Genomic DNA, 70,682 nt, shown 5'->3' with positions numbered 1-70,682 from the left:
AATAACACATGGAAGAGAGATATTTATAGAGAGATTTGCGAGAGGGTATCAACAAGTTCAAGTTGGACTTGGTTAATACATGTAGTGACACTAATTTGTTGAACACTCAGTCATGATCATCTAAGAAAGGAGTTTAAATTTAAAGACATGATCTAGAAGTTCATTCAACGTAGGATTGGCAGTGACTGAAACTGTGTAGGGACTTCAATCAATGATGATTTTAAATTGAAATAAATTTCTAATAGTCAATCTTTAAATTCTAAAATGAGTCTAACTCAGTAAGATTTAACCTAGCTACTGAGCCTAATTAAAACTTCTAATCAACCTCAATAATTTATCGTTTGTAAACTTATCCAATATGACCCATTAAATATAATTTAAGCCCAATAAGAATTATCAACATTTTGACCTTAGAATTATTGGACCAGGTCGTTACAAGCGTTTAATCCTAAGATCGGCTCTGTGTTGATTATTAGTAATATCCAATCTGACATTGAATTGATTGGTGGTGATGCAAGATTTAATGGCTAGCTGCTTTGACGCCATAGTATCCAAGTGAATGGGCATTCTATGAAAAGATGGAGCAATGTTTCTTCTTCTCCATTGCTCATCAGATAGATTTCCAGTTGAAAATTTAGAATGATCCTCCTGAGTCTTGCTTAGGTGGGGAATATATATATTCCATATGATTTTCTAAAGGAGCAGCTTATGTCAATCATGGATTTTCGGCTTTCAAACTTTTTTTAGTATTGAACTTGGAAAATTCCTCAAAAATGTTCTATGAGTTTTGGCCGCTATATTGTAACAGCCCGCTAGAAATTCAATTGTGGAATTTCTATTGACTTTAGGAACCTCGTGAAGACTCTATAAGTTTTCATGAATCCACTAATCGCATAGGTTTTAGCCTGTCAACATAGTTAGTGTTATCACTCACTATGGTGCCAGAAATGCAATTTTAATTATTTGAGATAGTTAGAAGTGTCAGAATACATTATAGTCTACACCACTAAGCTTAATTGAATATTTAGGATTTTTCAGTACTAAGTTTATTACGTTTATTTTTGGAGTGAATAGTAACCTCGGTAAACGTACTAAGCGTAGTGTTTTCAAAATCACAGTGTGAAATGTCCAAATTAGGTTAGAGATATTTTATTTGGACACTTAGCAAGATCTTAATCATACATAATGAATAGTATTAGATACTTGGCACAAAGAGAAACCATTAGATGGAATTGTGAAGGAAATCAAGGTGTGAGATCATGACACCTAAGCAAAATACACATTTGGAAAATATCTTAAGAATAGAGATTTAAAATACACATGGAAAGATTGTAGCCACCTTACTCTTCCAAGTCTACTCCACATTTGGAAAATATCTTAAGCTGATTTTTGTAGATATTATTGGATAGAATATTTTGAGATAATCTTTTATAGATATTTTGGGTAGGAGAAAACTACACTCAACTCTCAACTCCAGCCTTATCATCTTCCTTATCTCGTCCATAAGTATCTCCAGCCATCACCCACGAACTTATCTTCATTTACACGTTCCTTTAAAAGAATATCAAACACTTTCTCTCGGACAGCTTTTAGGAGTTCTTTTGCACGCCCATGTCGAAGCTTTTGTAAGTATTTTATCATAAAATCTCCTTCATATAAGTTGTTCCTTTTTTAGTCTAGTTTATATGGATATCTTATTTTTCCCATTTGAAGATCATTTGATTAGTCAAATATAATGTAAACTATAGAAAGGTCATTCTGGGATATAAACTGGAGAATATGTTATAGTTTGGAGTTTTTGACCAAGCTAATGGATAGATATTGGTCCGAAATTTTTATGGAGTATTGTTAACATGTATATATGACTATTGGTTGAGGATTTTTGCATGATTAAAGGTTTTGATGAAAGATTTTCTTAGATTTAGAAACTTAGAAACTGGAAGAGGAAAAACAGTTTCTGTTTTGAGAAAGTTTAACTCTTTGGTGGTCTAAACCTATTCCAATGACTTTGATAATTTTATTGGAGGATGCTAAGCATCTTATATACATGTTATATTATTATTTTGAATATATTTGATGTTAGTTTCAAAGATATGAAATTTTATGTAAAGAGATATTCAAATAAGCCAAAGTGTGGATGTTCTTGGCTAAATTTATGTTTTGGTTAATTTTTAACCATGTGATCTTGAATTAGAAGCTTATATATGTTTTAGGACATCTTTTTAAACCACGTGATGGTTTAGTTTGAAGATCACATCTTTATAAGTCATAGATCAAAAGGTTAATCAAAACAAGTTAGAAACAAAAATCAATGGAAATAGCATATGGGAATTTCGGCCCTATGGAGTTTTAATAGTTGTGATTAGTTTTAAATTTCTCTAAAGTGATATTTGAGTTGAGGATAAAATTTACATGAGGCATGTAAATTTGGGTGACTTTTGGAGTTAGTATGCAAAATCCTTAAGTTATGGGTAAAACGGTCATTTTCCTACATGTAGAGAGTAAAATGAAAATTTTACTCTTTAACTTAGTATTTTCTATATTTCAAGTTATTAGTGATTTAGTGCTAACTTTTAGAATCACTAATTACAGTTCCTCGTGATCGCGCTTGAGGTTTTATAAGAAATGCGAAGATCGAGGTAAGTTAGCTTTTAACTTAGTAGCAGTCTACTGTGTATGTTTCAATTTAAGTTATGTCAATTATGCTATGTTGTACGCTAAGTTATGCTTTAATTACTTATGAATTTAATTATGCATTTATACTTTTACTGTCATCCATGCATCATTAGCCTGTGTGGAAGTTTTTTGTTAACTTGCTGAGATTTGTAATCAAATCTCACTGTGGTAGTCCCAACTACCATTCCCCCCGAATGGTAGATCCTGTTACAGGACCTGAAGGAGGATCAGGAGCTGACCAACTAGACACAGTCGACTGAGCGACGATGCGACGTCAATGTTAATATAGTAGTTAACGTACTACTTGTACGATGGAGTTGCATCTCCAGTACTTTTTGGATCATAATCATTTTGGACTAGTGTTATGATCTTAGTTGTTCAATGAGTCTTTATATATCAAGTATGTTTTAAGCATTTGGGATATTTTCAATTTGGTGCATAGCATTGCTAAAGAAATAATTTATCCGCTGCGAATATTGCATAATGTTAGATGCATGTTAGGAACATTGCATCTTATATGTCATGAACGAGGGTAGGTAACCTTGTGTTACATGTCTCGACGCTTCAAATGTCCGTCCAATCCCAAACGGAATTTGGGGGCGTCACAGGGTGGTATCAATTTAAGTTATGTCAATTATGCTATGTTGTATGCCAAGTTATGCTTTAATTACTTATGAATTTGATTATACATTTATGCTTTTACTGTCATCCATGCATCATTAGCCTGTGTGGAAGTTTTTTGTTAACTTGCTGAAATTTGTAATCAAATCTCACTGTGGTAGTCCCAACTACCATTCCCCCCGAATGGTAGATCTTGTTACAGGACCTGAAAGAGAATCAGGAACTGACCAACTAGACACAGTTGACTGAGCGACGATGCGACGTCAATGTTAATATAGTAGTTAACGTAAATTACTACTTGCACGATGGAGTTGCATCTCCAGTACTTTTTGGATTATAATCATTTTGGACTAGTGTTATGATCTTAGTTGTTCAATGAGTCTTTATATATCAAGTATGTTTTAAGCATTTGGGATATTTTCAATTTGATGCATAGTATTGCTAAAGAAATAATTTATCCGCTGCGAATATTGCATAATATTAGATGCATGTTAGGAACATTGCATCTTATATGTCATGAACGGGGGCAAGTAACCTTGTGTTACATGTCTCGACGCTTCAAATGTCCGTCCAATCCCAAACGGAATTTGGTGGCGTCACAGGGTGGTATTAGAGCAATACGTCTCTAGGCAGTAAATCCACATGTCCTTAGGAAATGCACCAAACATTAGGCTTGAAATTTTAGTCGTCATTAGGTTTGAATTTCTTAAGGTATGAAAGGTAGTATGTGGTTTTAATACGTATACTCGTGTGTTTCAAGAAATGACACATGACTCGTAGTAGAATATCTCAGAATCCTAAGAGAGATAACAATCAAGAGGATCAGAATTCCCCGATGGATGAAGGATTAGCTGAGGTGGTAAGTTTGTTGACCAACGTGTTTAGACATCCACAATTACGGCAAGTGCACATACCCATTAGAGTATATGATGTCACTCAGAGAGACGTAGACACTGGCGCTCCAGGAACTGCAAGAGCTGGTATTGTCACTGGTATTTTACTAGGACCTATGTGTAGTTAAACGTAGTTAAGGTTGATCTGATTGCAATTGATGGTAGTATTACATTATTGTTATTTTGGAGTAGGTCAAGTCAATGGGGTTGGTAAATTGTACATTGTTTGATTCAAACAAATCATTGTTTCTAGTAATTGTGGTAGTTCTTGAGAATTCAGATTAGAAGCTAAATTGTTACCCTAGTGGTAAGAGTAACAATTTTCATTAGAAGTATTATTGTTTATACCAATGTAGATATAGAATACCTTTTAGTAATATGAGAAAGGATATTTAGGATTGATGAATAGTATTCCACATATTTGGAAAATTGTTTTGATTCTGAGAATACGATGGAAATTGTGTTTGGAAGAGTAATTTGATTAGGAGAAGATTTAGCCTTAGTAGGATTCATTTATGATAATAATATTACCACGTCACCAGTAAATGATTTCTGGCAAAGCACTATCTTTATGGATACATAGATCGATCTTCTTTTGGAGACTATTATATGGGGAGTAAAATCTTGGTCTTGAGGATTTATGTGGACATTAGGAACAAATCATTTAGAGTTAGAATAAGTGATAGCTCATGATGGATAGAAGAGTTATGACAATCATAAGAGAGAAAGTCTCAAGTTTAAGTTATTAACTGATCAGTTATCGAAGTACCACCTAGGAAGAGGACTAATTGTTGCGATTATAAAGAAGTAAGTTAGTCCTAGACCAGTAGAACTTCTTGAGGTTTTTATTAACTTGAAGATTACTGAGAGTTTGGATATGCATGATTAAATGCATATTTATATGAGTTATTGGATCATGTCATATATATGAAAATCCCTGAAAGAAATAAAATGGAGCACATAAAACATCTACCAGAAGATAGAAACACAAATATGAATATCTGTGAAGTATTATTTTATTATCATAAAGCAAAATTACAGAAATTTGAGACTCTTTGCCTCAAACTTTAAACGCCCTTGCTCTTCAAAAATCTGCATGTCTTTCCTATCTAAAGGAGTAGCCACTCGAAAAGAAGAGTTAAGCAAAGATTTTAAATCTCTGTTCTCTCGCTTTAGTGCTTCTATCTTCATGTTGGATTCCATAAGAAGCCGTTAAATGATAGCAATATTCTCGTGGAGTTTGTCAACCCCACCAGTCCTGGATTCTAGTCGCTGAGAATATGCGACAATGGCTGATGAGTATCGGGTACCGAGACTCACAAGCTCATAGATAAGTTCATTATCTGACTTATTAGTCAGATCATTATTGGATTGCATTATAGCACCTACGGAAGAAGCATAAACAACTGGTGAACGAGGTGCAGAATACCTCATGTTTTGGTAATGAGAAGATTGCTGAGCCATTGCAAAGTGAGTAAGCAGAAAGAGATTGCAGAGTAAGAATGCAAACTAATTTCAGAAAAGTGAAGAAGATGAGATGCGAAAGAAGATGAACTGAATAATTCTTTTATAGAGAAAATTATGACGAATCATCTCTTGTGAAGCATTTCTGTACAAGAGATAAGAGCAATGTAGTATCATAGCTGCGGTGCCTAACAACTACAGAAGAACAAAGTAGTGTCATAGCTATGCAGCGCCTGACAACTACAGAAGAGTAATGTAGTATCATAGCTGCGGCGCCTGATAACTACAGAAGAGCAAAGTAGTGTTATAGCTATGCGGTGCTTGACAACTACAGAAGACCTATAAAAATCATGCGGATCAGAGTTGTCTGGTCTAAAACAAAGTGCCACCGATTTTGTTAAAAAGAGAGAGAGAGAGAGAGAGAGAGAGAGAGAGAGAGAGAGAGAGGTTAACGGCTTAATTTTAATGAATTCTCTACTAACTTTGGTATTTACAAGAACACTTAAAGTATATCGCCTATGTTTTTCTAAAGAAGAGTTTCAGAAGATTATTTACTTGAAGTTTTAGGTTTGGAGAGTATGTCGATACAACTTGGCCAACCTTGTGGAAAGAAGTATAATATAATTGTTGATTAAAGTAAGAGAGTTAAGGAATGCATAATCTCAAAGGCAAATATATACGGGATAGACAGCAGGTTGGTAAGCAACACCTCTTCATTAAATTATTATTTCTTACTTACTTCGATTTCGAGGACGAAATCTTTTTTTTAGGAGGGGAGATTGTAACAGCCCGCTAGAAATTCAATTGTGGAATTTCTATTGACTTTAGGAACCTCGTGAAGACTCTATAAGCTTTCATGAATCCACTAATCGCATAGGTTTTAGCCTGTCAACATAGTTAGTATTATCACTCACTATGGTGCCAGAAATGCGATTTTAATTATTTGAGATAGTTAGAAGTGTCAGAATACATTATAGTCTACACCACTAGGTTTAATTGAATATTTAGGATTTTTCAGTACTAAGTTTATTACGTTTATTTTTGGAGTGAATAGTAACCTCGGTAAACGTACTAAGCGTAGTGTTTTCAAAATCACAGTGTGAAATGTCCAAATTAGGTTAGAGATATTTTATTTGGACACTTGGCAAGATCTTAACCATACATAATGAATAGTATTAGATACTTGGCACAAAGAGAAACCATTAGATGGAATTGTGAAGGAAATCAAGGTGTGAGATCATGACACCTAAACAAAATACACATTTGGAAAATATCTTAAGAATAGAGATTTAAAATACACATGGAAAGATTTTAGCCACCTTACTCTTCCAAGTCTACTCCACATTTGGAAAATATCTTAAGCTGATTTTTGTAGATATTATTGGATAGAATATTTTGAGATAATATTTTATAGATATTTTGGGTAGGAGAAAACTACACTCAACTCTCAACTCCAGCCTTATCATCTTCCTTATCTCGTCCATAAGCATCTCCAGCCATCACACACGAACTTATCTTCATTTACACGTTCCTTTAAAAGAATATCAAACACTTTCTCTCAGACAGCTTTTAGGAGTTCTTTTGCACGCTCATTTCGAAGCTTTTGTAAATATTTTATCATAAAATCTCCTTCATATAAGTTGTTCCTTTTTTAGTCTAGTTTACATGGATATCTTATTTTTTCCATTTGAAGATTATTTGATCAGTCAAATATTATGTAAACTATAGAAAGGTCATTCTGGGATATAAACTGGAGAATATGTTATAGTTTGGAGTTTTTGACCAAGCTAATGGATAGATATTGGTCCGAAATTTTTATGGAGTATTGTTAACATGTATATATGACTATTGGTTGAGGATTTTTGCATGATTAAAGGTTTTGATGAAAGATTTTCTTAGATTTAGAAACTTAGAAACTGGAAGAGGAAAAACAGTTTCTGTTTTGAGAAAGTTTAACTCTTTGGTGGTCTAAACCTATTCCAATGACTTTGATAATTTTATTGGAGGATCCTAAGCATCTTATATACATGTTATATTATTATTTTGAATATATTTGATGTTAGTTTCAAAGATATGAAATTTTATGTAAAGAGATATTCAAATAAGCCAAAGTGTGGATGTTCTTGGCTAAATTTATGTTTTGGTTAATTTTTAACCATGTGATTTTGAATTAGAAGCTTATATATGTTTTAGGACATCTTTTTAAACCACGTGATGGTTTAGTTTGAAGATCACATCTTTATAAGTCATAGATCAAAAGGTTAATCAAAACAAGTTAAAAACAAAAATCAATAGAAATAGCATATGGGAATTTCGGCCCTATGGAGTTTTAATAGTTGTGATTAGTTTTAAATTTCTCTAAAGTGATATTTGAGTTGAGGATAAAATTTACATGAAGCATGTAAATTTTGGTGACTTTTGGAGTTAGTATGCAAAATCCTTAAGTTATGGGTAAAACGGTCATTTTCCTACATGTAGAGAGTAAAATGGAAATTTTACTCTTTAAGTTAGTATTTTCTATATTTCAAGTTATTAGTGATTTAGTGCTAACTTTGAGAATCACTAATTACAGTTCCTCGTGATCGCGCTTGAAGTTTTATAAGAAACGCGGAGATCGAGGTAAGTTAGCTTTTAACTTACTAACAGTCTACTGTGTATGTGTGCTAAGTAAAAGAACTACAATGTATGTATGTATGTTATCATATATGTCATGCCATGTCAAGTTATCACGTAATTGTCTATTATACAGAATTTATTCTGTCATCAATTTTTATCTGTTACATAATATATTCTGTCATGTATTACTGTACATTACAAGTATGTCATGTTAAATATGTTGTCTATTATATGTTATGACATGTTACGAAATGTTTCTATCTCAAGTTGGTCATGTATTTCAAATTATGTTCAAATCACGTTATGTTACGTCAGAGGTTCAGTCCTTTCGTATTCCAGTCATGTTTCATCTTAATTACTTATGTATGGGGGCCACAGTAATTGTGACGCATACACTACGTGAGACACAGCAATTGTGACACGTAGAATACATGGGGCCACAACAATTGTGGAGTATGTATTTAAGCAGTTAAAGAATAAGTTTCCGTATAATACATGGGGCCACAACAACTGTGGAGTATGTATTTTTCATGTTAAGTCAAGTTTGTGTAGAATACATGGGGCCACAACAACTGTGGAGTATGTATTTACACGTAGAATACATGGGGCCACAACAACTGTGGAGTATGTATTTTTCATGTTAAGTCAAGTTTGTGTAAAATACATGGGGCCACAACAACTGTGGAGTATGTATTTACACGTAGAATACATGGGGCCACAACAACTGTGGAGTATGTATTTTTCATGTTAAGTCAAGTTTCAGAACAAGTTCATGATAAGTCAAGTTTCAGATCAAGTTCATGTCAAGTCAAGTTCAGTTCATGTTTCAATTTAAGTTATGTCAATTATGCTATGTTGTATGCCAAGTTATGCTTTAATTACTTATGAATTTGATTATGCATTTATGCTTTTACTGTCATCCATGCATCATTAGCCTGTGTGGAAGTTTTTTGTTAACTTGCTGAGATTTGTAATCAAATCTCACTGTGGTAGTCCCAACTACCATTCCCCCCGAATGGTAGATCTTGTTACAGGACCTGAAGGAGAATCAGGAACTGACCAACTAGACACAGTTGACTGAGCGACGATGCGACGTCAATGTTAATATAGTAGTTAACGTAAATTACTACTTGCACGATGGAGTTGCATCTCCAGTACTTTTTGGATCATAATCATTTTGGACTAGTGTTATGATCTTAGTTGTTCAATGAGTCTTTATATATCAAGTATGTTTTAAGCATTTGGGATAATTTCAATTTGGTGCATAGTATTGCTGAAGAAATAATTTATCCGCTGCGAATATTGTATAATGTTAGATGCATGTTAGGAACATTGCATCTTATATGTCATGAACGGGGGCAGGTAACCTTGTGTTACATGTCTCGACGCTTCAAATGTCCGTCCAATCCCAAACGGAATTTGGGGGCGTCACATATATGGTAGGCTATTTTCATAGAGAATATCCCATTGTGAGTTAGTGTCCAAATCAAGAATCTTGCCATTGATTATTTTGGGAGAGGGAAATTTTTTAGATTTATGTGATATTGTCTTGTTCAAACAAAGTTTGCAGTTTTAGGGTATTTCATGACTGAGGATTTTGTATAATTAAACTAGAAACTTTCAAGAACGGGAGGACTTCATTCATATGTTGGTGAGGCCTTGGTTTGAAATTTTCCAGTGTGGGAATTCAAGGCTCTAACCATATATTGACGAATAATCCATTGAAGATTTGATGGCAGTTACCTTTTGCGAGTAGCTCTTGTCTTTAGAATTCCCTTCTATAGCTAGGAGTCCAATAATTATGGTTGTGCATTCCAAAAATTTGTGGCGTTGAAGTATTTTACTCAGAGAAGCGAATGCCAAATGCTTGAATTGGCTTGACTCATTTCCAAGCCAGTTTTTGCTAACAGGGCTATATTCTAATTTTCTATTATTCTTAAGCCGATTTTGCCTGATTTTTGGGTTGGCATATTGACTTCCATGATCTCAAAGTCAAATTTTGTTTTGGGTCATTTGAGAAACCCTACAAGAAATTTTTTTATTTGACATCCAAGGACTTGCATGTTGATTTTGGCAGTAGGAACAAAGACATTTGATATAAAGGAATAGTGCTTGCCATAATTCTAATTAGCATGGTTCGTCCAACTTGTGATAGCAATTTTGATTTCCAACCCTCTAGCTTTTTGTTAATTCTCTCCAATACTTCTTTATAATTCTCTTTTTTTGCTCTATTGAAAGATGTTAGAAGTCCAAGATGTTTCATTCTGGTTGAAGATGATATATATGGCATTATTTGCTTGATAGTTGCTTTGATTGCAAGATTTGTATTCCTCATGATAAAAATTGAGAACTTGCTGTGATTTGCTCTTTGGCCTAACCAATCCTGATATTGTTATAGACATTTAGAAATTTCTTGAGCTTTCCTTTCATTGGCTTTCCTGAATATGATAAGATCATCTGCAAATAACAAATGTGAAACTGGAAGGCCATTTCTATTTATCCAAATCCCTATTTGGATAGCACTTCCATACTTAGTAGAAAAAGAAAATGTGAGATGGGGTCACATTGTCTAAGTCCTCGTTGTGCTTTGAAGAAGCCTCTTAGTGCTCCTATAATAAGGATTAAGAATGTTGTAGTTATAACATTCTTTAACTAGGTTGATCCACACACTACTGTATCCCAATACTTTCATCATTGCAAACAGGAAATCTCACTCTATGTGGTCGAATACTTTGTCCATGTCAAGTTTGATTGCCATAAGTCATCTTTCCCTAATTTTCTCTTTAGATAGTGGAACATCTCAAGGGAAATTATTGTGTTTTCTTTAACGTTATGACCAAGGACAAAAGCAGTTTGAATTGGGAAAATAATGTGAGGTGGGGTGGATTTGAATATGTTTGCCAATATTTTCGTGATGATTTTATATATGACATTGGTTAGACTAATTGGGCGATAATGATGGGCTGCACTTGGGTTGGGGGCCTTTGGAATCAAAGCAATATTATATGGTTCATCTATAAGAGGAGTTTCCAATTTTGGAAGAAGTTTTGCACAGCATCAATGACTTCCTTTTTTATGATTGCTCCATAGTGTCTACAAATAGAGTAGTCATGTTGTTTGGCCCCGGTACTTTTTAAGTTGGAATTTGTTCTAGTACAACAAATATTTCCTCTTCAGTTGGCATAGCACTAAGATAAGCATTATCCACATCTGTGACTTTCTTTTCAAAAAAATCTTCAAGAAGTCCCAAGAAAAATGGTGTTGAGGTTGTGTATATGGACTAGAAATAATTAATAAAAAATGATTCAATAATAGTTTGGTCCAATATCCATTACCTTGGCTCGATTTGAGAGAGTCGATTGCATTTCTGCGTCTACATACAGTTGTTGAGAGATGACAAAACTTGGTGTTGAAGTCTGTTGATGTTAACCATGAAATTATGGGTTTTGGAAAGAGTGATTGCAACTCTACGCTTCAACAAGTTCAATTTCTATTTTTTGAATGTTGACTTGATCGAATCTTTCTGAAATGGACTTTGTTCCAATGTTTGATTGCTTCTTTCGTGGCTTTGATTTTTTTGCAAAGTATATATATAGTCTGGGGTTTCATTGAACTGTACGTTTAGTACTCCATGCTTCTTGAACTATTACCAGATATAGTTTTTTGCAAAGAGGCAGGGGATCATTGAACAGCTTGTTGCTATACAGGCTACTAACTTGGTATCTATGATACAATAGTTGAAATTAATTGATTCCTTGCAAGTGGACCAGTAGTGGAGAATTGGTCCCAGCAAGGAAAACAACCACCCTAACAGATTTTTGAGCTTTTGCATAATTTAATAATAACCTTTGGTGTATGTCATGATGTAATTACAGAAGTCAATAATGTAATAGATGTATTTGCAAATTGGGTTCTGTTGTATATCATGAAACGTATTTTCCTGCAGTTTCTCAATTGCCAACGTATAGCCTGACTCATCTTTATCATCTCATCATGACGTACTAATTTCTATTTTTTTTTTTGTAATTTTTTTTATAACTCTAGTCCTTATGATCTTTATGGAGAAATTAAAACATGTGAACTAAACAATTAACGTTGTGGATGAACAAGTAATGCAGCCTCATTATACGCTGTTAATGCATGCTTAAAATATTATACCATGAAGTGGCCGCCGGGTAACGTACGTTTAAGGTGGCCGCAGGAGAAAAATGAGATATATATATATGATTAATACCTTAATTTATTTTTCACGTGCATGAGAAAGGAATTTTTAATAATTAGTTATATATTACACGCAAGTATTTATCATTTGAGGATGATTTAGTCCGAGTCAACGTTGTCGATTGGATCGGATTGCCATGTTACAAGAACCCCCCTACCCCAAGCATGCAACCTGTTTACGAAAAATCAAGTCCAAACTCGATCTTCAAGTACGTAAATTAACTACAAACAAATTGTTAAATTGTGATAAGTTATTTTTTATGAAAATGAATATTTTTTATTAAAATAAATCTGTTTTGATAGTAAATAATCATTCTGATCATCGCATATAATTCGTCACATAAAGAATATAAAAACTATGCATGTTTGAAATGGTTTTTATTTCTTTGCCGAGTAATGCTATACACAATAGTACCATCTCACTTATATCTCACTATATATGATGTGGCGCATTTATCACCATTTAATAATAAAAAAATATGCAATAAATAATCATTCAATGGTGATAAATGTGTCACATCTTACTTGGTGTGATGCAAGTATGATATATAGAATTTTTCAATAAATTATTATTCAATGGTAATTGTACCACATCATATTTGATGGAATGAAAGTGAGATGGTAGTATGCTGCATAGAATTTATATATATATATATATATATATATATATATATATGCGCACGCGCATTGCATTGGACCATTCAATTCATTTAGACAATATGAGCACGGACGTACGTGATCTCAATTCAATAATAATGCAAATACAACTGTCGGACACACATATGGACTGTCCACCATTAATCTCCTTGACTTTCGGGTCATCTTGATCAAGATCTAATTATAAAAGACCCAAAACAAAGGGGAGGTGTAGACATGATTAAACAGTTATCCTAAGGAATAATTTAAATTAAAATAAGATCATACCAATTCAACAAGGGATTTACATGCATGATTGCACGAATATTTAAAACGAGGTATGGTCAAATTTTATTGGTTGGTATTCATGAATCTAGTACATGTTGGAGAGCTAGCTAGCTAAGCCGCCCACCTTAATTCTATGACGAACAGGACATTTCTATTCTTTCCATTTTCTTTAATGTAAAGCCAGCCGTTGTTTGGATTGGAAATTTTTCTTCAGTCAAACTGGTTTTCTTGTCATCTGATCATTGCAAATTTGCATGAGTCGGAGAATTTAGAAAGTTAGCCATTTTTACTTTATTACTGACCAGACGTTGCAATTGAGTTTGGCGTGATTGTCATGTGTCAAAGCGAAGGGAAGAATCATGACAACTTTAAAAACATCTCAAGTACATACATGCAATACTCGTGTCACATCTAATGTTAATTATTTATCTAGCATAATTTGATTTTAAAAATAAATTTTAAATTTTAACATTTAAATGAATTATGATGTGAATAGTATATATACTATAGATTATTGCATTGAAAGCTAGCAAACCTAGGAAAGATCATGCAATACCCGTATATCTCATCTCATTATTATAATTTTTTTAAATTCTCATATAAAATATAATAAACGATACAATTTTTTTAAATTTTAAAATAATAAATATATAAAAAATAATATTTTATTCAACTTTCATCTGTCATAAAAAAATTATCTCATCTCATCTCATCTCTAAATCCAAACCAGCAAGCAATGTCATCCCTAGGGATGCCCTAAGCACACATATTTTCCTAGTTAATTAATATCCTTTACCCTTAATTTGTTACGTCGAAATTATCCTTTTCGTTAACGTCTTCGAATTTCAGAATTCTATAAATTAATTATAATTGTCGGTATCCTGATCTAACGCGCGCCCTCTTTCTTGATCAATAAGTATTAATTTATTTTTTCTTTCCCGTTTTTAATTAATTACTAGTTTGAAACGAAACCATATATATATATATATATATATATAATTAGTTCCAGCACGTGACCATATGATCGTCTAAAATATTATTAATTGACCAAAGCTTCAATATTAAACTGACCAAAAAACAAGAGGATGGATCGAGTTATCTATGTGTCCCCGCGTTATATATTATATGCTGACATTATCTGAATGCACATCGTGTTAGACTCCTCCTCCTCCTCTTCCTCCATACCATGCATGCAGTATCCATGCTGTACGTACGTACGTGGGCGACTCATTCTTTTTAAGTATAAAGAATATAAATCTCTACGTCTTAAAATTATCCAATTAAAAAAATAAAAATTTATTTATAAATCTATTTATCGACACGTACGTCGGACATATCATTACGGAAATTAAAATATGTTACGCATCAATCATGTTAACAGTGTGTATAAAAAATATGTAAAAATAATTATATATAAAATTTTTAATTATATAAAATGTGTTTGATTGGATATCCAAGAAGAATCAGCTGCTCATTTCTCTTATCCGAATTGAACAAACCACACCTACAAGTGCGGATATTGGATGAACATTGTGCGGATATTGGATGAACATTGTGGAAGGGAAAGGAAAGTGAGAAAGAATCCAAATGATCAAACAAAGTACTGTACGTTTAAAGCTGCCAGACATTAGGAATAAAGAATTCCCACTTAGAAGAACATGTCGAGCAATCACATTAGAATAGTAATGTTTACGAAATATAAAGTTATTGGAAGACGTGGACTATTAAAAATTTTAATTTATTATTAATATAGAGCATATTTAATAAATAAGTTGTGTTATATATAGTTATTTTTACATATATTTTGAGTAATTCATTGATGTGTTTAATTAAAATAATTATTTTATATTAAAAAAATAACGTAATCATTCATATTAGTTAAATACATAAAAAATATATATATATATAAATAAATGTATATAAAATTTTTATTAATAAAATATTAATATAACATAATTTAATTAAAAAAATAAATTTTAAAATCCCAACTCTACAAATAAAATCTTAAAGATTTGAAGGATATGTATGGATTGTGTAAACGTGGAAAGAGTGATAGATGTTGGGCACTTTTGTATATATATGGCACAATCTCATTAGTCTTTTGGGATTTTGGAGTTTTTCCTTTTTATTTCTTTTGTTTTTCTTTTATAAATTTTTTTTATAATATTATTTACAATCATAACTATATAAATATCATATAATTATTTTTAAAAAAATATAATCTATAATTAAAAAATTAATTTTTTTATTTAAATCTTTTATTTCTTTTCTTTTCAAAATAATTACATAAGGCCTACCTTCACAACTACAACTACCTTTTTTTTTTTTTTCCCCCTCCATTACTTCTTACTCAAATCAATAGATTGCTTTCTATTTTTAAGTTTCAGTCGTTCAAAATTGTACACCATTACTCCACAATGATGAGACCTTGATAAACGTGTGCAGCTTTGACGGACCCATTGAAGTTGCCATTAAAGTTAGAATGTTAGGAGCTTTGACTATTTAAAAAAAACATTAACATTATCATGATGCAGTGTAATATAATATTAGCATTAATTAATTTAGAGCTATTTATTTGAAGCGATCGTGACCGTACGTGTATCACACATACGTATGTCCTTGAATGATGTATACAAACTTTGTTTTTTTTTTTTAAAAAAAAAAGTAAAATATTCTCTTACCAAATTTGTATTTCCTGTGGAAAAAATAATAAATAAAAAGGTACGTATCTACAAGAACAAAAGGAGCTTCATGGGAAATGTCCAGACATTGCTCGATGTTTTCTCTATAAAAGCAGCACATTCGATGATCTTCTCCTGCATTCCTCCTACCAAATTAACTAGCCTTTTCCCTTAAAAAAACATTCTCTATCGTTCATATTCTTTGCTTTCTGCTTGAAGATGCTTAAGAATATTATCGACGCCATCACCGGCGATGATGGTGGGGACAATACGATCATAAAATGTAAGAATGGTCAGTGCAAGAAGATCGAAGGGACCGTGGTGTTGATGAAGAAGAATGTTTTGGACTTCAACGACTTTCATGCATCGGTTCTTGATCGTGTCCATGAATTATTCGGCCAGAGGGTCTCTCTGCAGCTCGTTAGTGCTGTTAATTATGGCGACTCAACTGGTTGGTTTCTTTACTCTTTTAGTGCTTATCTTCCATTCAGGGAACTGTTAATCTTTTATTTCTCTTATATTGACTTTGTCTATATGACATCTTAAAGGCTTAAACTTTACCTATTCCTGTTTCTTTATGGCGATTGATCATGGAAAGAATGCCCACAATTCACTATTGGATTTGATCTTCTTCTTATTTATTTATTTTTTATTTTTTTGCAGAGAATGGGTTGCAAGGAAAGCTTGGAAAGCCAGCATACTTGGAAAACTGGATAAGCACGATCACCCCCTTAATAGCGGGCGAGTCTGCATTCAAGGTTACCTTTGACTGGGACGAGGACATAGGAATTCCAGGAGCATTCTTAATAAGAAACAATCATCACAGTGAGTTCTACCTGAAGACTCTTACACTCGAAGATGTTCCAGGCCATGGTCGGATCCACTTTGTCTGCAACTCCTGGGTTTACCCTACAGACCAATACAAAAAAGACCGTTTTTTCTTCTCCAACAAGGTAATCAATTATATGATATGAGGAATTATGCAGTGCTCACCCAGTTCGGAAACTCAAAAAATTCCAACTAAAATCACAAGAAAAAATATAGATTTTGAAGTGAAACCTCCTACAAGTTTGTTAAAACACACATCCTTGTTCAGTTGAGAACTGTATCCTAAAGTAACATTTACCTGAGATTATTATTTCTTTATTCAGACATATCTTCCAAGTGAAACACCAAGGCCACTGCTGAAGTACAGAGAACAAGAACTACTGAACTTGAGAGGAGATGGAACAGGAGAGCTTCAGGAATGGGACAGGGTCTATGACTATGCTTACTACAATGATTTGGGGAATCCAGATAAGGACCCTAAGTATGCCCGTCCAGTTCTCGGAGGGTCTGCTGAGTACCCTTATCCTCGTAGGGGAAGAACTGGACGACCACCAACCAAGACAGGTAAGACATTTTAATTCGACTTTCAGGCACCTGCTCTAGTTCGAATTTGTTTCTAGCTTTTCAACAAATAAAAAAATAAAGTTGGAATGATTTGGGTGCCTATTACTAATTTTCATTTTTCCATCATTAAACCGTTCAGATCCCAACAGCGAGAGCAGGCTGAAGCTTCTCATGAGCTTAAACATTTATGTTCCAAGAGACGAACGTTTTGGTCACTTGAAGATGTCAGACTTCCTTGCTTATGCACTGAAATCCATTGCTCAATTCATTAAACCTGAGCTAGAATCTCTGTTCGACAGCACTCCAACTGAGTTTGACAGCTTCCAAGATGTAATTAAACTCTATGAAGGAGGAATTAAGCTGCCTGACGGTGTACTTGAGAATATTAAGGACAACATCCCCGCGGAGATGCTTAAGGAAATTTTCCGGACAGATGGCGAAGGACTCCTCAAATATCCAATGCCCCAAGTGATTAAAGGTATCATACCTTTTAAAGAAACGGCCCATTTTATTTGAGGGTGCAGTCTAACGGCGAATTTCGGAACTTTATACTTTAGTTAATTTCATTTGAAAATTCAAGAGCTTTAGGATCTGTGCCCCCCGAATACTATTTGCTTTTGAGTTAATAATGGTGTTTTGATGTTTTGGAGCAGAGGATCGATCTGCATGGAGGACTGATGAAGAGTTTGCAAGAGAGATGCTGGCTGGAGTAAACCCTGTCTCCATTCGTGTTCTTGAAGTAATCTCAAGCTTCCACTACTAATTGCATTACAATTTTTCTCAATAGAATGGATGAAAAGAAGATAAAGTTTGGATTTTTATTCTGTCTCAAACTTATATTTTTCTTTGCCTTCTATCTCCTCCACGTGCCAAATATGGGATGATGATTTGTCGCCTTTACTCATTACTTGATTCTAATTTAACGCAGGAATTTCCACCCACAAGCAAGCTTGATCCTAAAGTATATGGTGATCAAACCAGTACAATAGCCAAAGAACAAGTAGAGAAGAGCATCGATGGACTCAGCATAGAGGAGGTAAAAGTCCTAGTTTCAGATCATCCAGAGGAGGACTCGGGATAAAGTGGTCATAAGTTGCTTTGCAATTACAGGGTTTATTCTTATTATCATTAACTACAATTGTTGAAATGTATTTCGTTACAGGCAATCAAGAACAAGAAGTTGTTCATATTAGATCATCATGATGCTTTCATGCCATACCTGAGGCGAATAAACTCAACTACAACCAAGACTTATGCTAGCAGGACAATCCTGTTTTTGAAAAATGATGGGACTTTGAAGCCGGTGGCAATTGAATTAAGCTTGCCCCATCCTGAAGGAGACCAGTTTGGGGCCATTAGCAAAGTTTTCACACCAGCTGAACAAGGTGTTGAAGGTTCCATTTGGCAACTGGCAAAAGCTTATGTGGCTGTAAATGACTCTGGCTACCATCAGCTCATTAGCCACTGGTACATCTCTTTCAAATAGATCGAGCTTAGAAAATAAATTCAGTCCATATTTTATGACGAAGACCTTCTGCATTAGTGAATCTTAATACCTTCTGTGTTGGTGACAGGTTAAATACCCATGCTGTAATTGAGCCATTTGTGATAGCAACAAACAGGCAGTTGAGTGTGCTTCACCCTATTCACAAGCTTCTGCATCCTCACTTCCGAGACACCATGAATATAAATGCATTTGCCCGGCAGATCCTCATTAATGCTGGCGGAGTTCTGGAATTGACAGTGTTTCCAGCGAAGTATGCCATGGAGATGTCATCAATAGTTTATAAGGACTGGGTTTTTCCTGAGCAAGCTCTTCCTGCAGATCTCATCAAGAGGTAAATGTTACACTAGAACATAATGACACATCCTTGGTCCATGAGGTATATGCCATTAGTAGTAACTGATACCCATAAATGCATCGTGAATATATCCATCATGGAATACTTCAGAACAGCTAAATGTTGCTCCAAAAGGCCTAACAGTCAAAGAAAAGTTGAGCCAAATTTCAGGGCTTCAAATTTTGGTTATGTTATCTGCCTAATTAATCCCTAACAAAATTTGTGGTATTGATATTATATATCTCAAATAACATGCTACCCCTTTTGCTGCTTTCAGAGGAATGGCAGTCAAGGATTCCAGTTCCCCTCATGGTCTGCGCCTTCTGATTAAGGACTATCCATATGCTGTTGATGGGCTAGAAATCTGGTCAGCGATCAAAACATGGGTTGAAGACTACTGCTTCTTCTATTACAAGACAGATGAAATGGTCCAAAAGGACTCTGAACTGCAGTCCTGGTGGAAAGAACTCAGAGAGGAGGGTCACGGTGACAAAAAAGATGAGCCCTGGTGGCCTAAAATGCAGAAACGAGAAGAGCTTGTAGAAACATGCACCATCATCATATGGGTAGCTTCTGCACTCCATGCAGCAGTCAACTTTGGACAGTATCCTTATGCAGGCTACCTACCGAACCGGCCAACAGTTAGCCGCCGGTTCATGCCTGAAGAAGGCACTCCTGAATATGCTGAACTCCAATCAGACCCTGACAAGGCTTTCTTGAAGACAATTACTGCCCAGCTCCAAACTCTTCTTGGCGTTTCTCTGATAGAGATTCTGTCAAGGCATTCTACTGATGAGGTCTATCTTGGGCAAAGAGACACTCCTGAATGGACATTGGATGCACAACCATTGAAATCCTTTGAGAAATTTGGAAAGAAGCTGGCTGAAATTGAGGATAGAATTATAAGGATGAACAATGACAAACAATGGAAAAACCGAGTTGGACCAGTGAAGGTGCCATATACTTTGCTCTATCCCACCGGTGAAAGCGGACTTAGTGGCAAGGGAATTCCCAATAGTGTCTCGATCTAATGCTTATCCACTGGGGTTGTTACCAGAGTCTTAGCAGTGGTGTTTTCCTTTTTGAGTACTCAATGCTATCAAAATCCTTCTCCTTTATAATAAGGACATGTAATTAGAAATTCTATGATGTCAATCACATGTAACTTTAATTTGAATAAATTAGTACCAGTACTGATAGTGCACCCGATGCACGAGAAAAATGTTATTTTTTTAATTCTATTTATAAATGGATTGTGTATTAAGTTTCTAAATGTCACATTATTTGAGTACTACAAAGTAATAAACTATATAAAAAGGGAAGAATATGAAATATTCTTAACTTTTAAAATGTTAAGTTGTCTAATATTTATTTACTCGGACTTTTAAATTATTTTAAACTTAAATGAAGTTGGATGATGTGGCACAACAAAAATAAAATATTCCACTTGTTTTAAAATAAACAAGTAAAATAGTGTCAAGGTGGTTATCAAAATTAAATATTCCACTTGTTTTAAAATCAAATATTCCAAGTGGAACGATAATAAACTCGTGAAATAATAAATTAAATAGAATAAAATATAGAATAAAAGTTCGAAATGATGATCTCTATTTTAATATCATATAAAATTATTATTTATTTTAAATTTTTAAAGCAAGTAGTGATTTAACTAATGTTATTGAAAACCAAACATTTATCTCAAGTTCTTACGTTTAGAACTAAACACCAACCACAACCGCAACATGACAAATTTGCTCAAGAGAGGCTGACACCACCAAGTAGAGCATGCATGAGGCTTAAACCAAAATTGGAAGTAATCTCACGTATACTTTGTACACTCTATTAATATAATTGATTAAAATAGTTATTTTATATTAAAATATGATATAATCAATGGCATTAATAGAGCATACAAAAAATATATAAGTGACTGTACATAAAGTTTTTATACTTTTAAATGGCTGCCATCAATTTTCCTTGACCAAAGTCGGACAAAAAATAATAAAATAAAAAAAAGAATTTAATCCTATTCCGATTCTGCCTCATCCATCAAAGTAAAATTTAAGGTTAATTTCATACGCGTATGCGCATACACACACACACATACACACACACACACATATATATATATATATATATATATATATCTGTATATATAGAGCCAGATTAATACCTTATCTCACCCTTGCGTCTAATTGCCATATGCTCTACTAGCAACGGGTCTTGTAAGACTATAGGTCTCTAGTATATTTGATTTTGATATTGAATATATTAAACGTTCCGACAAATCTATTCACGATTTTCTTACCCGTGAATTTTTACAGCAACCATGAGCAAAAAGAAAGACAAAGGAAAACAAACTATTGTCGCACCCCCAAAACTTGTTTCAAGCCAACCTGTTTCACCTCTAAAAATTGCCAACAGATTTACCTTAGGTAGTATTTATAAACCTACTTCATTTGCTTCTACTATTTCAACCCCGTATGATCCATATACCAAACTGATTGCATCAATCAATATTTCTTACCTGCTTTAAAAACCCAATACATCAAAAATATGTGTTCTTAGAATCTGTTTTACATCAAACCTAACCAGTCAATATATACAAACCCATTTAAAATTACTACCAGCTATTTTCTTCCAAATTTCTACTGGATCCCAGAGAATCCAATCCAAAATCTCTAATATTATTCTAGTATCCTGATTCACACAAATTCTCTAATTATTAAACCAACGTGTATATATATATATATATATCTGCCATTCTTATTGATATTGCACTGTCTCTCATTTTCATTAACTTATAGTTGATTAACACAAATCGTTGTATTTTTTTTCCTTTTCTATTAATTTTTTGAAAGGAAAAGAGGTATGGGACCAGACATCCTTAATGAGAGGGGGAACCCTGCATTATTCTATTAAATGACAAAACAAAGACCCATGCAACTGGTCCTTAAATGACTTTTCCTCTTCCCATGATCCCATTTAAGTGAACAATATTAATTGTACTGGCTTAAAGTTTTTCCTCTCTCTTTTTGTCTTTTTTTTGGTAGTCTTTAATTTTATAACTTATGGTAGGTGAAGGGAATATGCTCACCGGCTTGACCTTCTAAAGTTCAATTTTGCAAATTTGAATCGCAGAAACCTTATCTTTTTTGTCATTTTTAACGTCAGCTGTATGCTGGCCGGGTACGTAAAAAACAAGGCTTGCAAATAAAAATAAAAACAAGAACTCGTCCATTTTTCCTTTTTTCTTTTTCTTTTTTAAAGTCTCGTTAGCACTTTTCATTAAAAAATATTCATTAAAATGCATAGGTTAGATTTCATTGACATAAGCCACCAAAATTGAAAAACCAAATGCATAATGATCCAACCCCAAAACCAAAAGATCAATGCTTTAAAAGTTTAAAGACCCAAGATGATCTGATGATCTATGTTTCCTTTTTCTCTATTTTTTTTTCAAGCAAGATCTCAAGAATTAAGTTGTTCGATATATCTATCAATTTGATCATGAATGATGCATGCATACGCGTTTTAGCAAGTGGAAATAAAAGGCGAAGCTTCAAACTAATTAATTAATTTCCAGTCAGACTTCTAGATCTACCGCAGATCAAACAACTTCGTGGATTCGATCTGTACTGCTACTGAGATTTTAGAAGAAAGTTAGGAAACTGTAATATCACTCGCTCGTGGAGTGGACTCATGTAGATCTCTAAGTCAACCAATGCTAAACTTTCACTACTGGCCAAGAAATAGATCAGAACAGCAACATTGAACCAAAGTTCAACATGACTTTCTACAAGTAATTCCAAGTGTAAAACCATGCATGGAAAATGGCAAATGTGAACAGTTGAATCTTCTTAGTGATCATTAATTTGTCAATATCTACCAATTACCATGCTAGCTGTATATTCAAGTACAACCTGAATCAAAATCTCCACATGAGAGAGAGAGAGAGAGAGAGAGAGAGAGAGAGAGAGAGAGAGAGAGAGTTGTTATCTCATTTTCTCATATCCAACTTGTTAGAAGTTGCAATATTTTTGTTTTTCTTTTGTGAGAAACACCACGGAAATGGCAAATCATGTGAATAGTTGAAGGTTCTTAATTAGTTCTTGGTAATTAGTCAATGCATGCATTTTCAATATTTATTTCTACAAGTATCCTTAGCTCTGATCTCATACCTCATACCAACTCCCTCAAAGCTCAACTAGCTTTATTCTTTATAATTTGCTTACCACTTGAAGCAAGATCAAATGTTTCACTCCACAGATCTGGCTCTGTCTCCAATGAAGTCCCTTGCTGCAGGAACTTCATATGGAGTACTTAGGCCAATCTCCACCTTCAAACCCGCAATCAATGGTGAAGATCGCGTTTCATCTGTGAATAGTACAACTACTACTACACACATAACTTTCACCTGGAAACGCCATGGTTTTTCAAGCATGACTGGTTTAAAGCGATCTCGACGACTGTCGATTACTTCGATGGGCCAAACTCCTCGAGGAGCCAATTACGAGGTTAAGAAAAAGATCAAAGGAAGTGTGGTGCTGATGAAGAAGAACGTTTTGGACTTAAACGACATCCACGCATCGGTTCTTGATCGTTTGCTTGAGTTGTTCAACCGAAGGGTCTCTCTGCAACTCATCAGTGCTTTCAATTGTGACCCCAGTGAGTTTGCTTTTGCTAGTTCCTTAGTACTTTCCAACTTTTTCTTGTAATTTTTCCTCTCTATTTACAACTTTCTAATATCGAGATCATACCATGGCCATGGAAGGGATAGGCATGCCATGTTAATTAGTGAAAAAGTTCATGAGCTCGGCTTCCAATGGAGGAAAGAAATGAACTTCTTACTGCGGTGTCGGTGCCATATGATTGTCTTCGTTCTCTTTCGAAAAAGTGTTCGACTCAGAAAATTATGAACTCTAAAAAATTCAAGATTAGGATTTTTAATAATTTTCTACCCTAAATACCATACGATTTGAAAAAAACAAAGACACTACGTGTAGACCCACATTATTATTTAATGTTACGATCTAACATATATATTTAGGCTTAGTTTGCATGTGACGAGATGAAATGAAATATTTAATTAATAATAATAAAATAATTTGTGAATAATAGTGAAATTATTTAAATTAAGATTTTATTGAATTTTGATAAAGAAAAGAGAAAAAGTTGAATAAAAATATTATAAAATTAAATTATTATTATAATATTATTTTTATTTTGAAATGTGAAAAAATTGAATTATTTTTTATGTTTTACATATAAGTTTAGAAAAATTATAATTATTAGTAATGATTAGATAAAAAATATGAAAAAAATTAAAAAATATTTATGTTGGAGTTTGATTTGTATTTCCGAGGATAGGAATGGAGGATAGGAATGAGAAAAATGCATGCGCAGGAGTTTCGTGGACAAAACAAATCCAGAGGTTCTGCATGTTCTCAACGAAGAGTCAATATTCATGACGAACTACCAGTCAATGAGCTTTTTCTCATGGCTTTTACAATCTCAATATACTTTCTTCTTTTCATATTGACAATATTGATTCTTGAATCCTAGGCTTACCTAATCTAATTCTCAGCATTAACAACGAGACGCATGAAGATCATGTCAAAAAGTTGAACCAATTCAATGAATGGGCTATCGAATTCATGACCCAAATGGATTACATTAATGTATTATCTCCTTTAGCATAAAATATATCAATGATGAAAATCAGCGATCCTGACCGTGTACCTACCATGGCTTGCAAGATGTAGGAAGTAGTTTTTCTCTGAGGTTTAGGGTCTTAATGCCTCCAAAAGTTCTTAAATATTCAAAGGCAAGTGTTGTACAAAGTGGTTGAGAAGACAGTCGTTGGTTTGTGTACATGTTGAAGCTAATCCTAACAACCGTTTGAATTTTCTGCATCTGATCTGATCAGGCAGTATTTCTAATATTACTAAATTAGTATTTGATGTGTTTCTTAGAAAATGGGTTGCAAGGGAAACTAGGACAGCCAGCATATTTGGAAGATTGGATTGCCAAAATCACCCCCTTAACAGCAAGCGAGTCTGCATTCGATGTTACCTTTGATTGGGACAATGAGCTAGGAGTTCCGGGGGCATTTCTAATAAGAAATAATCATCACAGTGAGTTCTACCTTAAAAGTGTCACACTTGAAGATGTTCCAGGACAAGGTCAGATCCACTTTGTTTGCAACTCATGGGTGTACCCTGCAGATAAATACAAGAAAGATCGCATTTTCTTCACTAACAAGGTAATTGTTTATATATATTCGGAAGCAGCATACAAACTTGGTAGTGAATTGAATTGTGTACAGCTATAGCGATTAAACCAAAATAAATTGCTATGAATTTGCCAAAAGTGGAAAATCAGAGAGAAATTTGTTGAAACCTGTGGCACATAGCATAGAAGTCAGTCCAAAATTTGCCTCATTTTACTTTTATACATTCAAGTGCAGTCCACATCTGTTTGTTTTGGCTTTATTAGTTTGAGCTCATGATAAGTATTTGTGTAGACATATCTTCCAAGTGAAACGCCAGCACCACTACTCAAGTATCGAAAAGAAGAACTGGTGAGCTTGAGAGGAGATGGAAAGAGTGAGCTCCAAGAATGGGACAGAATCTATGACTATGCTTACTACAATGATTTGGGGAGACCTGATGAGGATCCAAAGTATGAGCGTCCAGTTCTTGGAGGGTCTAGTAAGTACCCTTATCCTCGCAGGGGAAGAACTAGCCGGCCACCAACAAAGAAAGGTTAGACATTTTAACATATTCCAGTCACTTTCTCATCTTAGTGCTTGTTTTAGTGTTTAGAAGCAAGAAATCTGAAATAAATTATCCGTGGGATTATCATATTTCATCATGTTTTTCCCTCTTTTATGTGCGTATAATTTTGTTGGGAGGGTGGTTGTGCAATTGGGAACTATGAATGTAAAATATATGTGCAGTTGGCAAGAATTGATGTTGTATGTTAAAGTTTTCTTTTACTATATCAACAGATCCCAATACCGAGAGCAGGCTGAACCCTCTTATGGCCCTAAACATTTATGTCCCAAGAGATGAAAAATTTGGTCCCTTAAAGATCTCAGACGTCTTTGCTTTTGGACTTAAAGCCATAGCTCATATCCTCAAACCTGAGCTTAGTCAATTGGACTTCACCCCCAATGAGTTTGACAGCTTACAAGATGTACTCAAACTCTATAAAGGAGGGATTGAGCTTCCTAAAGTGTTACGTGAGAATATTAGAAACATTGTCCCCAAAGAGGTGCTTAAGGAAATCATCCGAACCGACAGTGAAGGACTCCTCAAATTCCCAGTACCTCAAGTTATTAAAGGTACTTTGCATATATGTAACTTGTAAGGGATCAATATTATGTTTTAAAAAGATACTATAATGGCTCCTTTCTCCCTGCTCCCCCCGTTATTTTCTTTTGACTGCTATTTATTGAAGATCTTACCTTGTTATTATGAAAGGGGAAAAGGAGCAACCAAAATAAGAGAGATTTTTTTATTGAGTTTTGCTACATACAGTCACTTTTTACTTTTTGCGCATTTCATTGCTATGATTGGCCAAAGCAGTTATTTTATATTAAAAAAAAAATGACATAATCAATCACATTAGTCAAGTGCGAAAAGAGTAACAAAAATGACTATACATAGAATTTTTGTTTTTTATTTTAATCTTTTATCTGATTCTTTCTCTCACTTTAATTTGGTTCTTTAATGATCTGATGGAGCAGGGGATGTGTCTGCTTGGAGGACTGATGAAGAATTTGCAAGAGAAATGCTGGCTGGAGTAAACCCCGTCATCATTCGTCTCCTCCAAGTAAACTTAAGCTTTCGTTAATATATGTCTAAGAAACTCTTTGAACAAGAAACAAAAAATGAATGAAATTGGAAGAAGTTTTGAAATCTATATATGATGTATGTTTAAGTTCAGGTTTTTTTCCTGTCTTCTCAACTGCTAAACCAAGCAGGTCATGTTTCTTATCCCAAACATAACAATTCTGATTTACCTGCAGGAATTCCCTCCATCAAGCAAGTTGGATAGTACAATATATGGTGATCAAACTAGTACAATAACCATGGAGCACGTAGAAAAGTACTTAAATGGGCTCACCATAGATGAGGTAATTTTACTGATTATTAGCTCACAATAGTCTTATAGTTATTCCACAGCCAATAAATCATGATAACCAAATTAAATTGGTTAAATAGGCAATCAGGAACAAGAAGCTATTCATATTAGATCACCATGATGCACTAATGCCATACTTGTGGAGGATCATAAACTGCACTTCCACAAAGATTTACGCCAGCAGGACACTCCTTTTCTTGAAAGAGGATGGGACTTTGAAGCCATTGGCGATTGAATTAAGCTTGCCTCATCCTAATGGATATCAATTTGGAGCCGTAAGCAAAGTATACACCCCAGCCGAAGAAGGTGTGCAGAGCAACATTTGGCAAATGGCTAAAGCTTATGTAGCTGTGAATGACACTGGGTATCATCAGCTCATCAGCCACTGGTATGGTTTTGTTGAAGAAATCTTAGAGAATAATTTCAGTCCATATTTTGATATGGGTTTTGAATATCTTTCGTTGTGGTCACAGGTTACATACCCACGCGGCAATCGAGCCATTCGTGATAGCAACCAATAGGCAGTTGAGCGTGCTTCACCCAATTTATAAACTGCTGCATCCTCACTTCCGTGACACGATGAATATAAATGCATTGGCCCGGGAGATCCTCATCAACGCTGGTGGTGCCCTGGAGCACACAGTATTTCCAGCTAAATTTTCCATGGAGTTTTCATCAATGCTTTATAAAGATTGGGTTTTTCCTGAGCAAGCTCTCCCTTCTGATCTCATAAAGAGGTAAAGCTTATTCTCCAGAAAGATGTGACGATATTGATGGTTTACACAACAATGGAAATAGTAACTCACGAAAGAGAAATGCATTGTCATTTGTCAACATATCCATCAGTGAAACTCCTAGTACCTAGCTAAATAATAAACTGCTTAATGGTTGGTAAAGGTTTGAGTAATTAAGGAATTAGGATTTGGGTAAATATTATGGACTTGGTCCATGCCAAAATAAAACACTGAAATTATAAACGATCATGATCATATTCCACTGACATGCTACTCCTTTTTTCTACTCAGAGGGATGGCAGTTAAGGATGAGAATTCCCCACATGGTGTCCGCCTTGTGATTGAGGATTATCCTTATGCTGTTGATGGGCTGGAAATATGGTCAGCAATTAAAGAATGGGTTGAAGACTACTGCTCCTTCTATTACAAGACTGATGACATGGTCCAAAATGACTCTGAACTGCAGTCCTGGTGGAAGGAACTCAGAGAGGAGGGTCATGGTGACAAGAAAGATGAGCCCTGGTGGCCCGAAATGCAGACTCTTGAAGAGCTAGTAGAAACATGCACCATCATCATATGGATCGCTTCAGCCCTCCATGCAGCAATTAACTTTGGACAGTACCCTTTGGGAGGCTACCCTCCAAACCGCCCAGCAATTAGCCGTCGGTTCATGCCTGAAGAAGGCACTCCTGACTATAAAGAGCTTAAGACTAATCCTGAAAAGGCTTTCTTGAAAACATTTAGTTCCCAGCTGCTTACTGTTATTGGAATTGCTGTTATAGAAGTCTTGTCAAAGCACTCATCTGATGAGATTTATCTCGGGCAAAGAGACACTCCCAAGTGGACTTCAGACACAAAACCATTGGAAGCCTTTTATAGATTTGGAATGAAGCTGGCAGAAATTGAGGATAGAATAACAAGAAGGAACTATGACAAGAAGTTGAGGAACCGTGTTGGCCCTGTCAAGATGCCATACACTTTGCTCTATCCTTCCAGCGGACAAGGACTAACTGGCAAGGGCATTCCCAACAGCGTCACAATCTAATGATTTCCCGTGTACTACACTGTTTTTGCGTTTTCGTATCAGCAAAATTGTTGAATATTTACATCAAGAGTCTTTTTATTCCCCCATTTTATTTTCCAGTATACCAACTTAGCATCATATTCAATGCTATTTTTATTCATTGATTTCCTACACTGCCTTCCAAAACCAGTCCTACACATCTTTTTCTTTTTTGCATACCGTCAGCATTTTTTGTGACATTGTTAGAATTATAAGTAGATATAGCCAATGAAAACATTAAAACACATTGTTTTTGAGTTGAAACTGGATTGAAGCAACTATTTTTTTTTTCTTTTCTTTTCTTTTCTGGAGAACAGAGGATCTGTGCATCCAAGTCTTTGCATCTATTCTGAGTAAAGCTTGGTGTGATAGTTGAAACGTGGATTAAGTACTGATAAAATCGTAGGTATGCAGGTGAACTATTGAATCTGGACATCAGCAACTGAAATGGTATAAGCTCTATTTTTATATGTTTGATCTTATTCCTAATTTGACGTGTCGAGATCCTCTTTAATTAGAAATGATATTTGCAATCGTGATTGTGCAAGCGCCGCGCAGTCTCTTTAAAAAAAGTGAATTAATACAAGACACACATGAAAAAAAAAAAACTAATTTTTTAATTGTGGACTCTATTTTTTTTCAAAACGATTGCGCGACATTTGCACACTCCATGACTGTATGTAACATTACTCCTCTTTAATTATTTGATTGAATTGTTTGGAAAATTATAAAATCTTATACAGGGAAAATTAAACTATTCAATTCTATCGTACAATTGAAAGATAGAGAAATGTTACGGTCAGAAAAAAATTTTTATAAAATTAAATTTATAAATTAATATAATTTTATATCATACATTAAATTTATTTAACAATAAAATTAATTTTAAGATCTATAATTTTATAAATTCTCGTACCCAAATACCATTGCATTTATTCCAAGTGGAACCAAGCAAAGGGGTTTAAGCCTTTGTTATTTTTGGCTACCTGTCTCCCTCCTCCATGCAGGGTTTAACATTTCAACTCAAAACCTAAGCCTCTCTCCGTCTCTCCAATGGCGCACACCCCATTCTCTCTTCTCCTTCTCAGAAGGCTCTCTCTCTCATCCCATAGCCCTGAACCCCCTTTCCGCCTCTCACTCCTGAAATCCTTCTCCACCTCCCAAGCCCCCCCTTCCTCCTCCTCCTCCTCGGACCCACCACCAAAACCTTCCTCACTTTCCGCCCGCCTCAGCTTCGTCTTCGACCAAATCGACACCATTGAAAAACAACAGCAAAATCTTCTCTCCCAAAAGGACCAAACCCTCCAGCGCATCCGCGCCTGGCGCCAATCCAAACAATCCCAAGTCGACCAACCTCAATCAGAACCATCGCAGTTTGGGTTAGGATCAGATATGAATGGCAACGATAAGGTTGATACCGATTCCATCTCGGCCAAGGGGGAACTGGAGGTGGTGAAGGAGAAAAAGGAGGCAGTAGTGGAGGTGGTGCACCCGTGGCCGGAGTGGATTGAGTTGATGCAGAGGTTGGTGAAGCAGAACTACTTTGATCATAGGAGGAAGGACGAGGACCGAATGATCGAAGATTTGGGGTTCGATGCGTCAAAATTTGCAGCGGAGGACGATAAGGTGGAGTTAGATTTCACAGACTACAAGCTGGTACAGACCGCGTGCGTCAATTTCGGGAAAGATCGGTTTGACATACTGAGGTGTGTGGTTTTTAGTGTTGTTTTGGAAAATGGATTTTTTGTGCTTTGTTTAAGGGTGTGGGCGTATGGCTGTGCGCGTAGAGATGAGGTGTTTGAAATGAAACGCTGTTTATGTATCTAGTAGGTAATGTGGATATTAATGATGACATTAATTTGGATTAATTTTAACAACTGACTTTTTTTTTAATCGGTATTTTAATGACTGACTTATACGTAGTTTAAGTGAGCATTGCATAAGAAATGCTCTTAGTTTGCTCTAGGGGGTGTTGTAATGGGCTGAAAGGGATTTGTCATGGAGTTCAGGCTCTTTGGTTTTGAAAATTTCGAATTTGAGTGTTCTCTGTAAACGCTTTTGTGGGCTTGGCGTCTATGGAACTTTGGAGTTTTTTAATTAACTGAGCCTTCAAGACAATAATAAAGGTCATGATCAAATCCCTGAAAGGTTATCACCATAAGAACTGTTTGTGATCACCAATATCCCTGAAAAGGTCATCCTTTCCAAAAAATATATATATATCCCTGAAAGGTCATCACCCAAAGTTCCACCTTTTGAGTCTAGAAATTTGTGTTTGGAAAATCTGAAACCTCCACATGACTCGGGGCGTGTTGACCCAGGACTCTATTTGATTATCATTGTTCTTAAACCCAAACGACTTAAATCATATGGATCAAAGTTGGATAATAATATTTTATTAGAGATGTAAATGAGTGGGAAGTGAATGTTGTTTCAGATTTTCTGGGAAGAATTTTTAATTCTAAAGTGATGCAGGGAAGAGAGGACAGGCTATTGTGGGATCGAACTGGAAATTTCAGGTTTTCAGTCAGTTCTTTTATAAGGTGCTTAATTGTCATGCTGGCTGTGTTTTCCCCTGGAAAAGCATCTGGAGGGTGAAAGTACCTTCTAAGGTGGCGCTCTTTGGTTGGGTGGTTGCTCTTGGGAAAGTATTGACCACGGATAACCTTAGAAAACGTGGTTGGTGTATAGCTGATTGGTGTGTCATGTGTAAGAAGGATGGTGAATATGTAAATCATCTTTTTTTACATTGTGAGGTGGCAAAGTCTTTGTGGAATGAGGTTCTTGGTTGGACAGGGTTATATTGGGTGATCCTAAGGAAGTTGTGGATCTCCTTGCATGTTGGCGTGGTTTTGAGGCAAGGAAAAGTGTTGCTGCCAGATGGAGAATGATTCCTTTGTGTTTAATGTGGTGTATATGGCTGGAAAGGAATGGAAGATGCTTTGAAGATCAAGAGCGTACTTTTGAAGATCTTCGTTACCTTTTCTTTTCTACTTTGTGGGCTAGGATCTTTGTAAGGAGTGATGATAATGTACTGAATCTGTTTCTGTTGTAGTTTCCTGCTTTCTAGTGTGTAGTAGGTATTTCCTTTGTATACTTCCTGTGTACTTGGGCTGTGCCTATGCTTAGTAATAAAATTCTTATTAACTATGAAAAAAAAGTTGGATTCAGCTAGTCAATGAAGTCTCTTGTTGCTCCAAAAGAAACCTGCTGTTGGGGAGCGGTGTGAGGGAAAGGAAAGGTCTTCCACCCGCTGTGTGGCCAGGCCCAATGGGGCATTCAATGGACCATAAGAAAGTATTTATTTTTTATTTTTATAAGTACATAAGAAAGTATTACTTCATCACTCATCTTCTTTAGTATTATTTTACCTACATTATTTAAAAATAAAAATAAATAAAAAAAAAAATAAAATAAAAATAAAAAAAACCTCAAATCTTTAATAATGAGTCTTGAATCTACTTATTCAAAAAATAATGAGTATTGAATATGAGAAGTGGCCAGTTTATCGCCTAGGACCCTAGGTTAATGTTGTCATGCATGTGGTACACAATACTTGTTATTTCATAGAAGTTAGCTTTGCAAGTGCTGAGACATAAAAATTAATTTCAGGTCTTTGTCGAGACAGGACATTCAAATTTTAGTTGGTTTTGGATGCCCAAGTGTGGACAAGAAGGTGGTTTTCTCGGCAAAACTCTTAAGGAAGTATGTCCACCTCGATGAAGGAGATGTGAGTGCTACTTTCTTACCTTATTATGTTTTGTGTGTATTCTTTGCTGATTTAATGCAAAATTGGAGTTAATTGCTGCCAGGGGTGGGGGGCGCTTTCTTTTGCATCTTTTATGGATTCTGGATGCTCAACATGCTTTTCATACAATCTGGCTCAATAGAGATTTTCGATTGTTAGTTTCGAGATTATGCTTAAATTATTTGCATCATGGGTTTAAACCATCAACTTTTTTTAAAAGATAATATAGTAGTACTTTTGTTTCCTTTTTATTCAGTTAAAAAAAAAATACTTTTCATATCTATTAAGATTTTTTGTTAGTGATTGAAATTGGGCCACATCTATTTTTCCTTTCAATAAAATTTATTTTACCTATCAAAAAATATTTTTTGTCAGTGATTTCCATCTAAGATGCTAGGCAGTCTTTATTTGATTATCCTTCAATTTCTATGCACTTTTCTTTTTATTGATTTTCGTGCTTCCAGTTTCTTTGCCTCATCCTTTGTACACATTTATATGGGTAGACAAGCGTATATAAATGGTGACCATTCATATGCCAGGTTTGCAGTTCCTGCAGTTTGAGGAACTCCTGTGAAAGAGGATATCTGCTTACAAATAAAGAGGACGAAGCACGGACTATTGATATTATGCGTGTTTTATTGACTTTTGGTTTTGACCCTGTGAATGGATCAGTGATCAATAAGGCTCTTCTGAAACAGAAGTCTGTCAAGACTGTTGTCCGTAAGTTGCTTCACAAGGTTGTCAAGTTGAGTTCAGTTCCAATAGACCCAAATCTTCCTCCTCCAGTAATTAAAAAGCCCCCTCCAAAAGTCAAGCAGGCCCCACCCCCTCCAAAGAAGCGAGTTGGGCGTGACGATGTTGAGATGAAAAAAGGAGACTGGCTATGTCCAAAGTATGTCTTATCTGAGACTTTATTATCTGCTCATGGCCAGGACAATTTTTGTTTTTTTGTTTTTTTTATAAGTAAGAAGATATTTTATTGATATAGAGATAGTTTATTTTGTATTGTTATTAGTTGCTATTTTCGTAGGAGAAGAATAAATTCCTTAGCAGATTTTGTATGAAAATATATCTACCTTCTAGTTTTTACTTTCTGCTTACCCCTGTTAAAGTGATTTTACACGTGAATTCTTGTGGATCCCTAGAAATATCTACAATCCATTGCAATATACTTTCAAGGCAGATTGTTACCAACAATTAAAGATGCTGAATACTTGTTTTTCCTAGGTGTGACTTCATGAATTTTGCAAAGAATACCATATGCCTGCAATGTGATGCCAAGCGTCCAAAGAGGCAGCTGCTTCCTGGAGAATGGGAATGCCCCGAGTAAGATTTATTTCTACGGCTATGTTCTCTCCTTGCTCTTGTTGATATCATCTTGAAAAAATCTTTAAGATTAGTTGGCTATTTTGAAGTCTCATTTTCTATGATGATTGCATGTTATTTTGTGCAGTTATGTACGATCATAGGTTTTAGGTTCATTGGCTTGCATGCAAAGGCTTATCAATTTTATATTGGTTTCGCAAGAGAACTTTCTTTAAGTAGTATAATTTACTTACAAAAAGTTCAAAACTCTTACCATTGTCAAAGAATTTTTCTCTTCACTTTCACCTCCCTGCAACTTAAATAAGTTGGCTCCCCCTCCCTTCCCCCTTCCCCCTTCCCCCTTCCCCTTTCTTTCTTTTAATGTGCATTCTGGATGAACATCCATCCACATAGCTAGCTTCTAAGAAGATTTTATTGCATCCCTTATTGTTAATTCTGTTATCTGGCAGGTGCAACTTCTTAAATTATAGGAGAAATATGGCATGTTTCCACTGTGAATGTAAGCGCCCTACTGATGAATTAATGGAGACCAGGATGCAAGAAAAGCAACATGGCCCTAGGACAAGGTTGGAGAAGATTGCTAACCGGCAAGAGGTTTCTAATGCATGGAATTTTGATTTTGATGACAATGAATCAGATGGAGCAGATGTTGCTGCTTTTGAGTATGCAGATTCTTCCATTATGGCTAAAGGTTCTTCTTTAGATAACCACACCCATGGAGGCAATTTAAGAGTGCCTGAAGGCGATTTCAATCGAACTAGCAGAGTTCCAAGGATCCCTGAAAATGAATATTCTGATGACGATGCTAATAGGCCTCGTATGGGCTTTGATGATTTTGATGATGAAGAAGATGATATTGATAGTTATGAGCTCGACACTCCTAATAACAATTCCACTCAGAAGGCTTCTGCAAATGATTTCTCTGAGGTTGAAGAGTACCCTGGATCAGAGGATTTTGAAGGCCTTAGCAATAGTGTGCATTCTCCTCGCAGGACAACTTCTCCATCTTACAATAAGCCATCCAAATCCGCACGTCCAAAAGCTACTTTCTCTGAATCTGAGGATGATTTGGATTCAGATGATGATCTCTCAGTTCATCCCAATTGGAAATCTAGTCATGTTGCTGATTTTAGACAAAGAGGTGGGCGTAGAGGTCAAGTGAGTCCATCCAAGGGATTAAGTTTTGGTTCTGATGAGGAACTTGGCCTCAACTCTGATGTGGATGATGATTTAGATCAGAATTTCAGATCTAAGCATAAGAAAGGGAATAGATTGGGTTTCGAGAAAAGGGATTTCCAGAGGAAAATAAGTTTCGTCACTGAAGACACACTCTTTTCTGATGAAGACGATGATGATATACGTTCTTCTAGAAATAGAGTGAGACAGAATAAAGTAGGTATTGATCCAAGACGAAATAAGTCTCAAGGTCATGCCAATCAGAACTTCACAAGAGACACAAAATTCAGATCCAGTGGTAAGATGGGTGGCAGAAGGCAATCTTTCAATGATGATTTTGATGAACCATCACGAGGGTTTCGAGGTAATGGTAGAGGATCTCGAAAGACTTCTCATGATGGGTGGAGAAAGAGTGATAGGGAGGGTGATATGCGGGACTTTAAGGGCCGTAGAAGAGGAGATAGTTTTGGGAAGCAGCAACGTGGAAGGCCTAATGAATATGATAGGGATAGGGACGGCAATGTTGGTGGATTTAAAAACAGCAGGCGTGTTATAGAAAGATAGATCAGGGCTATGGTATAAGCAGAAGCTCACTAATTGCTTATTCTAACCTCATATAGTTTGCAGTCAGTTCGGAAAGGGAATGGTTGCAAAGATTCATATTCATGAGAAAGACCATAAGCAATCAGAAGGGAAACATGTTTAGTTGCCACTTCACCAACACTGAAATAAATGTCTAAATCTTTGTGGTTCTTATGAATTGGCATAGGTTTTCCTCCTGATTTGAGTCTTTCGTCTGATGAGAATTTTCCCCCCATAAGGTTTCACATCAATCCGCGTAAGATCTATGAACTGCGTGTACACTTTTTCTACCCTGTAATTCAGTTCAATGTTGTTCCTTAGCCTGCTCTGCTGTTCAATCGATTGAATAATTGTTTCAACGCAAGGGGTCCTGTTTCTGTAAATCTCATTGACAAATTTTGTAGTCTCATTAGCATTTTTTATTTTTTTGTGTTTTATTTTCTTCTTAATATAATTGGTAAAATATAGTTTGTACCTTCTAACTACCGCACTTCACACCTTTACATTACATCCTAATTTATCAAAAGAATAAAAAATACAAAATTTCAACGTCATTAATGATCAATGATCATCTCAAACTATCAAAACATATTCGAAACTGTTAAATGTAATTAAAAAAAAATTTATAAAAAATTTATTTTTTCACATGGCATACATTGAAAATCATAAAATTTAAATTTCAAAAGAAAATTAACAAAATGCGTCTTATGAATAAAATTATAAGTTCATATAACACTACTCAAGAAGGGAGAGCCTATGCCAAAAGCCACGCATGGCGGCGAAAAGTTAATAACAATTCTTTGTTGTTAAGCTCGCCTCAAAAGGACACAATACACACCACGGCAAGAACATGGAGGTTGTGAACAAGATGACAAAGAAGAGGGCAGTGAACTTAGTAACAAAATTCAACAAAGCAGATGACAGAAAACATGTCAGGTACAAACTTCAGCAAATACCCCTTTTCCAAGTTAAAATGTGTTTCCATCCCCTTTCTTTCCTCTCCTTAATCATGGCCTCATCTGAAAGCCCTTAGGGAGTTCCCTCCTCCCCCGAGGGCAAAGCAATCGATGCACTCACTAGAAATACTATAGGGAGGGAGAGCCCTCTTCGTGGCCTTTCTTCCCTCCATCTCCATTAACCTTTGTCTACATTTATAAACCCATTTTAGTAGGGAAGAACTTAGAGAGTGCTAGAAAATTGTCCATTGATCAATATGTAGGATTTTCATTTACATTTAGGATTTAGAATGTGAGAACGAATTTTATAGCATTCATCAATTATTAATGTTGTCTGATAGAGTTGGACAAATAATAATATATGCCAAAAGACTCTTTATATCTGTATTTCTCATACTAAATCCTAAAAACCCTAATCTCAATCAATGTGTATAGAGGATTCCAGGTTTCTTGTGGACCTAAAAATCCACCTGTTACACCAAAATGTGACTAACCATGTTCATATTCTTTTCAATCTTGAAATATTAGCTTTTGGAAACATATTTCATCCCTTGTAAATTCATCAGCATGCATGGTTAAGATTTGTCGGCTCTGATAATGAACGATTAGAAAGGATCCACTCGGTATGTTATATCGGTGTCTGGCCTCCCTCGGGGGTGGCTGGAAATCCAAGAGCTGCTTTTGCTTTTTCTGTAGCACCCAACGTAAGAAACTCAAAAATTCCCAAGATACAAACTAAGGTCTATGCCGTAATTAGAACCCAGATTGCATAATCACGGCTTAACGACATTTTTTTAACTAAAGCAACTTCTAAGAGGTTGAACCCTAATTCGAGATCATAATCATGCTTAACGACAATTTTATACTTGATAGCTTCTAATTGGTTCCACATAAATCAGAAACATATATTATCTGTACATCACAATAAAGTACATTTGGAAAGGCCTTAATCAAGAGCAATAAACAAGCTATCTTAAATTTTATACAAACGTAAAACCTGTGACTTAAATTGTCACACACACAGCACCCACCAAACGACAGTGTCACAACACAAACGACAAGCAAACATCTCTTTCTTTGCTAGATACAAGCAAGGATCAGCAACCAAGGCTTTTTAACAACAGCCCCACCAAATGGCAAGGTATGACACATACCATATGGTGTTCATGGTGTTCCACACCCCAGGTTTTTTCTTTTCTCTTTGCTTTCTGTTAGCACTTGACACAAACATGGCAGCTATGCCACGAACAAGGATAGTAATTAGGCCGTGGCGTTGAAAATGAAAAATTGAATCCTCACAATATACATATTTCTTTTTCTCTTTAAAATTTTCTATCCTAAAAAGAAGGTTGGGCTCAGATGCACTATGCTTGTCAAATGACGACTTGGAGAAACAAATTAGACATTGCACAATGGGAAGAAGAGAGTAGCTCAAGATACAAGATGTCAAAAAACAATGGGACTTCCCCATAACCCCTTCAAGTGAAATGGTGATCAACAAAGTCCAGCTAGCCTAGCAAGAAGTTGAACACATCAGTCAATGAAATTATACCCTCCACACGATTGCTGCCAGCCTCAACAATGACAAGTCTCCTAACCCCTGAAAGGATTCAAGTGAACAAGCTACGTCATGAAAAGTGGAGCAACAAAAATAAATCTTAATGAGCTAGGCAAATTACCAGGACTTGTCAACCGTTTCATCACTTCGTTTAGAGTGTCAGAACGTAAACACATCTGAAATCTCTGTCCATTGAAGTCATAAGGAGAATTTGCATCTTGCCCCAGTTTCAATGCCTATAAGCACAGACATCGCACACTCAGAAACAAGATGAGCATATATAGACAATTTTGTCTGATATGCACTGCATTAGTGTCCGGCTATCTTGATGACAGAACATTTCACATCCACTTTGTGCAGATACTGCAGCAATTTGTGCAAGTCATTTGGGAAAATACTAGGAAAACAATATATGGAAATGAGGATGATGTGCATTTATCTAATAGAAAAACAAGCAATTTTGTAAATAATCCCTTCAATCTACACTTCACGTTCTAAGGACAGCATAGAAAAGAAAATAGCACCAGATAACAACCCTCCCCTAAGTTGCCAGTATTTCGTGACACCAGTCTTCAGGCTGACAAACAAATTTCACACATTTCCAACAATAAGCAACTAGTGAAAATATGCACTTATAATGTCTATATTAAGTGATGCTTCAGGCAGATGATCCATTCTCTTGAATTTTCCTTGTCTACTAAGCTTTATCAGGCAGACAATTTCTCTATCAGTAGAAGTGGTAATAGATTGGACTGGAAGATTTCAAGTTTCAACCCAGGATATATCTATGTTCAAAAGAGGTTGTTATCTACCATACAGCCAGCATGCATGATGGAGTCAGATAAATACATAAGATTGAGAAATTACCTGGTGAATAGTCATTTCATCAAGGCGAATCTGTGCATATGCTTTATCTTTTGCCAAAGCAGTGATATCACTAAGAAAATACAAAGCACCTCTTGATATGGTTAAAAAATATGGATCATTCCATAATAGCTGTTTAGAAAACTGAGAGAGAGAGAGAGAGAGAGAGAGAGAGAGAGAGAGAGAGGCAATTACCTTCGTGAATACATATCCAGCAATGAGCCATTATCATCCACTATTGGTATCGAACTAACTCCAGCTGCGAAGGAAGTGTATTATAATTGAAATAGTATACAAGTCCAATGTTATTAAACATAGAGCAATGAGACGAGATCAAAATCATGACACAGCAAGTTCAGGTTTACATAGACTTTATGGCTGAGATTAATATGCCAATTCTTACAAGATGAAAGCTACATTTACTTTCTGCAGTAGTTTGAGTAAAGAAGGAAAATCACCTTGAACTAATAAAGTTAAAGCAGCACTAAGAGACGCATTTGGCCTTAACATTGCAAATGGCTTCGACTCCCCAATTTGTGGAACCCATGTACCCAAAGGAATTGAACAAATGGGTTGCTGAAGAATGGGCAAGGAGCTTAAAGAATGTCTAAAAAACCTGTAGATACCTGAAAATTAGGCCCATGGATTAGTTTCAAAGTCATGGACCCTCAAGTGACAATCCCTCAAAGAAGCTTACATTTTAGTATCCCTGACAACGAAGCAAGATGTAATAGTTGTGGAAAAGAACCATCCCGTGAAGAATGGATAATGGGAACAGTGGCCACCTTGTTTTGTAAAATTTTCAAAGCGACGTCTTTCATACAATCATAAGGGCCAGCCTGGCATCACAGAACTAATATATTAGACTACTCGTGATCTTATTCCAACATCAAAATACAAGATACTCTTGAGTTTAAAGAGTTCAAGTTCCCAAAAATCAGAAATAGTGATATTTATTATTAAACTGGTACTCAAAAAAGCGATAAATTTAACCAAAAATTTTAAAATTCTTATCTAACCATCACCACAACAATAAAGATATTCAAATAGAGATTAACAAAAGCATAAGAGCAACAGCCTACAAAGTGGGCTTTTTTTTTTGTGTGTGTGTGTGTGTTTGCCCCCCCACGGGGGGGGGGGGAAGGTCCAAAAGCAGTAAACTCCAAAGCTTATGCAACTTTATCTTGGGAACACTGTTTGTCCAGGCCAGTTAACCTAACCGTCTCTCTCTAACTCCAATGAATCAGGTAGGGTGCTTACAGAACTGTAAAATTAATAGTCACAACAGAACATGCAAATTTGGGCACCCTTAAGATGCATTCGCAAAATTTTTTTATGTGAGCAGCATTTGAAGGATGCTCGTTTGACAGGAGAAAATGAAGTGAGAATGAGGTTAAGTGCCAACCTAACCAAATTGTTTAATAGAAAAAAGTAATAGAAAAAGTGCAGAGGTGAACAAGTTCTCTGCATAACAGATCCTTTGGCACAAAATTGAAAGAAGCACTTACATGGATAAGCTGTCGACGGGGAAATGATCCCCCATTGCCATCCATTGTTCTGGTAAGATGTAGTTTTCCCTCTTTCCAAGCTGCTATTGTATGTTTCTCAAGTTGTTCCTCTGTCAAGTTTGATCCATGATTCCCAAGCTAAAATGAAAATGGTCACATGTTAAACAAACAAAGGTTTTGTTCTCATATTGTTTCTGTTTCCAGGAAAAAAAAAAAAAAAGACAAGGTAAAGAGCATCCAGAAGACAAATGTGCACAGCACTGCAGTCCACACAAAAAGAAAAAAAAAAAAAAACCTAAAACCTACGAGAACAAAGGGCAGATAAATTAATAATACTATATACAACGTCAGTCTAACAATTAAGCCATGCATCTTTTCTTTTTCTTTTTTGGGTAAAGATAGCCATCCTTCATAAACAGCTATTAGTAGCCATGGAATCTGAAGAGCTAAGAATTAACATGTTGAAGAGTACAAGGAACCCTATCCAAGCTAGGTCAGCAATAGAGTGAAAAAGAATAGTTAAATCGATGGTCTTATGGCATTATTTGGGGTAAGGACAGGTGCTAAGACCCCAGAAAGGATGTAAGCTTAAATGAGTGAATGGTTTTCCATCATTTTCGAATACTTCTGATGCAAATCCTTGTATATTTTCATTTTTAAAACAGAATGAATGTTTTCTCTTAATCCATCAGAGCATAGAAAGTCTTTCTGATATTTATGATGTCAGCCCTTGTACATATCATTTTAAAATACAACGATTTTATTCTTCATAACTACCACAGTTCAACAAAACACAGAAGATTATTCCAGAGATACCTCCTTCAAAATTAGAATGAAGTCCGATGCACTGAGAACTCCAACAAACTGACTCTTGCAAAAATCCCAGAGAGGAGCCACAGAGAGTCCCTGGAATTAGTTTATATAAGCAAACTATATCTAAGCTATTACTCGGCAATGAATTACCAGAAAGAAAGGCAGTCATGTGGCTTTGTGTGCAGAAAGACAGTTACCTGTTCATGAAGAATATCAAATGCTTGCTTCACAGGTAAATTGATATCCAAGGTGATGATCTACAGCGTGAGACAATTGGAAGTATTTTAGATAAATGACTGCGACTATGATGCATTTACCTAGTTAGAGTGGTCAAATCCCAGTTAAAATAAATAGCTTCTTAAAAGGGTAAAGCATCCAAACCTTGCCTGAGTCAGGAAGCAACTCATAAGCAGTATGTGTAGACAAGAAATTAGCTACACGGTGGCGAGAGACCTCTAAATCAACTGATGATATCATTGGAATGGCTTCTTGCAAAGTACCATGTGACAACGAGACCTATTTTATATATTTTACATCAGGCATTAAGACAAAACAATAACAGTGGCATCAGGAACGGCTAGAACATTACCATGCAACATCAGCAAGATTATCAGCAATGTATTAGATCCAATATGCTCCTCTACATTTGGATGAAAGGTGATAACAGCTCATGTTATTCTACTTTTTCTAGAACTTATGACTTTATTCTTAAGGGGAGATTTGGATAGTGATTGAGATGAAAGTTGAAAGTTGAATAAAATATTGTTAAAATATTATTTTTTAATATTATTATTGTTTTGGGATTTGAAAAGGTTGAATTGTTGATTGTATTTTGCGTAGGAAGTTGGGAAAGTTGTCATGATTAGATGAAATGCTTTTTGTATCCAAACCTAGTTAATCTTTCCCCTAAGTGGGTGTTTTCTCTTGTTATTCTATATCCAGTGTACTCAAGTTGTGCCCAATAATCTGGATGCCACAATAATAATAAAAACAGTCCATTAAAATGCTAGCAGCATTTTGGACGAAGAATTTAACTCTAAAACAGAAAATCCCTTACCGCGGGTGTAATGATATCATAATCCACATCCATGTTGGATCTGCCAGGTGTTGGGGAACTAGAAGTAGAATTAATCATATCTGGTTCCCTAGCGATGATGATGGTATTTACTAACCCACAAGCCCCCTCTGCAAAGGGCTGGTTCTCATCATATCGCCACTGTCCATCAACACAAAACTTGTACTGCAAGTGAATTAAAACAACAAATTTGAACATCAGCAATGGATCTGAATAACTATCAGCATTATGCATAATTGTGCATGCATATCTAGGGGTTGGTAGTAAATAAACATCCAAATAACATTCTAAAGTGCATCAAACAACAGGAATAAATGGAAGGAATTTTCTGTCTCTATGCTCACCATAAAATGTAAAATTGCCTCAACATAGTGTTGGAAAATATAGTAAAACAAAAAACTAGGGCTTCAAATCATAATTAATCTAAGCAACAACACAAGGTTCAATATTTTATCATTCAGTCCACAGTCAATGCTTGATTCATCTTGAGTCCAAGGCGGGTACATTATCAGCTAATGTCCTTCCTTATTAGTTTGTACAACTAGAATTACACAGCTTATTCTTATTGATATGGTAGAGATGGGAGTTCTCTTTCATCCAACATATCATCCATCCCCATGCCTCATATTCGCTTTAAAGGACACGCTTTGAATCTTTTGGGGCCACAATTCATATCCTTCAAATATCATAATTCTGTTTGGGCTCTAGAAATAAGATAAGAGATGCTTCTTAGTGCATACAAATCTTTTCGTGGTTCTTTCAAAAATATATTAGCGTGGTTTAATAAAACTTTGACCACCCAAGTTTTCCATACAAGAGAATTGACCTCCATTTAGCAACTGTGCTCATCCTGAATGGTAGGTATATTAAATGCAGTCATAATGAACATATACTATGTGACATATTGAAATTCCACCATGATTTTACATCAACCTATATATTCTATAAAAGAACTAAAGAAAGAAGAACACCAGTTCCTACTAGGCTTGGATTGAGGAGGGAAAAAATACAGTTAGTAATTGCAGGAAACTTAATTGTGCCTTACAGAAACATGGTACTGGTTACTTTTTTTTTCTATAGGTAATCAAGAGTTTTTATTCATAAGAAAAGGAGGAGGCATATCCCAAGTACACTTGGTACTAGTTACTGCATGTGTAGCAATGAATGGCAACTAACAATCACTGGCACACTGTCGCCAGGAGCAAATATAGACATTTTCAGCCAATAAGATTCTGAATTATCTATTAAAAGAGAACCATTAAGTCTGAGACAACTGTAGGCTTCAAACTTCTCGAATCATTCTCTGCTTCCAATCAGATATTGGCTAGGCAGTAACTCTAATTCCATGATCCAGTTTTTGCAAAATTACAACGGATTTTACCATATGGTTCATCCATTACAAAGAGCCATCAATGTCCAAAAAGGCATGCTTCAAACTTCTTCAATCACATCCACTTTAAATCAGACACCAGCTATGCTGTATGTTATTTCCATGATGCCAGTTTTGCTCGCTTTACAGTCGAAGGATAATAATTTGCATCGTATATTAAATTATAAAAAAAAAAAAAAATAGTAATGCACAACAGCTTTGATAGTTGACTTGACCATTAACTATCTAAATGCACTTTTATTTTTTTATTTTTGAGTTAATAATGCAACCTTTTTTTTATAAGAAATAAAAACTTCTAACAAACTCAAAATGCGTACTCCAAGTACACAGGTTGTATATGAGAGAGAGACAAAGAGGAAAAAATACAAGAAAATCACAACGATTAGACTAAGGGGACATTTGGACACAGAGATTAGACACAGAATTCTCACAAAACTTATCATAATTTCATTCCCAAATATCACTCAAACACAAAACACTTTTCAATTTCAAATATTCAACTCTTTTTTTTTTATAATTAATAAGAGTTTTATTAATCATTACCTAATTATTATCCAAACACAAAAACCAATACAACTTTTACAAATTTCAAAACAAAAATTATATTCTAACAATTTTTTAACTTTATAATATTTCTATTCGACTTTTTCTCTCTTTTCCCATTACCCAATAAAACATCTTAACTCAAACCATTTTATTACCATTCACAAAATTATGAGATACTCCAAGTGTCTAAACGAGCCCTAAGGCTCAAAATGTACAGGAAAAGTACACAGCTCAAAATTTCATCCTATTTTGATTCTATATTAAAGCCAAGCACAACAATGGTAGACACAAGGGCAGTTAGACTAAGGCTGTGTCTAGTTGAGCCACGTATACTACTATACTATATCAATCAAAAGAGTTAATTAACCTCGTGGTGTCCTGATGTTAAGTTCCAAACAACTTGAAAAACATCATCGCGTCCCTCCGCCAGAGACATAGGTATACTTTCCGACCACCTGTTTAGACGAGGAATCCAATAAAAACTCCAATCACAGATCCAATCTATAAACTGAAAACAAAAAGATAATTGATCACCAAAAAACTATCAAATATCAATAACAAGAACAATTCAGATCTGGGTAGTAATAAAAATATCAAAATATGATCATCTTAGCCTCACACCTTGTGAAAGAGCCACAAAGTGACACACTTCTTCCACCATAACGCCACTCGAATAGCCAAGGAATCAGAACTGGTACCAAAACTCCACTGCTATCATGTCCCCCATCCTGAACCGAATCAAACATTTCCACCCAAATCTGTGTAACCACGAATGCAAATTTCAACACCTCCTCACTTGATTATCGACCCAATTCAACCAGCATAATAAATTATCGAAGAATTCATGAACCCCCAATAATCACACCTCAAAAGTCAATTCTTTTTACAACAGGGATCCTCCAACTGAGCAGAGGACCCCTAAAGGCTTACACATGCAAAGCCTACCAAATCAAAACCAAAGCATGCAAAACCCTAAATTTCCACCACCAGTCCCAAGTCACAGTCTTCAACTCATAAGCACTGAAAAATCCACCACCAGCTCCACAATCTTCTACATGCAGCAACCACAAAACCCAACACCTTCTGATCAGTCACCCCTAAAAGCTTCACAAATATAAAACCCCAAAATTCCACTCGAAAAGCAGCAAACACAATCCAATTTTTCGATAATTTGAGCTCCGATCCTAACCAAAGACGAATAATTCCCACCTAACGAATTTCAGGAACATTTGAAACTTCGCGGAGAGAAAGAACGCAAGAGAGTGCTCTATTGTATAAATAATAGGAAATTCGAAGGGGGGTCAAAAATTTTGCACTAGAGAGAGAAAACCCGTAATCAAGCAAAAGAAGCAGGGAGGAGGTGTGACATTGTTGGATCTTCGATTGTTTTGTAGTCTCTATGGGCGAAGAATCTGAGAGAGAGAGAGTAAAAAGGTAAGCAAATGATGATAATAATTGCAGTAAAATTATGAAAGTGGTGAAGTGTGAGAACAGACCCGTCGTCGTTTTGAGTTCCCCAGATCCCGGGAAGTCCCTCACCTTTTCTGAAAAGTAATTGTAGCGACGACAATACCTTAAAGAACTAAAGCGACCTAACTCGATGTCATACCCTTTGAGGCAACGTTGCCGTGAGTCATCGTCATCAACGACACTTTTAACGTCGGTTTTCACGTTGTTACTGAACGTTGTCAGCAAAAGGACAATATTTCCAAGTAAGCAACCTTGTACTAATCGACTATTCTTATTTTTTAATAAATATATTTTTTGTTTGTTGAAAATTTTATATTAAATGATTCAATCTTTATGAAAGACGCCCGGAATATTTTTTTTTATGTAAACGATTCGATCATTTTCAATTAATATTTTGACTTTGTTTATAGTGTTTTTAATTAATACTTTGGTTCTTCCAAAATAAATTACTTGTAATTAATATTTAACACTTTCCCTCCATATACTTTTTAATCAAGAGACTGATTGCTTTTATTTATTAAAAAAATATCGTGTATAATTAGTAAAAATGAGAAATAATAGTTACAGTCGCGAGAATACAAACATCGCGTAATCATTTTGAAAATATGAGTAATTATCGAAATTACATAAAAATAATAATATTTTTTAATAGTAGATCTTACTCTTTTTCAAAATGATTGCATGGTGCTTACGCACTTCACGACTGTACGTAATATTACCCATATAATCGAGAAATGATATTTGTAGTTGTGGTTGTGTAAGTGATGTATAGTTTCTTTGAAAAAAGTGAATTAATACAAGGACCCACATGAAAAAAAAAATCAACTTTTTTAGATAGTAGACCCCACTCTTTTTCAAAGCGATTGTGCAGCGTTTGCACATTCTACGACTGTACGTAACATTACTCCAATATGATAGATGCTTTGTCTAATAATTTGAAATTTTCCATTATAATTCAATTGCAAAGAAGATATTGTTATTGGTTAATTCAATTTGCATTATAAAAAGAGAAATGAGATTTTCTTAGTTTTTAAAAATATTTTCTTCATTTTATTATTCTGACAATAATATAATTAGAGTACATCTTTAGTCTGAACATAGTGTAACTATAGGACTTTACACCATTAAATGAGAATGACACATCAACCTTTAAATTAATTAAAAAAAATCAAACAACAAGATTTTTCAAAAATTGAGCTAATATTTCTTTGCCACGAAGGAAAGTAAACAAGTCCAAAAGGCAAAGCGAAAACTAACCCTTAGAACCGATTAAAACTCGAGAAATGCAACACAAATATAGCAATTTGAAGAAGAGAAGTGTTCTCTATACACAAAGAATTATTAAAATAAATTTATAAACTGATATAATTTTATATAATTTATTAAATTTATTTTATGAAAAAAATAACTTTACAATCTAACATATCGCATCAAATTAAATTAATTTATAAATTTATTGTTGTATGATTTATTTGTAAAATATCTTTCGTTGTAGAAGTATTTCAACAACCAATAAGTCTACCCTAACCAATTAACCATCCAACTCCAAGCAATTAATTACAGAATTGAAATTTTCATGCAAGTCTCGCGCATACCATTAGATAAAAATTAAAAATTAAAAAATAAAAAAGAAAGTATGATCCAATATAAATAAAAAATAAAAAAATGAATTTGTTCGTGTGAATATCAGACTTACCTACTTTTTTACAAGCAATGCACGAAACTTGCATACCCTAAGTTTGTATATAGTAATAATATATATAGATATATATATATATATAAGTATTGATATTCTAAAGCTTTTATATTACAAACCATTCACATGACATAATTTGATTTGTAAAGATTCAAATGTTAAAATTTATCTTCCAAATCAAATAATGCAATATGAATAATGTGTAGTGTAAATGCTTTAGAATATAGTTGTTCTATATATATATATATATAAATTATAGATGGAAGTCTTACACTACACGCATCTATTTAATTAACATGTAATTTTTCATTTTTATCATTCTATCTTAATGCTTAAATATATGTGTGACTAAATAGAATGACAAAAATAATAAATTACATGTTGATTAAGTAAATGTGTGTGGTTTAAGGCCCCATTTGGATGTTGAGATAGTTTCATCTCATCTAATCTTAACATCGAAACGCTACTCAAACACATTTTTCAATTTCAAAATTTAAAATTTTTCATCTAATCATTATAATTTTCTCAAATTTTCAAACGACACACAAAAATAATTTAATTTTTTCAAATCTCAAAACAAAAATAATATTAAAAAATCATATTATAACAATAATTTAATTTTATAATATTTTTATTTAACTTTTCTCTGTAATTTCCCAAAACTCTATAAAACGTTTTAACTCAAACTATTTAACTACTATTTACGAATCATTTCATTACCATTTACAAATTTCTCATCTTATCTCGACATCCAACATCCTAAACCTTCCTTATAACATTTATCATACATACATACATACATATATATGTATATATATAATATTTCCACAAAAACAAAACCATTGATTAGCTCAACACACAAAACTCCAAATGAATTGCAATTAAATTCTAAATTAAGAACGTGACCTTTCTGCCTTTATAAAATCTGCTCAAAACCATTATAACCACAAGGAAAATCAAACCCATTTACCAGAAAAAAACTACTTTCAAACCAAACATTCAGAATTTCAACCCAAAAAAAACAAAGATTTAACTATTGACTATTGGATACTAGTTTTCTTATATCTTTAACCCTCAAAATCATAACGTTCCACTTCGAAATCCAACATCCATTGTGGCCCATGTATCGACACTAATTTAGTGCAACTCTTTTTCTTTTGGTGGTATCACTAATCTATCAGTATTTAGAAATTAAAAAAAAAAAAGGGGCAAAATATGGGAGTCCTTTATTGAAAAACCACCAAATTCAAAGCAGTTTGCAGTTTCTTTTACTTATTGGCATCAAAACTGATCATTTTCTTTTAGCCAGAAAGAGATTTCTACAAAAATAATTATATAAACTAACGTAGTTTGATATAATACGTTAGATTATAAAATTATTTTTATTATAAAATAAATTTAATATATTTGATAAAATCATATCAATATGTAAATTTATTTTTATTATATATCTTTCCTTTTATCTTTTCCTTTTTCTTCTTTCTGTTGACTCTCTCTAGCCTATCGCGCATTTCACTTTAAGTTGTGGAGATGATTCGATGCATCTCATTCCTTTTAGTAAACAATGGAAAGTAAGCCTTTAGATGATCATTTAAGCTGCTTCCCATTAGGAGATTAATTCGTATAATTAATAATTAATGAAGCGTGGGATCTTTAATTGAGTGCTAATGGAATTGGGGTAAACCGTTAATTGGATTGGACGACTATGAAGTGATGTGCTGTGGGCCCTAAGAATCATGGCATTCTATGATGGGCCAAGGTGCAAATCGTAAGTTTTGATATTTCCGCCATTATAATTTATGGATAGACAAGAGAGAGCATATTGGGTTATTTATTTATTTATTTTTTAATTTCTAAAAAATATCTTGAGAAAATGGTTTAATTTAACACAAATTTTGTTTGGATAATAAAATGAGATAAAATGATTTTAGATAAAAATTAAGATTTGAATAAAATATTGTTAAAATATTATTTTTTTATATTATTATTATTTTAAAATTTGAAAAAATTGAATTAAAATTTGAAAACTTTTTTTTTTAAAAAATAGTACTTTTATAAGGAAAATATTTCACCTACAGTTATATCACATAAAAGTAAACTCATAAATTAACGTAGTTTGATGTAATACGTCAGATTGTAAAATTATTTTTATTATAACATAAATCTAATAAATTTCCTGAAATCACGTCATTTTATAAATTTATTTTCGTATAATCTTTTTACAATAGAAATAGTGGTGGTGTGAAATGCTGTTATGGAATATTGGAAGGGGTTTCAAGCAATTTGGTGGGGTCGTTGGAGTACAAGAGGAGAGAGACCATGATTGAAGCTGCCTTTATACCAACTTCTAATCTCATGATTATATACCAAAACAGAAATTTTCTTCTTCCTGAGTCATGTCTATTCCAATCACCATTTTGCATCTCTCCGCACAAAGAAGCACACGCCTTTGATTAAAAGAAATGTTTGTCAAATATATATATATAGATTCGGATTTTGTGTTGTTTTTAAAAAAATATTCCATTGTGTTATGAGTTAGTCCGATATTAAATTAAATTTTTAAAAATAATAAATAAACCTTCGTACTAAAATAATTTTCGCATTAAAAGAATTTTGAAAAAGAGAACACCTATAGTTGTCGGGCCACTCATGATATCCAGAGGTTGACCGTCTTGTTAGCTCAAATCTGGCGATCTATTATGACGAAGTTCTAGCCACCACGGAGTAGTGATATAGAGAATGTTGATAGAATTATTTAAATTAATGGACTTATATAGATTATAAATTATACATTGTATAAATTGTTAAATATAAGGTTTTGATAATGTCTACAAGGCGTAATAAGTGTGATCAATAAAGTGATATGACCGGGTCATCGACACATCTCTAGAAGTCTATAATTTTGGTTAAATCATGAGCATTAAAGTGGTACGGGCTCAATTTATGTGTAGAGACTCATTAAAGACCCGTGTAATTCCATTATTTTATAAAAAATAAAATTGCAACTTGGGTATTATATATAAGTCATGATCTCCACTCTAAATTCATCTTCTTGACTTTACACATTTCATTGATGTGAGTTTTTTCATATAGTGAATCTTGAACGTAGAAGACCACACCGTTGTGTTATTCTCTCCAATTGCTACAGGTAGGCTCTCTTTACCAAATTTCTTCACAGACTTGACAAGTGATCTTGGCGATTTTAGATTCTATAAATCCAACAAATGTGCCATACACCTCATTCACTTGCAAGTAAAAATACTGCATGTATTTCCGTCATTATTCCATGTTGCTTGATTTATACGATTTTTATTTGGTTTTGTTAATTTTGCTTTAGCAATGCATGGTACCTCGTTGACTGTAGGGGGTACGCTATGCACGAATATCTTGCGGGAGGCGTCAAGCCGAGATTAACCAAACACGGTTTGGATTGAAATATGTATAAAATTAATGTATGTTGTAGGCGTTTAGCCATGCATATTTATCATCTAGCTTCGCAAATGTTCCCATGTTGAAGCCCAACCCTTCAATCGATGTTGCTCTTTAATTTTGTGCCTAACTTCTTGATTCTATTTCCTTTTCTTTCTTTCTTTCTTTCCTTTTTTCTATCTACTTTCCCCTCCTCAAACAGGCAAGAGAGATGCCAAATGGGGTTTATGGTATCCCCTTGGTTTCGCATTAAAAATCAATGTTACACTTAATGGAAGTCATGCGTAGATTTACTTTTGTGCGATCATTTTGTAGTTATAGCATGTCTGCCAAATGAAAAAGGGTGTGATATAATTGATGGACACAGTTCCAACTTGCACATTTGCATTTGCATTTTGGGAACATACATTCTGATGTAACTCAAAGCAATCATGGCTCACCCATTCTTAACAAATGTAACTCACAGCAAGCGTTGTAAAAGCTAGCAATGTTCCTGTTCTATACCTTCCTTCAATATTGAAGGATCAACAATTTAAAAAATCCAACTTTGCTCAACATATGGCTCTTAATACAATCCCCTAACCTAACCTAAAATTCTCACCTCTTCGGTGAACCAGTCTTTTCAAAAGCTCAACTGTAACTGGGCCAAAACTGAACGCATCAGCCTTCATGTGTTATATTATTCAGTGACAAATTCCAGAGCAAAGAACTGGCATGTCTCCCCATGCGAAGAGTCCCAACCAAACTGCTCAATTGCTGAAGAAAATGAACACAAATACACAGTAACAGACATATTGACTTTTGATTTTAGTATGGAATGATAAGACCTATCTCTTCCAGTTCAAACTATTATTCAATAACTCGCAAAAATCAGTGAATTTGGGTTGACAACTTGACTGTTTCATCAACCCTTTCTAATTACTAGAAGATGAACTTTTACTGTAGAAAGGGACATTGAGTCAACGGTGACACAGAACTTTCCCCTCCAAGGCTCATGCCAGCACATTTTGACAGTAGATCCTACAGAAGTATGCATAAATCAGCACAACATTCAGGAGACTGTCGGAACCAAGTAAGCTTTCTCTTTAGAAGTAAAGGTAAGACTTATTTTAACAATTAGAAGTAAAGACACGTATCAAGTAATCAAGCAGTCAGAACATGAAAAACAAAATCTATGGTTCTCTTTTGTCTTAAAGAAGGTGATTAATAAATGTCTGGAAAAATACATCTATCTCTGCCAAAAGATGAAAACAAATAAAAGAAAAGAAAAAAGATGAGTAAAAATCAGCAAACATTGATGTGGTCATGAATGTGCCGGGGAGATGAAAGTGGTAGTAACAAATTGAAACTTCATAGTATCAAGAAACCATGATCAGACTATCAAAATGGCACGTTATTTTGTTGGATGTAAATCTAAGATCTGAATTTCTCAAAGGTAGCTAAACAGAAAAATGAAGCATACCTGATAAGTTGCTGTGTCATGGCTCTCAGCCTTTTGCTTTTCAACTAATAACTGTGCAGTTTCATCCATCAATTTCCGTTTTACAATCTGAACGAGATGCAGACACAGCAGAACATCAATGCACCAATTTATTCAGAAGAAGGACCATTCTTTACATAACACAGACTAGATTTTCCTTTGACATACAAATCAATCCAAAAGCGCAAAACCAATATATGCTTCTAAGAGAGAATAGGTCATAAAATGTGCTAGATTTTGTCGTCCTTTTGAGGGATTATAACAGCTAATTCAAGTTATAAATGTTGAGGGCGTTTGTGAAAGCACAGAAAAGCTCCACATGGTTACAATATCTTTCCCCTCTCATCATTGAAAATTGACCAATTCCCAAAAGAAATCAATGATCTATGCACAGTGGCAGAGTTGTTTTAACTTTTTACTTGAAAATGTTGTTTCAGCCTTTCACTTACTTGGCTATCCTCTTTACTTTCATATATGGTTACTTTGACAGACTATCAGGAGGCCCAATGATTTGTGACTACCTAATGAGAGAGAGAAAAAGTTGATGGAAGGATAGAAAGACCTCAAGTAACTTCTCTACAGAACCCTGCTGCAAGTACCGGACAGATCTTTCTCTCTCTTGTATTAATAACCATGCAACCTGAATCATTCAGAACAGTGAGCCCATATTTTTACTTTGAATTAAATGTAAGAAATTTTCAAAGCTGCTAACACTTGGAAAAAACAACCGTTTGAATGTAATCTGTATATGATCTGCAGCAAAGCAACTCTGAAGCTAATTGAGCATAGTAACTGGCTGCTTCTTTAAGCATGATTTGCTCAAACATTTCATAGTATTCTATCTTTTGCTCTCCAATTTCCGCAAAGAAAGTCGAAAAAATCAAGACATCTTTTAGCAAATCTTGTTGAACCTGTTTCCCATTCCGATCCTGATTGATCTGGACACAATTCATGAATATATTAAAATCCACATTGTAGAAACCAAGAATAAAAACAAAATTAACATAGCATGTCAACATACCAGGGAAATAGCAGCATCTAGAAAGTTGCCATACAGCTTACTCCAGACCTGAAATTCAAAATGGAAGTTAAAATTAGCCTAACCTTGAACTGAAAGGGCAGGATGAGAAGAAAAAAGGATGCGTGAGAACTACACAACACGGGAGCTATTTTATGCATACGAGATAGCATGCTTACCAGATTGTGGAAGGAAATAGTTGCAAGATCATTTAGTGATGGAAAGTTTCTTCTAACAACAAAGTGATGATCAAGGTACAGAAAGAATCCAGATAAACACTTCGTCATCACCTTGTAATTTGTCCATATTTGCAGAAGGTCTGCGAGTAAACAGGCATCATGCTTGTCATTTAGAGATGGCAGCACCTAACAGTACAAATGAAAAAAGATGGGGATTAACAAAGAATAAGATAGAAATTAAATATATTTATGTTTTAGGCTGTAAAAGGCACTGTACACAAGGTTTCTAGGTATGGCCTGGTCAATATAGGTTCACGGAGTAAATTGGGAGGCTGGTATAGAAACTGCCAGCTCAGACTGAATTTGAGGTGGAATGGTCACCTGCTTGCCAAAGGGTCTGTTGCAAGAGCTCAGGTTCAGGTAAGGGATAACTTGGATTTTCAAGGTATTGCCTAGTCCTTACTTTTCACCAAGCTACCACTTCATAGAAAATGGAGGTAACGTAATGCTTCTCTATAGGGACAGTTAGGACTATCAAGTTCAATACACAAAAATAACCCATCTAAGTTGAATAAATATTTATATCTCATATAACTTCAACCACGTTGAATGTGCATTTTGATTTTGTACATGTTCTCTGTAATGATAACACAATTAAAAATAATTTATTCTGTGTTTTTTGGGTTTATTTATTTATTTTTTTTTTGGGGGGGGAGTTGTTCAGCGGCCAAGACCAAAAAAACAAAAAAAAAGTTCTGAGCATCTTATTTTGTATTCTGCATTTTTTTTTTCTTTTGATCAGCATCGGGTGTCCAAGAACACTGCATTAAGCAATCTGATATGCAAATTGGACTAAACTAGTGCACAAGTTGTCAGAACATTAAGAATCTCACCACTGAAACAATGCTCTCTTCCAAAGCGGTTTTGTATCTTTCATAAAGCTCCCCTGAATAGTCATAAGGTGGTCTCTGAGAACACATGGTATAAACGCAGCTATCCAACAAGTGAAGGACATTCAACATATTTAAAAATATTCCGGAGCACAGTTATTGCAGAAGAATGATACTGTGACAAATGCGAACTCGTGCTTACTAGATATTGAAGTCATTTAACATACGTCCAATCAGGAGCCAATAAGAAACCTTTCTGAAAAATCTACAAGTTTTTTCTTTTTGCCTCGTTAAGTCATAAAAACTCTTAAAAACCTCACACGTTCATCATGAAAAATTATGGTAAGTACTTTACTTCAACAGCCCACACTGAAGAATAATCTAGTTATGAATGTGTATGTGAGCACACACAAGGGAACATACATGGATCATGGATGTATCTACATAATTTAAGATAGCAAGAGGGCACATCATATTTCAAGAAAAGGATACATATAGATTTTCCGTGAATATTATTATAAACTAATTTGCAGAATAATAAATTAGAAAGAAAACCACAAAAACCCATTTAATTTTTTAAATTAATAAATATATATATATACATATATATATTTGAAGATGCATACCCGGCACACCGCAAAAGTGCCTACAAACCAGGAGAAACCAACAAAATTCTGTAAAGGAATAGGATACTTATAGAACTTCATATAGTCTTCGCTGGAGAACAATGCCTTGGGTGGGTGTCCAATTAGAATATTCTTTGCCTTCACAATCCCTTCTTCCAGAATCCTCAACCCCTCATCCAGCATTACAACCTGCCTCATCTTTTTCTCCTCACAATCTCAAAAATCCAACATGTACCCAGTACAAAATTATCAACCTACTTCATCCACAATTACCTAAAATAGCTCAACCATGCACAGTGAAACGAAGAAAGAAGATGCTGATGAGAAAAATGAATGACATTGGAATTTTGTATACATTTGGAAAAGAGAATGAGAGAAAGAAACCAAAGAGAGGGGCTTTTAGGGTTTTACCTCCAGTGCATGAAAGAAACTAGTAATGGAGTTGAGAGCGGAGAGTGGGACTGTGGAATGGAGCCCGCTACATCCATCGTATAAAGCATGCTTTTTAAAGTTTCACGTTGGAGTTCTCAAACACTGTATCAATGGGCTTTGGAAAAAAAAAAGAAAAAGAAAAAAAAAACACTGTATCATTGGAGCAAGCTGCAATGCAATAGAGGTTCCGTTGGAATTTTATAACTTAAAAGGTCAATTTAAAAAATTAAAACTTCAAGCTAAACATTTTTCTCTCAAAAAAAAAAGTTATTGATTTTTCGTCTAATCATTTATCTAAATTCCAATAAAACTTACACTAATATTTAATCTTGATTATTAAAATAAATGAAAAATAGATAATATGATATAATTTTATAATTTATGGTTAAAATATTTTAATTATAAAAAAATTTTATAAAAATAAATTTATAAATTGACATAATTAAATATGATATTTAGATTATAAAATTATTTTTATTATAAAATAAATCTACATATCACATAAAATTACGTTAATTTATAAATTTATTTTTATAAAATTTATTTATAGTATATATATCTCAAATATATAACCTACAAATTAATATCATAATTTTGAGGGTTAATTATTCAAATTTAATTTAAGGAACTTTGCAAACACAATTTACTCAATTTGCCCAAAGGAAGAAAGGGCTCTCCTCTTCCAGTATTCTTCTTGCTTTTTATGTTCCACACTCCACAGCAAAGGCGAGAGCAGTCTCAGGAGAAAAAAAGAAAAGAAAGTATTGTTTTCTTTGATTTCTGCGTTGCTCTGATCCTGGAAGGCTGGAACATTGATTATCGGAGTTTATCACAAATCCAAAGACCCGGTGCTAAACAGTACTAATAACTGATACATTTCTTAAAGCAACAGAATTTCGGTTTCCGAGTCGCCATGGCCGATTTCCTGACCTCGACTCACCGAGCTAAGTGGATCTTCACTCCTCAAGAGCTAGTAAGCTTCTTTGGTTACTATTCTCTTTCTGCCCTTATCACTATTCATTTCCCGTTTGGTTGCCCGGAAATCGTAGGAAAAGAACATTTGGAGTCGCAGATTTTGCTTTTGGTTCATGAATATGAAAATTTCACTTTGATTTTGCTTATATGCTCCTATGAAGCTCGGTCTGAGCGGCGGAATTTGATTTTCTCATTTCTGCGTGGTTGATGGAGAAAAAGAAAATTTTTTAATATATATAAATATACAATTGTAAGCATATTTTTGTCTATAGGTTGAAAAATACAAAGCCTCTAATCAAAGAGCAATACAAGCACTAGAGAAGGTTGGTACACAATTTGCTCTTAAATTGTTTTTTTTTTTTTTTCCTTCCTATTTGTGGAGTTCATATTAACTAATGTGTTTTAAAGTATGGAGCAACGCTTATGGAAGTTGATGCTGATGGGTCATTATCATATCCCGAACCTCCGATGAACCCAAAAGATACTGGTAAATGTTTTTTCAAGAGTCACATTCTTTGTAGCATTTTCTTATTGAATTGAGCGTCTGGTTGTTATGTGTGTGTGTGTTTTTCTTTCGGGCTAAGACTTCTAACCTTTTTTTTTTCCTCACGGTTACATTCTTTTCATGTTAGCCGACAAGCATTCTCGTCCAAAACCCCTTAATATTGAGGAAGAGCAGTATATGCGAGTGTTCTACGAGAATAAACTTCAAGAAGTTTGTAACAACTTCCACTTTCCTCATAAAATTCAGGTATTTGTTTATCTTTTGCATAGAATAAGTACAAAAATAAAGATAAATGTTGAGGTTTACCGTCAAATTTCTGGAATTGGTTCATGTTTTGCAGGCAACAGCTCTTATATATTTTAAAAGATTTTACCTTCAATGGTCGGTCATGGAACATCACCCGAAAAACATTATGTAAGATTATTTTTGCATTCGTTTGCTGAAGCTTCCCAGTGGCCACATGATCCACTATAGAAGTTTGAATATGCTTTGCATCAAAATATGGTTCATGAGGAAATTATTAATAAAAATAGTTGGACAGATTAGAAAATCATGCACTAATGGAATTGCTTGGGATGGTAAATTGTTGGTGAATAGTTTGCGAATTTGACATTATTTACAAAGTTACTTCATGCACAGGTTAACGTGCATATATGCAGCTTGTAAGATAGAAGAAAATCATGTTTCAGCAGAGGAGCTTGGTAAGGGGATCTCGCAGGACCATCAATTGATTCTCAATAATGAGATGATAGTTTATCAGGCATGGATGTGCCTGTTCATATTAGTGTTTTCTCTTTATTTTTTTTGCTTTTCTTTTTCTTATGTACATCGTGTCCTTTGCCAAAGTTTGGACATTGATCTTCTTTCTTTTGTTTTCGCAGAGTTTAGAATTTGACCTTATTGTTTATGCACCGTACCGCTCAATAGATGGTTTTCTGAATGACATGGAGGTTAAGTATTATTAATCCATTCTACAAGAAAGTTCAATGGACTTTTTTTTTTTTTTTTTTTCTTATAAGTAAAGCTCAATAGACTTCTTATTTTCTGATTTGTACAAGAAATCTCATTTGTTTGTTGATGCGTGTGATATATTTTTTTTCACAAGTAAGAAGATATTTTATTTTATTTGGTAAGTAAGAAGATATTTTATTGATATAAAGATAGGCATAGCCCAAGTACACAGGAGGTATACATGTGATTACACCTATTTAGGAACTAGAAACAGTTACAAGGAAATCATGGAAACTGAGACCATTCGAATCTATGGCAATGGTCCACATAATTAGGTCTTCTAGAAAAAGCTCTTAAACTCTTCCAAAAAGCGCTCACGCTCCTTGAAATTTCTATCATTTCTTTCACTCCAGATACACCAAAATATCATTTCTTTCTCTCACCCCACCTATGACTTGTTTACTTATAAAAAACAAATGGAAGCCATCTTCCACACAGCTGCAATATGTGGTGTCCCCATGATCCCTCTCCAAGTAGCTAGTAGTTCAACCACCCTTTCCAGCATAACCCATGCTAATCCCACTTTGCTGAAAAAATAATTCCATATGGCCCTTATAAACTCACATTGTAGAAGTAAATGATCCACTGTTTCACCACTATTTTTGCACATACAACACCAGTCAATGATGATAAGCCCACGTTTTCTTAAATTATCAATAGTCAAAATCTTCCTTAAAACTGCTGTCCAAACAAAAAAAACAGCCTTAGGAGGTGCTTTACTCTGCCACATGTTCTTCCAAGGAAAATGATTCCTACCTTGGGCAGTAGGAGTCTCAAAGAAAGAGCGTACAAAAAAATTTCCTTTCCTGGAAGGCCGCCAATCCAGTTTATCCGCTGTTGTAACAGCTGGACTAATGGTGTATAGCAAGGTAAGGAACTCCACGAGGACACATACTTCCCAATCATGGGCCTCCCTAATGAAGCTAACATTCCATTGCTATGAACCATTGGTAATTTCCCGCAAGTCGGCCACGAAAGCATCTTGTTCCCTTGCAATTCTGAAAATAGAGGGATAAACATCCTTAAGAGCCATATCTCCAACCCAAACGTCATGCCAAAAATTGATTCTATTGCCATCCCCCATACACAACCTAGCGTTGCTAGAGAAAGACCACCAACCTTTCCGAATATGCTTCCATAAACCACTCCGTGTGCCCCCCTAACTTCATTACAGCACCAACCCCCCCTTATACTCCCATACTTAGTATTAATCACCACCTTCCATAGTGCTTCCCTCTCATAATTATATCTCCATAGCCATTTTCCGATAAGAGCCTTATTGAAGGCCCTCACATTGCAAACTCCCAATCCACCACCCCTCAAGGGAGAGCACACCTTGTTCCACCCAACTAAATGAAACTTAAACTCACGCCAAGTCCACTCCATAGAAAGTCTCACAGAAGCTTCTCAATCCGAGAGGCAACACTAGCTGGAAGAGGAAATAATGACAAGAAATATGTGGGAAGGTTTGAAAGGGTACTCTTTATTAGTGTAATCCAACCCCCTTTAGGCAAATATAATCGTTTCCAGCCAGTCTACGCTCTATTTTCTCTAGCACCTCATCCCAAATAGTCTTGGCTTTGAACGATGCTTCCAACGGAAGGCTAAGGTACTCCATAGGCAGCGAAGAGACCACACATCTCAATATATTAGCTAGCCCCCTAGCATTACGCACATTACCCACAACAACCATCTCCGTTGTAGAGAGATTTATTTTTAACCCGGAGACCGCTTTAAAACACAGCAAGATAGCATTTAAAGATTCAAGATGACCTGGATTTGCCTCGCAAAATATCAACGTATCATCTTCAAACAAAAGATGCGATATAATGGTAGTACCATGGTTAGTATCCCCCGCTTGATGGTTTGTTGTTTGAGACTATTGATTCACATAGTGCAAGTTGGTTGGAACAACCGTTTGCTGAAGATGAGATTTATAAGGTAATTTGTGGCATGGCCAAGGATAAAGCTCTAGGTCCAAATGGCTTCTCGATGGGATTCTTTCAAACTTGTTGGGATATTGTGAAAGGTGATGTTATGCAAGTTTTCTTGGAATTCTACTCTTTCATGAAGTTCAAGAAAAGCCTTAATGCGACTTTCATTGCACTTATCCTGAAGAAACATGGGGCTATAGCCGTTGAGGATTTTCATTCCATAAGTCTTGTGAGAGGAGTATATAAGATCATTGCGAAGGTTCTTGCTAACTGGCTTAGCCCGGTTCTGGAACATATTATTTCCAAGCCACAAAATGCATTTATTTGGGTGAGACAAATTCTTGACTCGGTTCTTATTAGCAACGAATGCGTAGATCATCGGTTGCGGGAAGGTGTGCCGGGTATTCTGTGCAAGCTTGACATGGAAAAGACTTATGACCATGTGAACTGAGATTTTCTCTTTTACTTGTTGGAGAGGTGTGGCTTTAGGAATAGGTGGATTTCCTAGATTCGACATTGTGTCTCTACTGCACGCTTTTCGATGTTAGTAAATGGTACTCCGGTTGGTTTTTTTAACAGCTCACACGGTTTGAAACAAGACGACCCTCTGTCTCTGCTTCTCTTTGTTATTGTTATGGAAGCACTTGGGCGATTGGTGAGGGCAGCTGTTGGAGGAGGGTTCATGTCTGGTTTCTCGGTGGGTAATGGCATTAATGGATCTATTTCGCTCTCACACCTTTTATTTGCAAATGACACACTCTTCTTCTACGAAGGATCATGGGCAAATTCAAGTGTTGCATGCAATGTTGTTATGTTTTGAAGCAGTGTCGGGGCTTAAGGTGAACCTTGACAAATCCAAGATGGTGGCGGTGGGTGTGGTGCCTAATATCACTAGCTTGGCATGCCTCCTAGATTGCAAAGTGTCTTCTCTGCCTCTGAAATATTTCGCACTCCTTTTGGGAGCGACTTTTAAGGCTCGAGGTATTTGGGACGGGGTTGTGGAAAAAGTAGAGAAAAGGCTTGTTGGTTGGAAACGGTTGTATTTATCGAAAGGGGGGAGACTCACTTTGATTAAGAGTACTTTAACTAATCTTCCCACCTATTTTCTTTCTCTATTTCCATTGCCTGCAGCAGTGGCGAATAGGATTGAAAAATTATATCGAACTTTCTTATGGGGAGGAATCGGGGAGGAAACGAAATTTCACCTTGTTTGGAGCAAAGTTTGTTCCCCAATACCGTATGGGGGCTTGGGTGTTTGCAATTTGAGAACTTTCAATAAAACTTTGTTGGAAAAATGGTTATGGAGGTATCATTTAGAGGAAGACTTACCATGGAAGGAGATTAATAATGCTAGATATGGAAGTGCCTAGGGGGGTTGGTGTTCTAATGTAGTGAGTGGGGGATATGGTGTGGGCCTTTGGAAATTTATTCGGAAGGGATGGCAGAGTTTCGAGGATCAAATCCGGTTTGTGGTGGGTGAGGGGACATGAGTCAGGTTTTGGCATGATGTTTGGTGTGGTGATTGCGCTCTTCACAGGGCATTTCCAGCTTTGTGTCGTATTGCAACTAACCATGAGGCTTCAGTGGCAGAGATGCAGGTTTTTTCCCATGGCTCTTACCAGTGGAATACTCTCTTCAACAGGGACATTCACGACTGGGAATTGCACATTGTATCAGAATTTTTCAGGTTACTATACTCCCTGGAGAACACTGCGCCGCAGGAGGATACGATGCAATGGAGGGCCAATGGTAGCAAGAAATGTACAGATAGAGGATACTACAAGATCTTGACAGCACAAGACCATGTTTCATTCCCTTGGAAGAGGATTTTGAGGTCTCGTGTGCCTTCCAAAGTAGCTTTCTTTGATGGACTGCTGCTCTTGGGAAGATTTTGACCACTGACAATCTAAGAAAAAGGGGACTCATCGTGATGGATTGGTGCTATTTGTGTAAAAAACAGGGAGAATTCATGGATCATCGACTCTTGCATTGTGAGGTGACAAGGGGGCTATGGAATGAGATTTTCAAACGGGTGGATGTTGCCTGGGTGATGCCATTGAGAGTAGTGGATTTATTGGCCTGCTGGAAGGAAATTCAAGGCTGTCCTCAAGTGGCAAAAGTGTGGAAGATGATCCCGTTGTGTATCATGTGGTGTACTTGGTTGGAAAGAAATGAGCGATGCTTTGAAGATAGGGAACCCACTATGGCAGAATTTCAGAACTTTTTTATACACACTTTAATGCTTTGGTTTTCAGCCATTGTACTTGACGGAAACAATGTTCATGACTTTTTGTCTTTAATTTAGAATGTATTTAGGTGTTCTTCTATATAATCCTATGTACATGGGCTATACCTATTTCATTCATATCAACATAATTTACTTCTTACATATCAAAAAAAGGTATCCCCCGCTGAATAACGTGAGAAAAAGCCACCCTCCACTGAAGCCAACAACATTTTGCTTAGGGCCTCCATGACAATAACAAATAAGAGGGGTGATAGTGGATCGCCTTGTCGCAACCCCCGCAAGCTGTTAAAGAAACCAACGGAATCACCGTTTACGAAGATTGAGAAGCGAACTGTTGACACAAAATGCCTCATTTACACCTTCCATCTCTCCCCAAAACCACATCTCCTCAACAAATAAAAAAGGAATTCCCAATTAACGTGGTCATAGGCTTTCTCCATGTCTAATTTGCATAAAATACCCGAGACTCCTGACTTGATTGTGCTGTCCAAACATTCGTTAGCGATGGACCAAGTCCAATATATTTCTATCCCCAACAAATGCATTTTGGGACCTTGAGATGATTTTATCCATAACCGTGCTCATCCTATTAGCAATAACTTTTGATATCATCTTGTACATACTGCCCACAAGACTAATAGGCTAGAAATCATGCACCTCTATTGCACCAGCCTTTTTAGGGATAAGTGCAATAAATGTAGCATTTAAACTCTTGTCAAATTTCCCAAAAGTGAAAAATTCATGAAAAGCTTGCATGACATCCCCTTTCACCACCTTCCAACACAAAAAATGCCATAGTAAAACCATCAGGGCCTGGAGCTTTGTCTTTATTCATTTTTCTGACTGCTTGTTGTACCGCTTCCTCTTCAAAGGGTCTCTCCAGCCACTAGTCTGATCAATGGCCTTAAAAGTAGATTATCTAATCTAGGCCTCCATTCAAAGGGTTCCGAAAGCAAATCTTCAAAATGTCCAGCAATATAACCCTTTATCACTGACTGTTCTGAAGAAACACAGCCATCTATGGTCATGATCTCAATGGCATTATTCTTCCTACATGAGTTTGCAACCTGATGAAAAAACTTTGTGCATTTGCCCCCCTCCCTAAGCCACAAAGCCATTGATTTTTGCCTCGAAGAAATCTCCTCCATTAGGGTCTCCCTTTCTAATTCTCAAATGACTTGGCCTTTGCGAGTGATCTCTACTTCTACACCCTCCAATCTTTGGGTGTGATATTTTTTTGATAGGTTTAATTGTGATTCCTGTTGCGATTCCTCAATTCCTATTTCTTGCCTCACTGTGATGCTACATTTATTTATTATTAATCTTGCATATTCTGTGTTGCAATTGGTGACAATTGGTGCTGTTTCCCAGGAATTCTGCCAAGTGAAAGATGACCAGCTTCATATGCTAAAGGTGAATTGCTTGTATACTACTTAATCTTTTTAAATGACTAGTCTATGCGTATTTATTGCTCTTCGATCTTATTCTTGATTGCTTGACTACTTTTTCATGTATGCTCAAATTGAAACTTGAAAAGTCTTCATAAAGATGACAAGTAATTGAAGTTTTTAAAATAGCTAGTTGAGCATATGCAACATCTTAGTGCATGATTACCATGTAAGAATAATTGATATCTAATTTGATCAATTGTTAAATATTTCCAGTGAAGCAAACATTTTAACAGCCTAGCATTTATTGTCACTTCTCATGTTCACAGAGTTTCTTCCTTGTGTTTATCTATCCTTCTGGTGCTTAATGTTACATAGGCTTTACACGAAACTGCAAGGATGGAAGTTGACAAAATCATGCTCACTGATGCACAACTTCTATTCCCTCCCGGGCAGGTACGATGATGCTTCCCTGATTATTTAGATTGCAGATAGCTCATTCTTATTATTATTATTTTTTTGCACAAAAAAACTATCAAAAAGTTTTGTTTTATAAGTAACAGATTACACATTAGTAGAGCGGTTATGGAAGAAACCTGGTGCTTTGGAATGTTAACAGTATATCTCCGGTTCTGTTTGAGTTCTAAATCATTCATGAGGTTTTGTTTTTGTTTGTAATTTTAATTAGTTAATTTTGTTTTTTTTTGTAAAGGGAGTAGAATACTTAAAATTTACTTTTATTGTCCTCTGCTTGTGGCTTTGTGTGTTACCTATATACAAAAACTTGTGCTTTAGGTGTCAGTAATTTTTAACAGCATGTATACATATAAATATTAATCCATGATCGCTTAACCCTCTTATGTTTTGGGACTTAGGATCGTGACTTGGTGGAAAAAAGATGGAAGTGGGGCTGGAGGGTGTATTTTTTTTAGATTGGGATGAAGGAGATTGAAATGTCCCTTATGGATTGCATTTCAATAAATTCCAACTGCTACTGCCGAAATGTACCCTCCTGGTGCTCTAATTGAAAATTGTTGTACTTGCCGACCTTCTCGTTCTTTGCATAGTAAAACTACTTTGCAGAGCACCTCACCAATCACCCTTTGGTTCCTAACCCTAATGAACCTCTCACTGAATTTAGATCAGATGTCTTCTCTTTCTGTCTTTAATTACCTTGGTTGACTCCCATGTAATCTTCACCGTCTGGCTCAGATTGTGATTTGATCTTGTAATCTGCTTTTTTAACTAGAATACTGAGATTATTGATAATTTTTGTGATGCAGTTAGCATTGGCTGCTTTGCGTTGTTCAAATGGGGTGCACCAAGTTATTGACTTTGAGAGGTCTTAAATTGCTTTGGAGTTTTCTCAAGATAATGACTAATGGTTTTGGCAATGCTTCTTTTGCATTTGATAGTCAAACTATGATTGTAGTGGATTGCCAAACTGTGATTTGCACAGTGATAACTGATAATCTGCTGGGTAGGAAAGAAAGGGGTTTGGGGTTAAACCTCTTATTGGCCCAAAAACAAATATCACTATCACGTTTCTTGTCTTCAGTAATGATTCTGTCTTCTTCTGCTTGCATGCCTCTTTGCAGATACCTGAGGAACATCCTCTCTCGTCAGAGTTCTGCACACAATGTTTCAGAGCTCATTGAATCACTAAATGCAATAGATTCTTGGGTACAAATTTTATATACTTGTTGCAATGTGAATATACCTTGGATGATTCCTGTAACATACTTCACTGATAGCAATAATGGAGTGGCAAGGAAGGATTCTGTGCAAGGGAAACATTGTTTTATAATATTCAACGAGTGCTATTCAATATTAGATAGAGCAATGTGTTGTTTCGGTTACCTTTACCATTCTACTCTCTTTGTGGCTCTCTATGCAGGTTAAGAGATATAAATTCCCTTCAGAAAAAGATTTGAAGCACATTAACCGGAAACTGAAATCTTGTTGGGGTCTCAGCTCAAATGACGAGTAATTTCTATTCTTCCTATATTTTTCTATTCTTCCTACATACAAAGAAATAAACTGTTAGTCTAATTCCCTGGTCTGTTACTTTTGTACCAATACCCATATTTGACTGCTTGGCAGGAGTAAGAAACGGGAGAAGAAATCAAAGCACAAGTCAAAGAAAAGTTCAAATGAAACACAAAATGTTCTTTCTCTTACTGAATCGTATGTTCAGCCCTGCTTGATTGAACTTTCAATCTGGGTTTGGCTCCACTATTAAATTCTTTGGACTGACTTTATTCTCTGATTTCAGGTAATGTATCTTACTATCTTGGTATTTCTCCCAGAAAGTTGGTTCTTTTCAGAGTCCTCGAGCAAATATTGTTACACATGAAGTGAAATATAGTTCCTATTCTCTGATCAGTATCTTCTTTAGTTTCTTTATTCATATGTATTTGGTTTGCGTTTGCAAACCACGCGATTAAAATTTTGTTCAGCATTGAAATTTTGCCCATTTTTACAATGAATCTCACATCTTTGAGAAGTGACTATTAACACAGCTAAGAAATCCGTTTCACACAGTTTGCTCAATTAGCTCGACCTATTTTCATGTAGTTTAGGCAAATTCAGCTCAAAATGATTGCAAAGAATGCACCAGTTAAACCGACCTCAAAATAATGCACTTGAGGGATCCAGTTTTCAAAATTATACATTTGAAGTGAGCTTGCTTTATATATGTAGTCTCTCTCTCTCTTCTTGCTTGCTGAAGTTGATGCAAACCCTAAGCACGTGTTTGGTACCTCTTCAAGTATTCATATGGTGGCCGGGCTGAAATGAGTCCTGTGCATCCTGCGGGTCAAAGCTTCAGGTTTAGCTAGCTTTGACAAATGATGCAAACCATCTATGTGCATGAATTCTAGGTGCCTAGCTAGCTGCTGCTTATGGATTGAAAATTCTTGATGATGTGTAAACTTAACATTGCTTGTTCACATTTTCGACAAGTTGAACAGCCGCGCGCACGTTGTAATTTATTTGTCCAACTATACAAGCAAGTCTTCATATAATAGTTTATATACAAGGAAATTCCACCCAACAACTTGATTATCAATGGTAATTCTAAATGGAAAAATTATAAGCTTTGCTGGTCTGCATGGAGTATTAAAATCCTGTTCATTCAAAACCCCGACATCCTTGTAACTAGGACCATATATCCTTAAAAGTGAATGTTTTTAGGTTGCTTTGATACTATATATTATTAATCATGATCTACGAAGAAAGCTCTAGCCGCATAGAACTTGACGGACAACCCATGATCACGAGCGGTTGCATGCCCTAGCTCCTCCCTGGAAAACGGGTGCAATATTACTTGCAGTAGATCAAACACTGATAATTAATATCTAGTTGATATTTATATATTTATTCAAAATAATAATATATTATATGCCTACATGTATTATTAATGCATACATTTAATATGATAACATATATCTATTTCATATATGGTTTCCACATACTAGTATATGGAATTATTAAATTTTATTGACTAATTATTATACAAATTATAAAATAAATATATGAAGTATATTCATTATATAGACATAAGTAATTAATTACATATTATATATTTAATTATAAAAGTAGTATGCTTATATTATTAGCTAATACATAGATATATGTATATATTTATCAATATATGAATGAGTTTTAATCGAGTCAAACTAACGAGTCAACTCGAGTATAAACGAGCGGGCTTTAACGAGACTTAGTCTAGTCAAGTCGAGTTTTGTTGGATATGTGTCATTTACAAATCGAGCATCTGCTTTCACAAACGAGTTTTTTTTTTTTTTCATGAGTTTGTTTAACTGAGCGAGTACGGAGCGGACTATCGAAGAGACTGGTTCATTTACAACCCTATCCATGTTCGATCGGGCGACACCTTGACGTTTGTCCGAAATCATTCAATCGAGGAAACCATCATACAATTAATATTGCATATATAATCATTAATATAGTTGGCCCCATTAGTATCTTAACTAAATATTTGAGGTTTTTTGAAATTATTGTATCTATCTGGAAATTAAACCATCCCCTATATAATAACACTGTGCGCATTAGGGGTGAAAATCGATCATTCGGTTTCGGACTAAAATCGAAACCAAACCGACATCATCAAAAGTGGATAAATCTCGATCGAAACCGGCCGTTTAAAGGGGAAAAAACCGTCTACATCGGTCTCGGCGTCACTCCGGTTGGTTCGTCGGTGTCTTCCGTGGCGATGGAGGCTATTTTCAGGGACGCCACAGTGGCTGTCGACTGGGTGAGAGACGATACCGAGAGCGGTGAGAGGTGTGATTTGAGAGTGAGAGAGAGAGGCCCTCCACCCTACCATGGCTACGTGCGCAGAGAGAGAGAGAGAGAGAGAGAGAGAGAGAGAGAGAGAGAGAGAGAGAGAGAGAGAGAGAGAGAGAGAGAGAGAGAGAGAGAGAGAGAGAGAGAGAGAGAGAGAGAGGATGGGGGTGGCGTCCGAGACTCGGATGGAGAAACGAGGAAGAAGGAATCGAGGAAGAAGAAGGGTCCCCCGGGGGCTTAAGCCAAACGGAACCGTTTAATTTAGTTTTTTGTTTTGTTTTTGTTTTTAACTTCAGATATTAAACGACACCATTTCACTTATTTAAGTGAAACAATGTCGTTTAAGTAAGGTATATATCAAAATATATATACCTTATTAAGTCGGCTGGTTCAACGGTTTGAACCAGGGTCAAATCGCTGCCGAACTTATATTCAGCGGTTTTGAAGAAATTATACCGTATGCCGACTAGTTCACCGGCGGTTCCAGCCAGTTCTTGACACGGCCGGTCGATTCCCGTCGGTGGTGGCCGGTGGCGTTGGTTTTTGTACACCCCTACGTTAAATCACACATCAATGTTAAGAGAAATTTTATTTGCAGTCTGGGAATTGTATGTGCATGTCTTTTATTAAAGGAAAAAAATTATTTTAAGAGGGATATATTAGTAATTTTAAAATAATTTAAAGATAAAATTACCTATGGACCTAAATGGAGACTGTATTCAACATTGCTCTAATGTTAATATGTAAGTTATCCATTTAATAAAATAGTGTAAAGTGAAAATGAAAATAATTTTTATGAGATAGAGGACTTTTTTATTTTATTTTTATTTTTTTAATAAAAAAAAGGGGGTATACAATTTGGTGTGCCAAATTGCTTGTACCTAACAGACTGAAATAATAATTTTATTTAAAAATTTTTACATGGAAACTTACGAAAAGATTAACTCTATAAAAGAATTACCAAATTACCAGTGCCATTCACATTGGGACCTACGAAATTTAGCTGAAATTTACTAAAATAACCTTCTTTCTTAATTTTAATTATCCAATTTTGAGAAACACCTTACTTTCTATTTTCTATTCTCTTCTTGCTCTATTTAAATATTATGAGTAAAATAGGAAATCCTTCGTAAATTATATGAATAATAGTTGGACATTCTACATATGATTAGGGGTGAAAATTCGAACCGAAAAATTAGAGAATTGACCCGAACGAGACCCAACCGATTGGTCCAATTTTAAACCGATTCAGTTTGGGACCAGTTCATACATTTTAAAAATAGATAAACCCGGTTTGGTTTTGGTTCTTGATTTTCCAAAACTAAACCAGACCGGTTTATAAAATATATATAAAAAATTTAATTTTTAATATTATATAAAATCTCATATATATAGCTTTTCTATATAATTATATAAGAAATAATTTTATATTATAATTTTCAACATAAAATTTTAATCTTAAATATATATAATATATATAATTACATTGGCACTTGATTAAAATCGAAAAATAGAATCAATCCAGAATGGAACCGAAAAAACTGGAAATATAAGTTTAGGAAGATAACCAGTCTGAAATCAGTTCTTGAAAATGTAAAACTGATATATACTAATTCGATTCTAAAATTTGTATAAAATCAGGCTTTTTAATTGTTAGTTGATTTGATCGGGCTACCCTTTTGTTGCCGCAACGCTTTTAATGATCTACGACGTCTTCTCCACTTACCTAAGAATATGAATAATAATTTTATATATTATTTCTATAGATATTATATATCACATTTCTTTCAATTTTTTTAATAATAAGTTTATGGTATATGGATGATGAATAAAATAATTCAATTAATTTATTAATAAAATAAAATAAAATAAATTTAAAATATATAAAATATACAGGTAAAATGATGTACAACATCTCAATAATAATAATAAAAATAAATAAGTCAAAAATAATTTTTAATACTTTTTTAAGGTAAAATCTAGATTTTTTTCAAAATTTTAAGATAAAATTTATATATTTAAAATTTGTACAGATAATTTTTTAACGAAAAAGTAACTTTTGATTTGATTTTTCACTGTCACACTTATTACTCCGTAGTTATAGGTATATTATTTGACAAGTATTACTACATGAGTAACTGCGCATTGGCATAATTAATTCCTAAATCTCAAACTTTCTTAGTGAATTAAAACACCATGAAATTAACGATATACTGATCATATTGGTATATATACAAGGCTAGTCCAATAGTACTATAACTGCCATAAACT

The 70,682-nt window shown here is 35.0% G+C and overlaps 6 protein-coding genes across 12 annotated transcripts; 4 read left to right on the top strand and 2 right to left on the bottom strand.

Moving 5' to 3' along the window:
* The first annotated feature begins 16,192 nt into the window (after positions 1-16,192).
* On the top strand, positions 16,193-20,607 carry LOC122318428 (probable linoleate 9S-lipoxygenase 5). Its single transcript, XM_043135760.1, has 9 exons — positions 16,193-16,547; positions 16,760-17,049; positions 17,248-17,488; positions 17,628-17,966; positions 18,142-18,227; positions 18,417-18,524; positions 18,651-18,955; positions 19,063-19,326; positions 19,607-20,607. Exons 1-9 carry the CDS (start codon positions 16,316-16,318, stop codon positions 20,358-20,360), a joined length of 2,619 nt encoding a protein of 872 aa, XP_042991694.1. The 5' UTR covers positions 16,193-16,315; the 3' UTR covers positions 20,361-20,607.
* A 2,683-nt stretch (positions 20,608-23,290) lies between these two features.
* Positions 23,291-29,409, top strand: LOC122318427 (probable linoleate 9S-lipoxygenase 5). Of its 3 annotated transcripts, XM_043135758.1 has the most exons (10): positions 23,294-23,444; positions 23,599-23,997; positions 25,305-25,594; positions 25,856-26,096; positions 26,342-26,677; positions 27,083-27,168; positions 27,365-27,472; positions 27,561-27,868; positions 27,954-28,217; positions 28,506-29,409. In XM_043135758.1, the coding sequence occupies exons 2-10, from the start codon at positions 23,616-23,618 to the stop codon at positions 29,257-29,259; spliced, it is 2,769 nt and encodes a 922-aa protein (XP_042991692.1). In that variant the 5' UTR covers positions 23,294-23,444; positions 23,599-23,615; the 3' UTR covers positions 29,260-29,409. The 3 variants fall into 3 exon arrangements, with proteins under 3 accessions (XP_042991693.1, XP_042991691.1, XP_042991692.1); XM_043135757.1 differs by having other exon boundaries at positions 23,292-23,997; XM_043135759.1 differs by lacking the exon at positions 26,342-26,677 and having other exon boundaries at positions 23,291-23,997.
* Positions 29,410-30,209: 800 nt separating this feature from the next.
* Positions 30,210-36,537, top strand: LOC122319303. The gene is made up of 5 exons (XM_043137299.1): positions 30,210-30,983; positions 32,890-33,007; positions 33,565-33,917; positions 34,253-34,351; positions 34,801-36,537. Exons 1-5 carry the CDS (start codon positions 30,331-30,333, stop codon positions 36,089-36,091), a joined length of 2,514 nt encoding a protein of 837 aa, XP_042993233.1. The 5' UTR covers positions 30,210-30,330; the 3' UTR covers positions 36,092-36,537.
* Positions 36,538-38,018: 1,481 nt separating this feature from the next.
* LOC122318786 (sucrose nonfermenting 4-like protein) lies at positions 38,019-46,330 on the bottom strand. Of its 3 annotated transcripts, XM_043136410.1 has the most exons (14): positions 46,316-46,330; positions 45,441-46,231; positions 45,187-45,274; positions 42,866-43,048; positions 42,190-42,324; positions 42,006-42,065; positions 41,812-41,901; positions 40,996-41,133; positions 40,185-40,326; positions 39,946-40,113; positions 39,683-39,746; positions 39,491-39,560; positions 38,745-38,859; positions 38,019-38,665 (listed from the first exon to the last, which is right to left on the bottom strand). In XM_043136410.1, the coding sequence occupies exons 2-14, from the start codon at positions 45,563-45,565 to the stop codon at positions 38,574-38,576; spliced, it is 1,470 nt and encodes a 489-aa protein (XP_042992344.1). In that variant the 5' UTR covers positions 45,566-46,231; positions 46,316-46,330; the 3' UTR covers positions 38,019-38,573. The 3 variants fall into 3 exon arrangements, with proteins under 3 accessions (XP_042992344.1, XP_042992345.1, XP_042992346.1); XM_043136411.1 differs by lacking the exon at positions 46,316-46,330 and having other exon boundaries at positions 45,187-45,327; positions 45,441-46,293; XM_043136412.1 differs by lacking the exons at positions 38,019-38,665; positions 46,316-46,330 and having other exon boundaries at positions 38,847-38,986; positions 45,441-46,295.
* Positions 46,331-51,774: 5,444 nt separating this feature from the next.
* LOC122317848 (cullin-1-like) lies at positions 51,775-56,182 on the bottom strand. 3 transcript variants are annotated; one of them, XM_043134891.1, is made up of 9 exons: positions 56,019-56,182; positions 55,675-55,880; positions 54,985-55,084; positions 54,203-54,277; positions 53,916-53,963; positions 53,623-53,832; positions 53,457-53,534; positions 52,877-52,963; positions 51,775-52,434 (listed from the first exon to the last, which is right to left on the bottom strand). In XM_043134891.1, exons 2-9 carry the CDS (start codon positions 55,803-55,805, stop codon positions 52,351-52,353), a joined length of 813 nt encoding a protein of 270 aa, XP_042990825.1. In that variant the 5' UTR covers positions 55,806-55,880; positions 56,019-56,182; the 3' UTR covers positions 51,775-52,350. The 3 variants fall into 3 exon arrangements, with proteins under 3 accessions (XP_042990825.1, XP_042990824.1, XP_042990826.1); XM_043134890.1 differs by having other exon boundaries at positions 54,092-54,277; positions 56,019-56,180; XM_043134892.1 differs by lacking the exons at positions 55,675-55,880; positions 56,019-56,182 and adding an exon at positions 55,184-55,554 and having other exon boundaries at positions 54,092-54,277; positions 54,985-55,037.
* Positions 56,183-56,691: 509 nt separating this feature from the next.
* LOC122318795 (cyclin-H1-1-like) lies at positions 56,692-66,653 on the top strand. Its single transcript, XM_043136427.1, has 14 exons — positions 56,692-57,012; positions 57,287-57,337; positions 57,423-57,501; positions 57,647-57,765; positions 57,860-57,933; positions 58,159-58,279; positions 58,401-58,469; positions 64,084-64,125; positions 64,479-64,556; positions 65,384-65,442; positions 65,699-65,783; positions 65,998-66,086; positions 66,204-66,287; positions 66,376-66,653. The coding sequence occupies exons 1-14, from the start codon at positions 56,953-56,955 to the stop codon at positions 66,377-66,379; spliced, it is 1,014 nt and encodes a 337-aa protein (XP_042992361.1). The 5' UTR covers positions 56,692-56,952; the 3' UTR covers positions 66,380-66,653.
* The last annotated feature ends 4,029 nt before the right edge of the window (positions 66,654-70,682 follow it).

The sequence above is a fragment of the Carya illinoinensis genome, chromosome 8 (assembly GCF_018687715.1).
Source record: "Carya illinoinensis cultivar Pawnee chromosome 8, C.illinoinensisPawnee_v1, whole genome shotgun sequence".
In the NCBI taxonomy this organism is placed as follows: Eukaryota; Viridiplantae; Streptophyta; class Magnoliopsida; order Fagales; family Juglandaceae; genus Carya; species Carya illinoinensis.
The sequence above is the reverse complement of the archived record's forward strand: the minus strand, read 5'-3'. Positions and strand labels throughout refer to the sequence as shown.

Excerpts from the sequence above, each read along its gene's own strand:
- LOC122318428 (XM_043135760.1), top strand. The coding sequence starts at position 16,316 with ATGCTTAAGAATATTATCGACGCCATCACCGGCGATGATGGTGGGGAC. Across the intron at positions 17,489-17,627 it reads ACGACCACCAACCAAGACAG|ATCCCAACAGCGAGAGCAGG; the intron begins GTAAGACATTTT and ends TAAACCGTTCAG. Across the intron at positions 17,967-18,141 it reads AATGCCCCAAGTGATTAAAG|AGGATCGATCTGCATGGAGG; the intron begins GTATCATACCTT and ends GTTTTGGAGCAG.
- LOC122318795 (XM_043136427.1), top strand. The coding sequence starts at position 56,953 with ATGGCCGATTTCCTGACCTCGACTCACCGAGCTAAGTGGATCTTCACT. Across the intron at positions 64,126-64,478 it reads ACCAGCTTCATATGCTAAAG|GCTTTACACGAAACTGCAAG; the intron begins GTGAATTGCTTG and ends AATGTTACATAG. Across the intron at positions 65,784-65,997 it reads TAAATGCAATAGATTCTTGG|GTTAAGAGATATAAATTCCC; the intron begins GTACAAATTTTA and ends CTCTCTATGCAG.
- LOC122319303 (XM_043137299.1), top strand. The coding sequence starts at position 30,331 with ATGGCGCACACCCCATTCTCTCTTCTCCTTCTCAGAAGGCTCTCTCTC. Across the intron at positions 33,918-34,252 it reads GGAGACTGGCTATGTCCAAA|GTGTGACTTCATGAATTTTG; the intron begins GTATGTCTTATC and ends TGTTTTTCCTAG. Across the intron at positions 34,352-34,800 it reads GGAGAATGGGAATGCCCCGA|GTGCAACTTCTTAAATTATA; the intron begins GTAAGATTTATT and ends GTTATCTGGCAG.
- LOC122317848 (XM_043134890.1), bottom strand. The coding sequence starts at position 55,805 with ATGAGGCAGGTTGTAATGCTGGATGAGGGGTTGAGGATTCTGGAAGAA. Across the intron at positions 53,833-53,915 it reads TAGATGCTGCTATTTCCCTG|ATCAATCAGGATCGGAATGG; the intron begins GTATGTTGACAT and ends AATTGTGTCCAG. Across the intron at positions 52,435-52,876 it reads ATGACACAGCAACTTATCAG|GATCTACTGTCAAAATGTGC; the intron begins GTATGCTTCATT and ends ATACTTCTGTAG.
- LOC122318427 (XM_043135757.1), top strand. The coding sequence starts at position 23,583 with ATGTTTCACTCCACAGATCTGGCTCTGTCTCCAATGAAGTCCCTTGCT. Across the intron at positions 27,869-27,953 it reads CATCAGCTCATCAGCCACTG|GTTACATACCCACGCGGCAA; the intron begins GTATGGTTTTGT and ends TTGTGGTCACAG. Across the intron at positions 28,218-28,505 it reads CCTTCTGATCTCATAAAGAG|AGGGATGGCAGTTAAGGATG; the intron begins GTAAAGCTTATT and ends TTTTCTACTCAG.
- LOC122318786 (XM_043136410.1), bottom strand. The coding sequence starts at position 45,565 with ATGTTTGATTCGGTTCAGGATGGGGGACATGATAGCAGTGGAGTTTTG. Across the intron at positions 43,049-45,186 it reads TAACATCAGGACACCACGAG|TACAAGTTTTGTGTTGATGG; the intron begins GTTAATTAACTC and ends ATTCACTTGCAG. Across the intron at positions 42,066-42,189 it reads TGCTTCCTGACTCAGGCAAG|ATCATCACCTTGGATATCAA; the intron begins GTTTGGATGCTT and ends CTCACGCTGTAG.